The 72089-nt window shown below is 39.3% G+C and overlaps 3 protein-coding genes across 3 annotated transcripts; 1 reads left to right on the forward strand and 2 right to left on the reverse strand.

The window, feature by feature from the left end:
- Positions 1–17122: 17122 nt before the first annotated feature.
- On the reverse strand, positions 17123–20607 carry LOC135462596 (uncharacterized). The gene is made up of 6 exons (XM_064739819.1): positions 20458–20607; positions 20237–20333; positions 19513–19863; positions 19041–19112; positions 18465–18558; positions 17123–17990 (listed from the first exon to the last, which is right to left on the reverse strand). The coding sequence occupies exons 1-6, from the start codon at positions 20605–20607 to the stop codon at positions 17879–17881; spliced, it is 876 nt and encodes a 291-aa protein (XP_064595889.1). The 3' UTR covers positions 17123–17878.
- Positions 20608–22290: 1683 nt separating this feature from the next.
- LOC135462597 (ankyrin repeat and SOCS box protein 8-like) lies at positions 22291–38698 on the reverse strand. The gene is made up of 4 exons (XM_064739820.1): positions 38627–38698; positions 36508–36606; positions 35107–35205; positions 22291–22440 (listed from the first exon to the last, which is right to left on the reverse strand). Exons 1-4 carry the CDS (start codon positions 38696–38698, stop codon positions 22291–22293), a joined length of 420 nt encoding a protein of 139 aa, XP_064595890.1.
- Positions 38699–69628: 30930 nt separating this feature from the next.
- Positions 69629–71406, forward strand: LOC135462598 (uncharacterized). Its single transcript, XM_064739822.1, has 2 exons — positions 69629–69842; positions 69950–71406. The coding sequence occupies exons 1-2, from the start codon at positions 69629–69631 to the stop codon at positions 71404–71406; spliced, it is 1671 nt and encodes a 556-aa protein (XP_064595892.1).
- The last annotated feature ends 683 nt before the right edge of the window (positions 71407–72089 follow it).

Below are 72089 nucleotides of genomic sequence, written 5' to 3' on the forward strand. Positions count from 1 at the left end.
AATCACATTGCAATGTGAGTTGGATGAATCGGATGAAAAGAGAAAGTTTCTCCTCGATCCAGACAGCATAACCTTACAATGCACCAGAGATTGCCAACACCCAGGGTCCTGTAATAAAGTTACCATGCAGTTAAGACATCTAATTAAGGAGAGAGATGTTAGTTAAACATCCATGGCATCCGCTAGGAGATAAATGAGAGTGTGAAAGTCACTCTGTAAAAAATTAACAGTTTCCAGGTATGTACACTTAAAAGCTGCTACATTGAAAACGCTTTATATGAACTACGAGCCTAGCATTCATCTTTTAGTACCAAACATCTACCAAAATCAAAAGGCCACTGTTGTGATTTAACAACCAAGTACATGTCAATACTCGGACCATCAAATTAAACATTTGATATGGTGCAGTTTTTCTTCTACAGTCTTTACTTTCTGTTCTTTTCATTCTTAACATTTGATTTTATTATTTGTCTGTTGATTTTATAATTTGTTTGTTGATTTGATTGTTTGTCTTGTGAGTTTATCATTTGTCTATAATTTATATTAATATAAAATTATGGTGTTTTTAAGCTTTTGACCTATTACACCTGCGTTTTTGTACTTTATTCTTTGATACACACAATGTACAAAAACATGTACATCTAGCTTAATAATAAAAAGACTGAAAGAATGTTATAAAAACTTGCCCCAGATATATAGAAATCTATACTCTGTAGAAAAATGTGTATTAAAGTAAATTTTGTGTTGATGAAATATATACAAGTGTACAGTAATAGCAATGTTTGTTTACTTGTTAAGTATGTGTTAAATACATGTTAAGTACATGTTAAGTATTTGTTAAATATATGTTAAGTATATATTAAAAATATGTTAAGTATAACTTGCAGCATTGTATTTATTACAGTCTTTCAGTCATTGTATGCTGATCAACCTCTCATGTTGTGAGAAACAACCTCAGAATTACTTTTGTCGGTGGTATAATGTATTAACTGTATTAAATGTTTACATAAACACCTTCACTCCACTCGGGAGACTCCTGCTGGTTAAGGGGACAAAAGTGACGGCTGACTTTGACATTTGTGCCTGACGCCTGAATGAGGCTGTATGTATGAATCTAATTATGCTGCTTCAGTTGACTGTAACTGTATTAAAAGTCTAGGCATTTGTTGGTTACCTGTAACTGTAATATAAGTCTAGATGTTTGTTGGTTACCTGCAACTGTATTATGAGTCTAGACGTTTGTTGGTTACCTGCAACTGTATTATAGGTCTAGACGTTAGTTGGTTACCTGCAACTGTATTATTCGTCTAGACGGTTGTTGGTTCTCGGCAACTTTATTATAGGTCTAGACGTTTGTTGGTTACCTGCAACTGTAATATAAGTCTAGAGGTTTGTGGGTTACCTGCAACTGTATTATAAGTCTAGACGTTTGTTTGTTACCAGCAACTGTAATATAAGTCTAGACGTTTGTGGGTTACATGTAACTGTAATATCAGTGTAGACGTTTGTTAGTTACCTGTAACTGTAATATATGTCTAGACGTTTGTTGGTTACCTGCAACTGTATTATAGGTCTAGACGTTTGTTGGTTACCTGCAACTGTATTATAAGTCTAGACGTTTGTTGGTTACCTCTAACTGTAATATAAGTGTAGGCGTTTGTTAGTTACCTGTAACTGTATTATAAGTCTAGACATTTGTTGGTTACCTGTTACTGTATTATAAGTCTAGACGTTTGTTGGTTACCTGTTACTGTAATATAAGTGGAGATGTTTGTTGGTTACCTGCAACTGTATTATACGTGTAGACGTTTGTTGGTTGCCTGTAATTTTAATGTAAATGTAGACGTTTGTGGGTTATATGTAACTGTATTATAAGTCTAGACATTTGTTGGTTACCTACAACTGTAATATAAGTCTAGACGTTTGTTGGTTACCTGCAACTGTAATATAAGTCTAGACGTTTGTTGGCTACCTGCAACTGTAGTATAAGTGTAGACGTTTGTTGGTTACCTGTAACGGTATTACAAGTCTAGACATTTGTTGGTTACCTGTAACTGTAATATAAGTCTAGACGTTTGTTGGTTAACCTGCTGCCATTTAATTTATCACTGCTTTCAAGTTCAGAAAAAAATCAAGCCATTTCAACGAATTAGGTATAAATTTGCCTGCCCAATTGAAATTCAACACACATTTGGACTTTGTATAAAAAAAAACAAATCAAAACCAGAAGAACAGAATGACACAAACGGAAATGTTTCTTATTTTGTGTTTGTTTTATACGTGTACTTTGACTTCAGCGGACATTTATAGCTGTTTATTTTCTAGATGATACACCTGCTGTAAGTCCAGCTGCAGAAGCTATCCCAAAATACACTGCAGAGGAAGAGTCGGATGACCAGAAGAAATGACGGAAGGTCACGATCGGAGATCAGCAGTTCACGATTGGCATGACCGTTGTGGAGCCGTGCAAGTGAGTTCTCTTACATGGAGGTAAGTAAAGCAGGGTTCTCTCATTTAAATTTACAGTTTTTTCTGGAAATATCTGCATAAATTTATGATGTATTTCTGTTGGAGGAGCCATATGTGTAATTTGTTATGTCAAAAACAAATAGAAACCTTGTTGGTTTGTGTTCCTGAAACAGGAAGGCGTTAAGTAGTGAATATATGTTTTATACATGTACACAACATAAAAGGGAGACAACTCAGTGATTCTGTAGCCTCGTAGTCAGACGTAACTTTGTTTATAGTGCTCACCTACATGTAATTTCCCACCTTTCCAAACTCAAGTTAATGTGCAGTATCTGCAGGCAGTTAATTCTAGTTCAGACATATCTATAAATTTTTTACAGACGTTTTACGTGTTGTCTTTTGGGACTTTTTCAGATTTTTTCAGAAAAGACAACAAATAGTGTAAATATATACAGTAATTAGAGTTATTGAAGAAAAGGGGTGGAAACAGACCAAAAGCCTTAGCTACTTTTATTACCTTTGGTACGTCTGTAAATCAACTTTTAATCAGGAACTCTTACGAGGCCATGGGGTGTGCTGTGTGATAGAGCAGCCCGGAACACTCGTACTGGTGCCCCACGTATATATGGTTAAAAGGCAAAACACTCCCGGAAAGCCCGGAACACACAACACAGTGTTCTGTTCCTCATACTGGTATCCCACGTACATATGGTTAAAAGGCAAAATAGTGCTGGGGTGACCTATGCAGAAGGAGCTGTGTCCTAGATTTACAGAAATAGCCAGCTCAGGATTAGTTAAAAAAGAAATATGTCGCCGCTTTTGATTGTCTGAATGTCTGTGATTTTGCTTACTTTGAACTGCGATGTCTCGTTTGTGCATCACAAAAATAAGAAGTTATGCTTTAAAAACTTTACGTGAGATACTTTATCTGTGTCTATCCATACATTTAGTCTGGTGATGTCTTTCCTAAAAACAAGAAAACAATGTATTTGTTCATGGTACCCTTGTTTTTATTGTTAGGCTACTATGGAGAAAGTCCTAATGCGATGATTGTGTTCTCTGGTTGCTACTTCCCAGAGAGGAGTCGAAAAGATTACAGCTATGTCATGGAAAACCTATTTTTGTGAGTACCTGCAAGATTTACACTTATATTTGTTGGCTCGAAGGCTGTCAAACAAGTCCGAGCTTCCATGCTAGTGCTAGTCGTGCTAGTGCAGAACCGTGACTCGGGAGGCCTATTATTAATGTGTTCATTGTGAGTTCAAGTCGAGCTCATCCTTGTTTTTTCTCTACATGTACCTCGGAAGGCCTTCCAGCAATCTGCAGATGGTCGTGGCTTTCCAGCGAGCTCTGTTTGATTGCCTCCCAGCGTATTTGTGGCCAACATCATATAAGTGAAATATTTATTGAGTAAAACATTAGCAAAAGACACTAATAAATAAGGCAAACAAATCTATATAAAAGAGCTGTGAAAATCCGTCCTGCAACAAGGAGGCAGATTACCTTACATGATTCCTTCGTCATCATATGACTGAAAAATTGTTAAGTACAACGTTAAACCCCAAGCACTCACTCACTCTTGTATGTTTAGCTGACATCGTATTCTGACACCAGTTGAAATCTGTCTGTACCAGTGTCTTTTTTCTGCACCAAATCCCAGCACCCTCCATGTTGTTGTTGGTTCCCAGAGATAGAGTATGAGAACACACCTGTTGTTGATGATACATCACCACTGATTTGTGCTAGTGACGTTGTAACATGTTCAACTTTCCCGTTCAGCCAGTATCATGAAAACATAAGAACTGTCAGTCCCGTCGTACTCAACCGCTGGTTATTGCCGGTCTTCAGTTGTTATCGTGTTTCAGTTATGTGATCGGCACACTGGAGCTGCTGGTGGCAGAAAACTACCTGATCGTGTATTTCCACGAAGCTACGCCTCGACGACAGGTGCCCAGCTTTAGTTGACTGAAACGATGCCATCAGATGATTGCCAGGAGGTAGGCTAAAATCATAGATGACTGATTTGCTTGAAAGGATTTTAGGTTTCTCTCTGGTGCTCAGAAGTTAAAGCGATGGCTATCTTCACCTAAATTAGACCTTTTAGAATTGTTTAAAAGACATAGAAAACAGTAAAATGAAGTAAATACTGGATGAAAGACATTCATCAAACACCTTCACTTCGAATTTCTTCAATTTTACAATGAGTATAATTCTCTTTTAAGTAAAATATGGATAGAGCATCCAGAATTTCTTTCGCTCTGCTTCATGATTCTGTCTAATTCCGATTATCCCAGTTCTTAAGGAGCTGTATATTCATTGTAGTGAATTAGATCGCCATGTTGGATATGTGAACAGTTGCAATCAATGTGCAAATGAGATACATATTCCGTTATCAGCAACTGACATTCTAGCATGGTACACGATTTGAATACGAATTTCGCTCAGTATTCAAAGACCTAGAGTATACTTTTTTTCTTTTTCTGCTTTGTTTTGCAGGATTCAATCCTATTTTTGTTCCTTGGTGGTTTGTGTTTTTCGTCGTTTATGGAATCGGTCTTGTGATTATTGAACAGGAACGTCCTTGTTACTTGACAACTGGTTTATGAATGTCTGTTTCAAAGCAAAGATTTAAAACATTGTCCATGCAAATGGTTTAATTTAGTTTTTTTAGTATTTTTTCAAACAGTAAAATGGTTTTAAGACATCAGATTCCATGCTATTCTGTAGTGAAACCGAGAGTATCAGTGACAGCATATCAAATAAATGAAAAATGAGTATGCCAAAGAAAAAACCACCCAGATACATAAATAAACAATAAACAAATGTCATTTCAGACTGAAGAAGAGCATAAAAGGCTTGTTACTGACCACCCCACCATGATGATAAAGGCCATTATCATGATGAGCAAGCCTTTCTTCAGGTATGGGCGCCATGTAACACTGCACCAATTCTCAACTACTTGAAATCTTTCCATGTTAAATCCATGGCATGAAATGAATTTTGCAATATGACAGAAGCAAATTCTCATCACCTCAACCTTGAAAGTTTTTTTTTAAATTATTCTAGTAGTTGTGCAGTTGTAAAACTAATATGAAAATATAAAACTTCAACTGGTAAGTTAAATATATACATGTACTATACACTGTATGTGTTTCCCTCAACGTTCACTTCATTTTTTATTTGTATGTGACAGAAAAATTGTCTGTACCTGAGTGAGTGACAACTTCCTTAACCATGTACCTGTATTCAGATATTGTAAATATTTGAATTTTGGTAGAGAAGGTAATCACACTCCACCTCTTTATCAATAGCTTTCTCGGCTACAGTCTGATTCCCTCCATTCATCTGTCCATCAGCATCAAATGTACTACTAGATAATTCACTACCGTATCAGGACGTACGTGTAGTTGTCTCCCCCTTTATCATGCACCGCATAAGGGTACTCAACAAATTATCTCCCCTTTCAGCTCTAAGCTTTGCTCCAAGTTGAAAATTGTGAAAACACTTGCAGAGTTAGAGACGCTGGTGTCTATGGCGTATGCGTTTGTGTATGACCAAGTCAGAGAGTGAGCAGACTTAGTTGTAGATCCTCAGCGATTTTTTTTTCTTGTTTTGTTTTGTTCTACATGTGTTTAAGCTACGTGTACATTTCACATTTGGGAAAATAAATTCTTATAAACATGTTAAAGTTAGGTGTTGATGGTGGAAATTGTTGCTGTGAAGAAATGTGTCAGTGTTATTACCTAGAGCAAATAGCAGTGGTTTGTTCACTCTTGTCGCTTACACATCTTCACTTACTTTAAGCCCAGCATATGGACACTTTAGCGCCGGGGTAATTTGCCACGTTAAACCTTAGAATGCCAGAGCCATTGGCTGTATTGTTGGTACAATGTTTCTTCTGACACTTATTTTATTACTGCTTATTTACCTTGTGTGATATGATCGTATTCAACCTATGAGGATAGATGAAAAATGCTGATCTGGTTATGACTGATCATGTTTGGCAATTATCTCTGGTATCCAAACTAAATTTGAAACAGACCTGGGTAAAACTCGTGTAATAATTCTAATTGCCACATTTTAAATTTGCCAACAGTCCCAAATTTCCCATTCCCGTCATACCAATCATATCCTGAATTAAGCCACATTACTCTTCGTCCAAAAGTCTTACCATGTCCTCATCTTGTTATTCATTCTTCACCAATCCGCATGATTACATGCTTTGCTCAATTCACATTTGTTACCACGGAAACACAGGTACAATAAACGTCGCCAAAAATATTCCTCAGTCTCCACCCCTTCCACCCCTTCCTCAGCCTCTGTGCCACCAAGGTGATGACCTCTGCTGCACTGTCACCATGGTCATGACCTGAAGTCAGACACGTAGTACACAACGATGACACCCAAACTGTGTCGTCAATATTTTATGTTGTTCATTATTTGTTTGTTTTTTATTTGGTTGATTGTTGCCACAATGAATGGATCTTTAAACTACATGAATGTGAAGAAGTCCTGTCAATGCAGTATTTTTTTCTTTTTGTTGCTTTTTGATGGACTGGAAAGTGGTATCATTTTAGAGTTGCGTGGCATTAGCAAAGTTTTCCACAGTTAAGAGATCCATTCTCCGAGTTTGCCGCTCCTTATCTTCACCGGTTTCTGTGATTGTCATTGCTCCTGTTGCTCTTTTTTGTTGCCTTTTAAAATGGCTGCTTTTACTTAAAACATGTATTATTGTATTATGGGGATGTTTGCATCTGTTTAACAGATACATTATTTGTTTTGTGATTATACAGGTTAATCAATATATTTTGTGAACACATAATTGGATGAATTAAAAAAAAGATTTTTTTCCAATTATAATAGATATACTAAACCAGTATACTGCAAAGTAATATGCCTTAACATGTGAATGTGCTTATTGAAATGGTGAAGATGTGCAAACCCGCCCTTGGAGTTTCTAAAGCATTAATACACTATCACTAAAGCATTCTCCATGTCAAAACACTACCGTTTTTACTACTTGTAATGCTGTATGAGACTTTGAAACAACATAAACTTTGACCTCTCCTTGCTTTGTTCTGTCCTACGACAAATGTACCTTTCACCCTCACACTGTTCTTTGGCCCAAAGTTTCATGGCTTACTAATCTACTTCTTCCAGTTTGTTTTGAAATATCAAAAAGTTGCACGTATACGCTGTGTGATTTTGTTTTCATTGTGTAGATTTGATTAGGTTTGGAGTTATTTTTTCATTAACTATTTTGGGAAATAGATATAACAGCCTGCAAGAGGAATATAGTGTTAAACATCAGACTGTGCTCAGAGTTTCGGTATTGTGAGAGATGGAAGCTGGTATATATTATAAGAGATGAGAGAAACTGCTCGGCCAATGATGTGCATAAAACAGGTGGCGGATATTGGATACCTGTGAAATCTAACGAGCTCAGTCCTACGAAACATTAAATGGTGACGTAAAATGACGAGATCACTGGAACTGTACATGTATACGCCAATAGTTCAGACGGAACGTATATGTAGTTGACCCTTCATTTAATCACCAATTCAAAAACTTTCATTTGGGACGAATATTAAGATTTCATCAAACTTTACCCATTTTGTACAAGAATAATAGCTTTAGGTGAAGTAACTTGCAAGTCTTGATTTTGTATAAGATTGTTTTTCCCTTTTCTTCAGAGTTGATAAAGTTGCCATGCTAAGCCCAGCTGCTATAGAGAAAGGTTTTAACAGCCCAGATGACCTGAGTAGTGCCACTGCCAGCCTGCTCAGTCCTAGCAGTTCAGGCAAGAAGAAAACAAAGGCCTCGTCTCTGGAAGAGAAAGAAATGATACACCATTTGATGCTTCACAAAACAGTCATTTGTTTGCCGTTTACCACATGATTAGTTTAGAATATGTGCTTCATTTACAAATTTGTGATGGAAAGGAAAATTGTTTCTTTTCCAAGTGCATGTTCTGGCTGACTTTTTGTTGATCTGTGTTATTTTTTTTATTTTTTGTTATAAATGTCTTTCTATGTACTGCTGTCAAACACCAATCAAATAATACATTATCTTTGAAATGAATTGTTTTTGATTGTGCATGCATAGTTGTTGGTGCAACCGTTGGTATCAGAGAGTTTGCCGTGGTGTTTTTTTTTTTTTGGCTGTTTTCTTGGATGCAGGCAAATGTTTTTACATGGTAACTAGTTTATTGACCACCATAGTCATGATAAGGGAGCACAGCTGACAATCTAACCTCCAACATGGCTGAAAGACTTGTTCAGCTTTAAAATACAGTTACATGTATGATGTCAGTCACATTTAAAACCTCTGGAAACTACAATGTGTCTTGATTAGTTTGTCTTGTGTTTGTGGGGTCACAGAATTTGCCTGGAGTCATCCAATTTACTTAGGTTTATGATACATTTTTTTGCATGTTTATATTGTATGTAGTGTCCATGACAGTCACTTATGAAGATTTCACCCAGTTTTGCTTAACGTAAATGGCTTAGAAACATCATTCTGCTTGTCAACAACAGTTAGTTTACCTTCATACAAACTGTCATCTGTACTTTGAGATGGTCACAGCATTTCATGTTAAGTAAAGTAAAGTTTATTGTTCTTAGTATTTTTACTGTATTTACATGTAAGTAGTATATTTAATTGGAATGTTAAAGTTTTATGGGTGCTTTGTGTCACAATGGAAAAGTATGTCAGATGATGTTGATGTGGGTAAACAACAACACCTTAGGGTTAAGAAATTATTTCACAAGGAGAAGATACTTTTGTTGGGGTTTTTTGCTATTGTTTTTCGATTGATTTTTTGTGTATATTATCTATTATACAACAGCCAATAAAGTTATGTGAACGATCACACTGGCGTAGGTGGTAAGTTTTCACATAATGTTATAGGTGGTTATTAAGTTATCAGACAATGGTTTAGATGGTAATTAGGTTTTGACACAGTGTTGTATGGGGTAATTATCACGTAATGTACAAGATGGTAATAAAGTTTCCAGAAAATGTTTTAGGTGGTAAGTTGTACGACAAATACTCACAACAGCTGTAAAGTTAAGCTCTATATGTTCATTTACATTTGTAGCAGATGTGGAACAACAAGGTGACATGTTTTAGTGTGCCAGAAATGATACCCGTTTGGCATACCTGCTGTGTATGTTTGTGTATATTAGACTTCTCTCCATTTTTAATTATCCGTATGTTTAGTTGTTACTTACTGTTGATCAGGAATAATAGCAGGTACATAAATAAGCTTAAACGTTGTACATACATATAGTGACTGGATACAGTGTATGTTAAATTTGGAACTGTTGGCAAATTTAAAATGTGGCAATTAGAATTATTACACGAGTTTTACCCGGATCTGTTTCAAATTTAGTTTGGATACCTGAGATAATTGCCAAACATGATCAGTCAAAACCAGATCAGCATATTTCATCTATCCTCATAGGCTGAATACGATGATATCACACAAGGTAAATAAGCAGTGATGAAATAAGAGTCAGAAGAAACATTGTGCCAACGAAACAGGCAATACCTCTGGCATTCTAAGGTTTAACGTGGCAAATTACTCAGGCGCTAAAGTGTCCATACGCTGGGCTAAGAGTGAGTGAAGATGTGTAAACGACAAGAGTGAACAAACCACTGCTACCAGCTCTAGGTAATAACACTGACACATTTCTTCACAGCAACAATTTCCAGCGTCAACACCTAACTTCAACATTTTTTTAAGAATTTATTTTTCCAAATGTGAAATGTACACGTAAGCTTAAACACATGTAAAACAAAAAACAAACAAACAAAAAAAAATTATCAGAATATCAGAAGTAGTTGTAAATGTACATCTGTTAATTAAATTATGTTTTAATTTATACATTGTTGAGGGTTAGCTGACAAGTGGTTGGCGTGTGCTGTTGAGGTTATTGTAATTTAGTTTTGGAATTAGCTCACACATCTCCGTGGATGTGTTCTTGCATTCAAATACTTATAGATTGTTAATGATAACACTGTTATTTAATTCACTTTCCAAATGACATCTATACCTATTTAAACCATTAAACCTTGAAGTGCCAGACACCTCATCGCCCTGTGTTTCTCCTGTCCCGGCTCTCTAGCCATGTGAACAAAAAGTGGTAAACCGTCAGTGCGAGAGCCTATGTCCCGCCCGTAACAACTGTAGCTAGTGCTATTTTCGATAACCTGCGTTTCCATGTACATCCCATGTGATAAACATTGCATAAAATGTAAACAAATGTACATATAGTAACGTCAATCAGTGATATGAGCTTGACAAAACCATCACATGCATGCATATGTGTACTTGGAGTGGACATAATGGAGCAAATGGTAAGGAATATCACGAACCTGTACCTGTGCAAAGTTAAGAAACATTTTTCTTGTGAATGGCAGTTGAGCCACTTTTCTTGTGAATGGCAGTTGAGCCACTTTTCTGTGACTTCTTTCAAATGGTTGTGTATTAATATACAGCAGTACAATTGTTTCTTTCACACGTTTGTGTTTGGTAAGTTGTTTCCCTTCTTAGTTAAAGGAGGTGATATAACATTCTATAAGGTGAGGCACAGTGGTAAGAGCGTAGGGATTAGTGCATGTTAAAATAGTGTAGGGTGTCAATAAGGACATTGGTCAATAGATCTATTAATAAATCTTCTTTAACAGATAGCGGGTTTTGTCTATTACCAAGACATCAGATACGAACTTTGCACTTGACTTCGAAAAGTTCAAAAACAAAATTTGCTCATGTGAGGTTCCTGCTTTCCCGTAGGCTTCAAGCCAGTTCCAGCGCTGTGACATGGCAGGTTTTGCTTGCTGTCTTTCACAACCGTATACAATAATCACATAGGAAGAGGTGATCAAAATGTTTGGAAATTGTCAATCAGAGAAGGTTCATGTCACCTGTACGATAAGGTAATCAGTCGGTAATACAAGAGAATCAGACGTGGCCTCGTGTAATGCTAGACCCTGTATTATAGAGAAAGCCATTGCTATATTTTCCTTTCATTGTACCTTGAACTAGTCATACACTCTAGCCTTAAGTAAGTGTAGCGATACACTCAGAATGAGAGTATTTGCTGTCTCTACATCGAACGAAATTACTAGTCGGATATCCCAACTATATTGGTAGATCGGACGTGATTGTTTCGAGGGCGTTCTTTCACCAAAACCAACAGTTCCAGATTGTTAAACTGCTTTTTTGTCTTTTTTTAAAGTCACTTATCACCTAGTCTAATGGTAGGTTGTAATGTCTGCTAATAGTCATTGTATTGTATGGTATGGTAAGATATCTTTTTTGTGTGCTCTGGGGGTGGTAAACATGTTTTCGTGATGTTCAGTTAACGCTGAATGAAGTTGACCGACACCATTCCATAGCAATACAATACCTCTCGCTATCAGATGTAAATTAAGCTCTACAGTTTCCTGTCAAAGGTATACCATTATACGATTTATATGTCACATCCGGTTGTACGCTGATGGTTGAATAAAACAATCTCCCCTTTAACTTTTGTTGCTTATCTCTGGGTCGGTCACGTGAGAAATATTGCTAAGTATGACAAAGTAGATATTTGTAATTGATGTGGAAAATGTTTACGGGCAACGAGTTGGAAACTTGAATTGGATGGCACACATATAATATCCACATTTTCCCCAGCATCATAGAACGCAGATGACTGCTCCATCCTTTACACACTACCAGCTTCATTTGTTTTTTATACATTGTCTCTTACATATTCCTCGTTTAAACTAATACTTTAGGTACTTTTGGGAACGGGGCTTGCGAAGATAGACTTGGAACGCCCCTTCGTGGTTTACGGGAGGTACACGAGTGGTATGGAGGTCGGTATTGGTATAGTAGCAGCCTAGCACATGCAGAGAACCCCCAGATGCGACCTTAATACGATACAGTGGAATACCGGAGCAAGGAATTGTTGTCCTGGAAAAAGTTATCTCGATGGCGATGACCATGGTTGGCGTAAAACTTAACCCATAGCTGTGAGACACATGGCTCAGGTGGCCCACTATACTAACCGCCAGCTGGCACACATCTCTCGACTGGGTAATGTCACCTTGTAAGACTATTTTATGAGAGAAGGTCATAGTTTACACATTGTGCAAGACAAATGGATCTTTTATGTTTTCACTGAGCTTTTCATGGTATAGGCCACTTTAGGTCGCGTGTTCGAATGCTTGTTGTTTGGAAGGCTGTATATGTCAGGAAATGAGTCAATATTTATTTGATTGAAGCTTTACACGGTATACATGTACTCTAAAATATTTTACTAACACGATGCCGACCAGCATTATGATGAGAGGAAACTGGGCAGAGCCAGGAGGAGACCCACGACTATCCGTAGGTTGCTTGTACGTAACACTGGAGAGGAAGCCGCGTGACACTGGAGAGGAAGCCGGCATTAGCTGGACTCACAGAGACCACTTTGGTCAGAGATTCCTGGCTACTTTTCACTGCAAATTACGAATAACCTCTAAATCAATAACTAACCTGTCCGAAAAGAAAACAAAAATCTTTATTAGAATAAAATTTTATTCATAAAATGTTGAACAGACAATAACTTTCATACGATGTAACATTCAGACACACCACGCGTACCATGCATGAGTCTACTCATTACCAATATATTTAATTAAAAATAGAAAATAAACACCCTTTTGTATCTCCATTCAGAAGACGGCGATCTCCAAATTCTTATGTCCGAAAACTAGACTGGTATCTAAATAAAAAGTGAATACTGCTCAGTCATATCTGGACTATTTGTATTCACTAAATATTTTACCACAGATACATTGCGACATAAACTATGCACGACACAGTAATAAAAACTCTCTTCTAAAAACATGTACAATGATTAAAATTTCAAGCATGACATAAAAACTAAATTCATACAAAAATAAAATCGTAATAAGCACAGTATCTCCACATTTTAAAATTAAAAATCACGCAGTGAAAATATCTGTGGGGAGAAATATATTCATCTCATTGTGTAACTGATTGTGTAACTGATTGAGTTATTTATTTATTGATTGATTGATTGATTGATTTATTTATTTATTTATTTTTTTAGTGTTTTACGCCGTACTCAATAATATTTCACTTATACGACGGCGGCTAGCATTATGGTTGGAGGAAACCGAGCAGAGCCCGGGGGAAACCCACGACCATCCGCAGGCTGATGCCGAACCTTCCCACGTACGGCCGGAGAGGAAGCAAGCATAACTGATTAGTTGTACTTAAAATTAGAACGATTCTGAGGGAAAATCCAATGATAAACAAAGGCAGGTACATGGACGATAGCGATATAGTGTTGGCGTTAATATATCTAACGAGGAACCATTCCCGCATATGGTCACTCGGGCGAAAGATGTGAAGCCTGTTATTTATACGGCGTTATCGACATATATATAATATACGATATAATTGTGAAACAAATTATCAACTGTAATATGTAAGATTAACATTTTTGACAAGTTATACATTGGCACAACTAAACAATTAAAAAAGTACAATACCCTGAGCGCTATCATCAAATTCACAATTTAAATGACGAGAAGACATTATGTAACACAGAGAACTCAAACAAATCCAAGACACAGCTATGTTCAGATAAAAACTCCTTATCATGAATGTACACCACATTTCATCAACATTGAAAATCAATACATTTTTTCATTTTATAACAAGCATGTGTTATACACGTCTAATATAAAAAAAGGGTTATACATCAATACATTATTTCCTTGCACTAAAAAAAAGTACATGTTAAAAGCGCAGCGCATATAAAATATATACATATAAAAGATTTCAATTCACAACATATGTTCTGATAAAAAAAACTAAATTGGACAACTATAAACTGGGCTTCGTGGAACTCTATCTTTAACGACTGGGTCTATATCGGTACGTATGTTCACTCTAGGTCTGATGCTAGATGCTCATCGCAAACTCAGAGGAAGAAACCATCAACCAGTTTGAGCACTATCCCCATGTGGGTTAGTTCTACTACACTTTACTGTTTGAGCACTAACCCCATGTGGATTAGTTCTACTACATTTTACTGTTTGAACACTATCCCCATGTGGATTAGTTCTACTGCACTTTACTGTTTGAGCTCTATGCCCATGTTAATTAGTTCTACTGCACTTTACTGTTTGAGCACTACTCCCATGTTGATTAGCTCTACTACACTTTACTATTTGAGCGCTATCCCATGTTAATTAGTTCTACTACACTTTACTGTTTTGAGCGCTAACCCCATGTGGATTAGTTCTACTACACTTTTACCTGTTTTAGCTCTATGCCCATGTGGATTAGTTCTACTGCACTTTACTGTTTGAGCGCTATCCCCGTGTGAATTAGTTCTACTACACTTTACTGTTTGAGCTCTATGCCCATGTTAATTAGTTCTACTACACTTTACTGTTTGAGCACTAACCCCATGTGGATTAGCTCTACTACACTTTACTGTTTGAGCTCTATGGCCATGTGGATTAGTTCTACTACACTTTACTGTTTGAGCTCTATGTCCATGTGGATTAGCTCTACTACACTTTACTGTTTGAGCTCTATGTCCATGTGGATTAGTTCTACTACACTTTACTGTTTGAGCACTACTCCCATGTTGATTAGTTCTACTACACCTTACTGTTTGAGAACTATCCCCATGTTGATTAGTTCCACTACACTTTTACTGTATACATGTACTGCAGAAATAGCAAGAGGTTTATCACAACAGCTTGTTTTGCAGCTTAAAGAAAAAATCTGGTCAAGATTAACAACTAGCATTTAATGAGAAGTTTACATTTACATCTTGATTCACAAGAATTAAACGAGAAAACCCGTTCCAAGCCTAGACATGTCATCTGATACCGACATCCTTGTTAAAACAGTTTTTTAACTCCATTTCACTCCATTGAACTACACGTACGTTGTGCGTACACAGCAGATTTCTTCCATTAATGTATTTATTTATTTATTTGATTGGTGTTTTAGGCCGTACTCCAGACTATCTCACTCCACTGAATTACATCTACATTGTACGTACACAGTAGCACCAGACGCCTGGTCTCTTAAACCACAAATTGAATACCCAGTCTTTTAAAATAAACCATTCGACAATTTAAAAAAAAAAAACAACAAAACATTGTAAATAGCCAATCCATACCTGAATTGAAAAAAAGAACCAGCAAATATGAGAATTCAACACCACATATACACCATACTCATCATTTGGATGACAATGTGGTTCACCATCATGGCCTCATAGCCGGGCCTCCTCAGGGTGGGCTACACGTTCAGTAGCTTCAGTGCTTCCACGGCCTCAAAACCAAGTGACACTGGCGACCATCTGATGAATACCAGTAGGTACTCGTGTCACCGTACATGTACCTAATATCACTAAGAACAATGTGTAAACCAGAGAAAAAGAAATGCAAGGGTTATGACATGAAAAGAAGTCACATTATACACAAGTATACCATCACCAGGTCGTTCAAAAGTGATTTTATACCACATTTATCTTCAAATCAGTACTTCAAGCTCGTATCATGACACAAAAAGAACAGTATATTAAATACGAACTAAATCTGATGTTGTGGCATTTTTTTTCTCTGTGCAGCTGTATTGGATGCTGTGTTCTGTTAAAATCTTAACTATATTACATGACTTAATACACTTATTAGGTGTATTTTGAACAGCTGGGTCTTGTCCACTAAATAAAATCAGCAGACTGCTTCGACACATTGTCAAGTTCAACTAAGTCATCTTTGACAAAAACTGAATTCTCAGTTTTACGATGGAAGACATTATTATGTAAGGACTGGACTAAGTGAGTTATAACTGGGATATAACGAGGGGCGGGTCATAACAAAGACTTTAAAAATGGTACTTGTTGTTGACTCTCTTGGCTCTAAGCACTGATAGGTCAAAGCAAGGAAACATGATTGGTTGACCCGGTGTCAGCACGACGTTTGTACCGCCTCCTTTTCTGGGTTCAGTTTGTGGAGCTTTATCCACTATCTTGAGAACCAGTGAAGAAACTACAAGAAACTAGAGTTTTCCTTCATCAGCTGGAAAGGTTCAGTTTGAGACATAAAACTTGAAGTCAAAAGATTAACATGTTAAGGCAATTCAATATTTACACACGTATCAGACACAAAGCTCTTATCATGGATTTTGGTGTCATCAAACACAATAAAAGAAATAAACGATAAAGTACGTGGTAAAATCCATATGTAGGCCTACGGTAAAATGTCTAGTTTAGAAAAAAATAGACATGGCGAACTTAGCACACTTGATTAAGCTAGGAGATTAGAAAACTGTAACGATTTAGTTTTCCAATTACACTTCTACTAAACTTGGTTAATATCACATACAAAAATCTTCGATCAGCCGTATTCACATGCCTGCCCTTTGTTTCAGAAGACACAGATATTTAGTTGATACATTATATCCTCCATAAAGTCTGTTTTAGTCCTGACATCACACGTGGTTACAACTGGGAATTGTCGCTGGTGGCAGCACGACATGGCCCGAGCCTGGCAATGGGTTTTCACACAAAGGAACAAGCTGTAATGTAAAACACAGATGATGCCTATATTTAATCACACAAATGTGTCGATGTTTGAACATACTACATATTAAAATAAATCATTATCACTCCCACAAGTCACCACTATAAACATGTAAACCAAGATAGGGAAAAGTGACCACCTTAAAGTATGCTCATATACAAGGTCTCAATATTTTGGGTACTTTCTATACATTGTATTTCAGCAAACTACAAGCATGTATGTGTTCCACACAGGGGGTTAGCGTGCATTTATGCACCTGCTGTTCTTAATGAATAAACCTGCTTGCAACATACACATTTACACATATACACAATGACTATCAAGAGATTGAATTTAGCCAGTCAGCTGTACTTTCCAGCAACATTACAAATATTCCTCATCAAACTTTGGCCAAAACCTCCATATTTTGTGTCAGCTATGTGTATCAACGTGTAATGATTGGGTTTCCATGACATTTGAACAAGGTGGCCAAGATGGTGGTAAAGTTTTGGGAGGTTGGGTACTGAGATAACAGTCTTACACATTCCAGAAAATTGGCTTACTGTACAGAACAAGGGTGCAAGTAACGTGTATATTGGTATACACCTTTGCATATATAGTCAAATTTTAAGAACAGTTTTGAAGCCTATAGAAAATGGGCTCTTGAGCAATATACTAAACTATGTCTCCATGGCTACGGCGATCATGTAGAATTTATTTTTGTTCTTATTTTTCCTTTAAAATGAATCAAAGGCTTTGTAGATTCATCCCTGCCAACAACTAAAGCAACTGGGTTCCGTTTTATATCAGCTAACTACCTGAAACATTTATGCATAAGAACATACATATCCATACATGTTACAAATTTACTTACGCTTTCAGGCATTTCATCAACACTCTGTACATTTTTCCGATTTTGTCGTCTTCTGAAATTTATTTGGAAACAAAATCCCTCATTCCTAAATTGCAGTATAATATATGCAAATCAGATTGGTTACCGAGATTATTTGGTTTTAACTGGTTTTGACAATATAGCTTTTAAAAAACACTTTCGGGTATTATTGCAATTATCACTATTACGCTGCTACGATTTTGATAAACCTTCCCTGTTTGTGAAAACTAATGTTTTTTCGTAAATCGCGATAAAAATACCAAAGTAATGGCAGATACTTTCCCTCAATTTTACATTACAAACCTTCTGATTCTCCTCACACAAGCAAGACGTTACATTTATTCTATATTCACTTGGCACAAACGGTGTGAAAAGATAACGTCACAGTCACGTCGGTGATGAGAAAAGGTTAGCACTGTCACTGTCCAGTCAAAGCATGCCTTTGATCGATAAACCTTTTGAAAATGGCTTATACACCCGAGAAGTATGACTAAGACGATCAATTTACCTTTTGATCCTGCAGTAAACAAGACCAGCACAAACCAACAAGAGCACACTGACCACTGGAATAAAGACCCACCATGGCTTGATCTCTTCTGAGTCTGGAGGTAAATTTAATAGGAAATGAGCTATTAGTAAGGATGGTATATATTTAGCTGAACTTACGTCTGGAAGTAAGACTGCCGGAATCTTGTTAATATACAACCAGTTTAAGTCCGTCAAAGAACACAAATTCCTCACAAAAGCACGGTTTCCACCACATCATACTTTGCCCTCTAAAATATTTGACACATAGCACTGGGCTTTTATCTGTTTAGCACTAAAACAACCTCCAGTTATTTGCTGTGGAATAGCTTGCTGCAAGCGCCAGTTTATGGTCTCCAGATCTCTGGTCTAAGCCTAGAGCATATTATGTTGTTTATAGGAATCAATGGCCATCCAAGGAACGTCATGTGCTGCTGGCAAACCAATCAAAATAGAATTCCAGTTTTCCGTGTTTATTTCAATCAGAAATAAACTTCAATCAAATGATCATATAAATATTTTTATTTTCAGTATCATTCTTTTTATGTTTATAACTCACCTCTATATGAAGGATATGGGCTTGTCACTTTGTCATTATCGGTGTGGTTCACTGTTTTGATTTGAGGAGTCACTAGTCAATGAAAATGAAATAAACATGAACAGGAAAACACAGAAGTAGAAATAAAAGTCACAATTTTCTGGAATGTAGAATAATCAAACAGTTTTACCGTGGACACACCTGTTTGCTTTGCGTGAGAAATACTATAACGTTACAAAAATGCCATGTGCAGTATTTTATTAAGTTTTCCAAGCTTATAATGTTTAAAAAATCAATTATGTTTTCATTTAGCACAGAACACCTATAAACAAATAACTGCAAACTGTGGAGAAAGAAACATGCTCTGCCTCAGACATATCAGCTCTCCCAGATATCAACTCTAGCTGTATTTTACTTACAGCAGCTTGCACGTGCAATTGGTACTCTCGAGTGAAACATAGCACACTGATGTGTTTATCGGTGATATACTAACCCGACACTGGGGGCCAAACATTCAGGCAAACTTGAGCCTCAACCACGGCTTGTTCCTCGGGTACAACAACAGTAACGGAGTAGTTGTCGCTATATTCTGGTTTGGGGTCACGGAGAACCAAGGAACATTCGTCTCCCAGGAAAGCCGTGTCATTAAACTCTGCGACTTTGTAGATTTGACCGCTTGATAGACCACTGAGTAATCTGTCGCCGTTCAGCTGCTGGCAGCGCCATATCACCGTGTATTTGGCTTTGGGGTTTTGCGTTGTAATGTTGCATGGCAAAGTAACGTCAGGCTTGGGAAGCTGAATGTCAACTCTGGGGTTTACCAAAACTGTTACAGAACTAGTGCCTGAATAGAAAAAGACAAACCAAAAACACAGCTTATATTGAATGTGGAACACTTCAACCGTTCAGACAAGGATTAACCTGAAATAAGATTAACAAAGAATATTATCAAGGTGAACTGATGACTTCACAATGCACAAGTATACAAAATGAATGATCTGGCACTGTACTGATCAATGCAACCTTACACTGAATGTAAGCTTATTCTTCAGGTTTTTACATCGGTTTTTGTGTACATCTATGCTTTATACATTTATTTATTAAGTGTATGTCCGCCCCATATTTGATATTATTTAGTAAGGCACTACACACTGAGTGGAATGCTAACTGGTCCCGTTACTGGATACACGTATGACGTATAAAAGACCAGTACTTACTGTGTAAAACACACACAAGGAACACCCAAACACAGACTAAACCAACTCTCGGAGCTCCACACTTGGAGTATGAAATTTCCGTTGAGGTGATATCAATCTGAAGGAAACAACAACAAAATCCTTTCATCTGAAGAAAACAGTCAATAACACATGTAAACTTAGAAAAGTGATCAGATAGCCAGTCTGAACGTTGTCTTTTCCCCATAACATTTAGAACGTACCTCATTCTGAGCATTACCCGTGGCCCCATTCTTCACCAATAGACGAACGAGTTCCACATCATAGTTCTTCCGTGCCAGATCTAAGGGCGCCACTCCATCCTGTCGGAACGAAAACGTGACGAGAGTTTGTTGGAAGTACATTTTTGGCATTGTGGGTGTGAGGTGTCACGAGGGGTCAGTCACAATGGTACAAAGTAGAATTTGCAACACATGCTTTATTATATTTCCCCCCTTTATTTCTGTGTTTAATTTGAACTAGGTATATATTAGTTTTTAACAAGATCATATATTAAATTATGTTAAAACAACTTGCTCTTTGAATAAAAGGCCGTTGATTACATTGATAATCACCCGGCCCCCTCAGCGTCGCCCTTAATTCTATTCGTACACCATGTACCTTATTCTTCACGTTGACAATGGCTTTAGTCTTTAACAGCAAACCAAAAAGGTCCTTATTGCCTCTCCTCACCGCCAAATATAAACGACTCCCTCCTTCCCGTGAGACATCAAAACCCAACAACAAAATGTCGTCAACAATTTGTTTAAGCTGCCTTTTTTGACCATATTTCACATTTTTTTCTATCAAAATTCGTGTAACATTAATTAGTACTTATTCATTTGATTGGAGATTTTCGCCACACTCTAGAATATTTCACTTGTACGACGCCGGTCCGCATTATGGTGGGATTTAATCGGGGAGAGCCGGGGAGAGACCCACGACCATCAGAAGGTTGCCTAGGAACCTTACCACAAACGACTCAGGAGACCTTGTAAAATGGAAACATATGTGTAAATGTGATCGTAATGTACATCACCTGAAGTCATAAGACATGGCTGATCCCGCTGCATATGCTGCATGTAAACATAGTATCATGGATCAATCTACGATACTAGACATACAGTCACACAGCCCAAAGCACTGTAGACACGTAATATGTCAAACCACACAACTAGAAAAAAAGTATATACTCCCAGGTCAAGTGAATGAGTACAGCCAAGTGCCTATTACAAAATAATGTTCAAAGTCAAGACATTCATAATGCCATGACCTCGTGCTTTCCAGTTAAACTATTAAAACTAAATGTGCCATAGTTAATGTATTACATGAAACCCGTTTAGTTCAATAACATATCGTTTCATTAATATCAGTTTTTAAAGCTGATGTGTTTTTTTCCCCAATACAATGTCATATACTTAAACATTTACGGTATTTCCAGGTTTGATGATCCTTTACAAGATCGACAACGGCTTGATATCTCTATTTACTATAGGGGTTGTTACTTCAGACAGTAAAGGAATCACGGCTCTCCGACTTTTTATGTCATAACCGCTATAACCACGCTCGATTTACTTCAAAAATGATAAAAGTGCTAACAGTAAAGTGCTGACAGTGAAGGCGTCTGTCCTTTCTGTAGAGTGCAACAATAACATAACCATTATGGTATGGTTTTCAAATATTTTAGAATCTGTGCCACCTTTGTTTCCATGTCTAATCTTTGATACATGTACACGTAACATGTTTGAAACAGTATACTGCAAGAATTTAACTCTATTAAAAGCAAGTTTAAAGGAGACTTTGAAAGGTGAAATGTGATTGCTCTAGTCCCTCCTTGGTTTAGACCCTCCTGATGTTTTAACGACAAGTACATGCATGTAAAACGATTAACGGCAGTTGCAGGACGTAACCACGGGTTGTTTTTGTATACAAAGAATTTATTCCAATTACTTGTCCATCACAAGTGGTGTCAGAAGTGGAATGAAGGTTGAAGTGGCATCAATCAAACCTACAGGAATCTGTACAGCACTGAAAATCTTAAAAGCAGTTTCAAAACGCTACGGCGAGTGCAGTTGTCTTAGGCTGATGAAGGGTCGAGTTTTAGAGTTCAACGTGGCGCTTGTGCCCAATTGTTGGACAGGCCCGAAATTGAACATTTGAAAGGGTGTGCTAATGTTGCCCTTCCTATGGTCTGGCGCAATGTAAGGCTGTAACACAGACGAGACGAGACAAATTATTTAGATGGCACAGAACTTTTAATGGAAGATGGCGGACCACCAGTCTCAATACAGCGTATACAATGATATCACATCATAATTCCGGGCAGAGTATTTCCCCCTGAATTAGAATGTCATTGAGAGTTGCCTCCCCTAAATCGCTACAATAACTAGCGGGTTTATGTACACCCGTTCGAACATTGACTGAATTAAAGTCACAATATTACACAGGTAACTACACTGAGCTCTTAGGGTTACTTGTATCATGAATACAAATGCATCAAAACTATGAACTAATGCCATACTAGTGTAGCTTTATATCTCAGACTAATTCTAACAAGGATTTAACACTCTTGGGCTTGTAACAACAACAACACCTTGATAAACAGTAAACGAACATGTACTTTTAGGGTTATGAACTATTCTTCCACAAATATCTTCAAAGCTAACCGCATTAAATAAGTTTTTATAGATCAGCTAGGAACTACAACACAACAAGAACTAAATGGCGTGTTACCGAGGGGCAGATGGCTTCTGAATCTTACCTGTAACACAGACGAGACGAGACAAATTATTTAGATGGCACAGAACTTTTAATGGAAGATGGCGGACAACCAGTCTCATCCACCCAATCAACCAATCAGAACGATCGTTTTACTCAGCGTCAACGCACATGTTGGAAATTCCCCTCCTGTGTAACACCTAAGAGTTATGTCCCTTAGAACTACATTGCTAGTTACCTACGATCGCTACACTAACAGCGTTTGACGTACACCAAACAATCACACCCTTACTTCCATGCTTACTTTAGAATAAGCTGACTTTCATCTGTGTTTATATGGATACATGTGATTGTCAAAAAGCCTATCAGTTGAAGATATAATTTGAGATGAGCACCATGTCTAGATAAAAACGAAGAGTTTAGAAGAGTGGAAGGCAACCAAGATAATAATATGTCATTTCCGCTATCACATCAAGAAAAAATCCCGTTAGGGCAGACAGGCTTTTGGTACATCCGTCTAAATTACACGTGAAGTCGGCGGAAAATTCCTGGCTAAAGGAATTTGAAAGTGTTGCGAGATCAAACAGATGAGGCTTCGATAGAAAAGAAGAATTCCCACTCTGTGTGACAGGTTAGCAGATTATTGCGAAGATACAGATGACACAGACAAGTAAAATTATCACAAGGTCTGTCAGGTATGGATTGTCGACCAAAAGAGTTACAAAGGACCTATCACTCAGATTTGTTTCAAAGGCAGCAGTTACCAGATGAATGTGATGATGATTATAGTCATGTAATACTGACACCGTCACGGCCGACACATTCTGATTTACCGAGAGACTGTGTTGGTAAATTGGCATTGGCGCATTTTATTCAAGGCCTAGGTATGGAAGCCGGATGGGGAAAGTTCGCTCCGTGGTTCGCGGCCCTCGGCCTGTGGCCAGCGGCAGGAGGAAGGTACAAATCGCGCGCGAATGATACCGTTCTTGTGCCGCGGCTCGCGACCCGCTACCCGCGGGGAGCGACACGAGGTGACGAGGACAGCAGTGTTGGCGCGCGAAAGGTGACCGTCCTCGTCCTCTCGTCCTGCGGCCCGCGGCACGACGAAGGAGCAAATCCCGTTGGAACGGTACCGTCGGCGTGTCGCGGGGCGAGGGGACGAGGACGGTCACCCTTTGTGACCACGTGAATAGATCAATATTAGTAATCTCGAGCGCCGTCCTCTAAAAGAAATTGACATGTGTTTGTTTGGGACATTATTAAACTTTGCTCTACTATCATAAAATAGACAAACTTCCTCTCCCGTTGTAGACAGGTGGGCAGATATACCCGTTACCTGCGGATGATTTCCTCCGAGTTCTGCCCGTTCTTTTCCTCACCATAATGATGGCTACCATCGTTTAAGTGAAATATTCTCGAGAACGGCGAAAAAACACCAATAAAATAAATAAATAAATAAATAATGTGTGCATGCGCGCATTGTTCATGTGAGGTTCGTGGTTAATATCTTTCATATGACGTCAACAGCACGCCAGTTCCGAAGTAAATATATTGATCACCGTTCATTCAGTTTCACTGACCAGAACATTATTACAGGGTTAACTGAACTGCGTGTACTTTAATGTAATGGCCGCCATTTCTCAGCACTGATTTCCCTCCTGATAAAGTGTGTTTTTCTGCATCTTTCCACATCCGCCTATATCTATAAAATATCTATCCACCCATGTCTGTGTGTCTATGATATCTTTCCATCAGCACCTACAGTGTGTATTAATAATGAGACAAACCCAGAATCATAATGTTTACAAACAAATGGAACAAAGGTTTTTGCTCTCGCCATTTTCTAATACGGAGTTAAATATTATCACTTAATTGTGTTCATTTAATTGTCTTAAGGAACTACATTGTAAACCAGAGGGCCACTTCCGAGCTCTGAGCGAAATAAGCAAGTCTCATTTCAGTCTGGTTCACAGACACTCCGCACACCGTGTGTAACTTACATCTAACGTAATGGAGACACAGGAAACGCCTGGCTACACAACTTCCTGAAATGATGTGCTTCAAACGTGTGCAACCGTATGGTATTACAAAATGAAAATATGACTGGGACCATACACACATACAGTGTACACACATGAATCCCGGACCTGAGGTTATTCTAGGCTAAGCTGACCTGACTGGGACCGTACACACACATACAAGTGTACACACATGAATCCCGGACCTGAGGTTAGTCTCGGCCAAGCTGACCTGACTGGGACCGTACACACACATACAGTGTACACACATGAATCCCGGACCTGAGGTTAGTCTCGGCCAAGCTGACCTGACTGGGACCGTACACACACACACACAGTGTACACACATGAATCCCGGACCTGAGGTTAGTCTCAGCCAAGCTGACCTGACTGGATCCGCACACACACATACAGTGTACACACATGAATCCCGCACCTGAGGTTTGTCTCGGCCAAGCTGACCTGACTGGGACCGCACACACACATACAAGTGTACACACGTAAATCCCGCACCTGAGGTTAGTCTCAGCCAAGCTGACCTGACTGGGACCGCACACACACATACAAGTGTACACACGTAAATCCCGCACCTGAGGTTAGTCTCAGCCAAGCTGACCTGACTGGGACCGCACACACACATACAAGTGTACACACGTAAATCCCGCACCTGAGGTTAGTCTCAGCCAAGCTGAGCTGACTGGGACCGCACACACACACACAGTGTACACACATGAATCCCGGACCTGAGGTTAGTCTCGGCCAAGCTGACCTGAGTGGGACCATACACACACATACAGTGTACACACATGAATCCCGGACCTGAAGTTAGTCTCGGCCAAGCTGACCTGACTTGGACCGTACACACACACACACACACAGTGTACACATATGAGTCCCGGAACTGAGGTTAGTCTCGGCCAAGCTGACCTGACTGGGACCGCACACACACATACAAGTGTACACACGTAAATCCCGCACCTGAGGTTTGTCTCAGCCAAGCTGACCTGACTGGGACCGTACACACACATACTGTGTACACATATGAATCCCGGACCTGAGGTTTGTCTCGGCCAAGCTGACCTGACTGGGTCCGCACACACACATGCAGTTTACACAGATCCAATGATATACATGAGCACATGTAAAGTATTTGCGTGTATGTTTTTATTTATCTATTGGGATTGTATGTTTTTTGCGCCGTATTCAAGAATATTTCAATATAATACGACGGCGTCCAGCATTATGGGGAGATTTATTGATTGATTTATTTGATTGGTGTTTTACGCCGTACTCAAGAATATTTCACTTATACGATGGCGGCCAGCATTATGGTGGGTGGAAACCGGGCACAGCCCGGGGGAAACCCACGACAATCCGCAGGTTGGTGGCAGACCTTCCCACGTACTGCCGGAGAGGAAGCTGGTCTTGAACTCACACCGACCGCATTGAGAGACTTCTGGGTCACTACGCTGCGTTAACGTGCTAACCGACTGAGTCACGGAGGCCCCCTATTATGGTGAGAGGGAAGGAAGCAGAGGCCGGGAGCATCCCATGACCATCTGCAGGTTGAGGGGAGATCTTCCCTCGTACGACCGGAGAGGACGCCTGTATGGACTGGAATTGAACTCAGAACGACCGCATCGGTTTGAGGGCGTATCAGTCATGTTCTTCGTGTAAGTGGGAATCACATTTTAGAGCAAGATTTTCAGGTTATCGGATAGACGGTATTCACGGTATCAGTCCTATCATTTTGAATTAACTTACGCTGAGAAGCGGGAATTCACAATACATGAACTATTTCCCGCTGGCACGCTAATTACTCGGCTTGTCTCGTCGAGAACTATGGTAATATATGATGAAGATAAAATATCAGAGAAGATGAAAAATTCAGAGAAAAATGATATGAACGAGAATCGCTGGTATCACTAATACAATTGCAGTCGTCTAAACAAACGCCTCTAAAATATATTAGGGAGAGTAAATGATGGAAATATATTAAATAAATTGTTATTGAGGGAGATACAACAATTATTTACTCTTCAGAAATTTATATTTGAACTTCGGTTACCAAATGACACCCTATTGGTGGCACTGGAAGGTAAAACATTTTTCTAGAGTTATTTTGAATTCTTGGTGAATTCTTGGTTGCTCTAATTGAATATGGTTCTTTCTCTGCACAGTTTGTGAAAAGAAGAAGAATTACTAAAGCTGGCTGTTCTTCGTGGAAACTTGCCAGTGGTTTGTTGCTCAGATTTGGTGCGGGTTGTGCTGATATATTGGTGGTGGAAGTTTATTTTCAAATACATTGCTGAATGCATCACTGATGTGATTTGGAATGAATAGCAAGCGATCTATGTAGCGTCGTATACACATTTATATGGAACCTGCACATTCTTACGCTAGGTTAGAAACAACGTGTTTATCTAAACCAGTGATAACACGCAGAGCGTCCTTTTGGATATTTTATATGGTGTTTGTGTGAGCTTCAATGATATTGTCCCAACCTGTATTTGCATATTCAGTTGGTCACGTAATAAAATATTTATACATAGTTTCTAAGCATTTTCTTCTCAGACGATATTGAAGACCTCTGCTCAGGTATAATTTTTATTGGCAGTCTCTACAAGTTTCTCCGTTTCATAAGTCTCAGGCAAGGTTTAAGAATGACCCAGACACGCACATTTCAATTTCTGTCAGCGAGCTGCGCTCCAGATAACTGCTATTGATCTATATGTTTGCCTATACCACATGGTCGCGAACGGCCACCGTCCTCGTTCCCACTCCCCTAGGGTCGTGGTCCGCTGCACGAGGGCGATATCATTCGCGTGACATTTGTACCGTCCCCGTGCCGCGGGCCATGATGGTCACTGTTCTCGACGTACCATTCACGCGCGATTTGTACCGTCCTCACACAGCGGGACGAGATGTCCTCATCCAGCGTCCATACCTACGTACTGAGTCGGCAAAAAAAGCGTAGCCACTCTGCACTCTCGTCCACCAAGTGAGTAAGTGCTTGGGGTTTAACGTCGTACTTAACAATTTTTCAGCGGAGCCCATAGAGTGTATGCAATGTGCCTCCTTGTTTCCACCGCTCTTTTATCTAGTGCTACTTCACTGAGGCTAATTACCAAAGGCAAGTAAGTTGCCTCACCCGAGCCATTGTTTGACCGGAGATCTGGGTGTTCCCAGTTGTGAGACATACACTGGATGAGAGACTGTATACACTACAAATATTGACTGTACTGCTGACAGTAGTAAGAATTCCCAGAGTGTGGCTGAAGTGGCAACGACGCGCTTGCCGTTCTAATGATGGTACATGTATTCCGGGCAAGTTCAACCTCAACCCAATGACTGTTTTGGTTGATTCGGGCTCTGGTGTGAGTATCATAAGTAAAGCAATAGCTTCACGCCTTCATGCATGCAGTTTGCTTCCCAGTGATAACAGAACTGTTGTGTCAGCTATTTGGGGATCAATTATACCTTGCGTCAATTTGGTAGCGAGCAGATGTCTGTCATATATTATGTGGCTCAAGCATTGTGACGGCCAATAGAGCGGCATCGACAGGTTACTTCCATCAATAATTTGTACCGTCCCCGTGCCGCGGGCCATGATGGTCACTGTTCTCGAGGTACCATTCACGCGCGATTTGTATCGTCCTCACACGGCGGGACGAGATGTCCTCATCCAGCGTCCATGCCTACGTACAGAGTCGGCAAAAAAGCGTAGCCGCTCTGCACTCTCGTGCACTAAGTGCTTGGGGTTTAACGCCGTACTTAACAATGTTAACTGAACTGCGTGTACTTTAATGTAATGGCCGCCATTTCTCAGCACTGATTCCCCTCCTGATAAAGTGTGTTTTTCTGCATCTTTCTATATCCGCCTATATCTATATAATATCTATCCACCCATGTCTATGTGTCTATGATATCTTTCCATCAGCACCTACAGTGTGTATTAATAATGAGAAAACCCCCAGAATCATAATGTTTACAAACAAATGGAACAAAGGTTTTTGCTCTCGCCATTTTCTAATACGGAATTAAATATTATTACTTAATTGTGTTTATTAAATTGTCTTAAGGAACTACATTGTAAACCACAGGGCCACTTCCGAGCTCTGAGCGAAATAAGCAAGTCTCATTTCAGGCTGGTTGACAGACACTCCGCACACCATGTGTAACTTACATCTAACGTAATTGAGACACAGGAAACGCCTGGCTACACGACTTACTGACATGATGTATTTCAAACTTGTGCAACCGTATGGTATTACAAAATGAAAATGTGACTGGGACCATACACACATACAGTGTACACACATGAATCCCGGACCTGAGGTTAGTCTCGGCCAAGCTGACCTGACTGGGTCCGCACACACATGCAGTTTACACAGATCCAATGATATACATGAACACATGAGCGCTCTGCACTCTCGTCCACTAAGTGCTTGGGGTTTTTTTCAGCGAAGGAGTCCATAGAGTGTATGTAATGTGCCTCCTTGTTTCATGCATGCAGTTTGCTTCCCAGTGATAACAGAACTGTTGTGTCAGCTATTTGGGGATCAATTATACCTTGCGTCAATTTGGTGGCGAGCAGATGTCTGTCATGTATTATGTGGCTCAAGCATTTCCCTATGACTGTGTCTTTGGAACTGGCACTATGCAACCAGGTAGAATGTAAATTGACTTCCACAAATTCACTGTTACTTGGTTAAATGTTACCGCTGGCCTGTGTGTCTGTTAGATTCAATACAAATCCCAGGTCGATCAGAAGTCAAACTGTGGGCAAATATTGGTAAGTTATCGGATGGACTGCTTGGTGTTGTGGAGCCATGAGAAGAACATGAGTATCACAGTTCAGCCTTTAACTAGCCCAAGTGCTGCCACCAGTGAACAATCGTTTGTTCCAGTTAGTATTGCTAATCCACCCCCTAAACCTGCGCAAGTGGTGACGATAAGTCGGAAAAAACCCGTTGGAAAACTTACCAGATGGTCACTGGAACTCCAGTAATATGACTTATATATTATTCTACCAACAACGTCTACAGAGGCTAGGAGACTTGTCGCTGAGTCAGGAGACTATTTACTGGAGGATCGTCCCTTGTATCACCTATGGAGTCCAGGCTCACGGAGAAGCAGAAAATATACCCGGAAATAGCTAATAGTTCCATGGTCACTTATCGACGAGGTCATGTGCCACGATGATCAAACAGATGGGCTCGTGGAAAGTTTTAATCATAGGTGGCAACAATGCTGTCCATGTACGATAGTAACCATCGCCTTGGCTGGAATCGTATCATACCATTCGCACAGAGAGTATTCAGGGAACGCCATTCTATTTACTATATGGTAGAGAACCCTTGTTACCAGTGTTAAAGGATGCAGACGAATACAAAAATGATGTCATGGTTTGTCTACAAGAAGCCCGTGAGGCAGCCAACATACACCTGGCTCAGCCGAAGCAGAAGAGCCACCATGATGTCCATTCTCGTAAACCTCTCTTCCAGGAAGACTATAAAGTGTGAGTGCATAATCCCAAACCTTCTCCGGAACGATGCAAGACATTTCGTCATACATGGACAGAGCCATATGGGACTGTTTGGAAGATTTCGCCAGTGACTTTTGAAGTTGAAAGCAAAAAGACAGAGCCAAAAATGTGTTGTCCATACAAACAGGTTAAAGCCCTTTGTCGACCCAGAACAGAGGCCCAGCGATGATCTTCATTTGTCAGTGGTAGATGATCTTGTGGAATGTCCATTGGACCTTTTCGGGAGACTCTCGATTTGTGTTCAAGAACGACAACTAAGTGCACATGTTCCAGAAAGAAATATTAACTCAGCGCCACTTTAGGGTGTTCAACCGTGTCAGTAACATTAACTATTTGATGTGTCCATACCAACATAATCATCCCGGTAATCTTAAGAGCAATATGTTGTTTCAGCTGTTATGTAATACAATTAAATGAACACTGACGGCTGGCGAAGACATGCTACTCCATTGTAATTGCTTAATTCTGCCTATCCTTGTTAGGAACCCTTGAGGCCGTTGGGATATAATGTAAAGTCGTGAATTTAAGGATTCTGTAACCGTTTGCTCTACTTTCATGTGATATTTGGTAGACTGTCAATCTTGTAGGCGACTGCAGGCATGGTAAAATCTGATTGTGTGTCTTTCGTGATGTGGGAAAAGTAAAGTTTTCCGATAAACATTTAGAGTTGTTCCCAACTAAGGATAAGAGCCCCTACCGTTGTTTTAACGACAAGTACATGTATGTAGAAAGCTTTACGGCAGTAAGCAGCAAGATGTAAACACAGCTTGTTGTTGAATACAAAGCTTGGAAAGACTACAAATTGTTTTGCTCAACTTTATGTCAGTTGCTTGGCCATCACAATAGCCTGACCACACAATAGAGCGGCATCGACAGGTTACTTCCATCAATAAAAGCAAGGGAAGTTTGATATATACCGTGCACGCTACATGGTTACACTGCACTGTAGCCTGTTTACGATAGTCGGCTAAATGACCCTTAGCAGACAAACAGACCTAAGACAGCGACAAAAGTTTTGTGAAAGAGCTGCACACGTTGGCCACAAAACGATAATCAGTTCGTTTTGTCTTAATAACATGTTTACACCTGTTTTATAAAGTCACATTTATTTAAGTCGTGCACACTGTTAAAAGTCAACTACTCTTTGAAAGTTGATCCTTTACTTGCGAAAATGTCAAGATCGATGTACAACAACGACGCATGTTTATGATATGTGTAAATATTCTTTATTAGGAACTGATGTGTAAGACGATGTGTAAAACGTAAGCAATGATTTGCACGCTTTGTAATTTGAATACCGATCGCTTAAAATCGCCTAAAATGATTTCACTGTTATCTTTGTTGCAGTCAAACTCTGTCTCTGAATAAAATGAGCTTTAATCTCCATATAGAAAACTCAACTATAAAGTCATAACGTTGAAATAAAACGAAGACAGTGATTTGGGAGAGTTTTTGTACTTTACAAAATATTAATAAAATAGTGCAAACATGAGAAAGACAGAGTAACAGGGGATTATCGTATTGTCTTTATTACGGTTTTTACAGCTCTTCCAGGGAAAAATATACTTAAAATGCTACTTCAGTAAAACTGATATTTATGACAAATTTACTAAAATGAGCGTAACTATGTCTATTCATACGGCGAATGTAAAAATAATACGAGTATGTATGAGTTATGCCCCCTTAATAGACGTACCTATTATTGAATGTACTAACTCATATTGTCAACAGTCATACAGTAACAGCGGTATTTGAAACCCCGAAATCAACCCAGGAACAGATTGTTTTCCTTTAAAAATATTTCCTTAAATAATTCTAGATATTCTTCGCAAACATGTTGGCAGATTTGTTGATGAAAGATGACATTTTAGCCCTACATGACTTGGGAGAGGGGTAACTACAGTTGCGAGAATGAGTGCATCAGCAATTTTCTTTGCAGTCTTTTGCATGATTTTAGGCATTCTATGGTGGTTGTGTTAACAATTAACTGTTGAAATCAAGTTTTAAGATCAATGGTCAATTCAAAATGCCACACAGTAGGGATCTTTCCATGACCCCTAACACCAGAGGAAACTTGTAGATTTTGATTCTTTTAAAGAACGCTGCACACTGTAATTTATATGCCAGCGGGTGTGATGGATGTTTAACTAGCATCTTGCTTCTTAATTTGATGTTTTAATTGCATGGTGGCTGTAATTGCTGAACCCTGGGCATTAGCAGGTTTTGGTTTCTTGTCAAGATTTTTTCCCCATTCGAAAGACAGAGTCAAGTGATTCATCCAATTCACTGTAAAATGTCATTATTTGTGGACGCTTTGACCTTGATGCTACATGGAAATCTGTCCAGTACAGCAATGTTTCATTTAGATGGAGAACATTCGTTATGAGAAGCGTTTTTCAGTATTCGTTTTCATTAACTGCTACAGTCTATTTCTGATTCTTCCCTGAATTACTTCTGGAGGAATGAATAAATGAAAGATTATGGCTTAACGCCGCCATTTCTGGAGGAAACCCCACTTTTTGTAGAATTTAGAGTTTCTAACGCAAACTGTAGAAAGAAGGCTTGTCTTGTGTGGAGCAAAGATCCTTTGGTTAAGTTCTTGGATAGCTGTTCTAAGTATGGTGCCATCTACACCAAGCCAAGTAAACTTCATAGGAGGCCCGTTTTTTGTTTTCTTTCGTCCATTAGAGAACAACTGCATCTGCGTAATAATCCTGGAGACATCTTGCCTGATTTACTGTTGAGATAGTGTGCACTCACAATTTCATCTCTTAGGAGCGAATACCTTGAGACCTATCAAACAGTGTTTTGGGTGAAACGCTGCGGAAGTAGTTGGTGTATCCCTAGACAACCTTCTACAAGTGACACTTCTCGCGATATCAAGAATCCCGAGTCATCACAAAACAATGAATGATCTTTGGCTTCTTCATTAGCATAGGATCGTCTTCATCAATGAGTGATATATCCAATCATATATTCAAGATGAAATGTGTATCAGGTTCAATTCATTTAATGCATTTATGGAACAAGTGCGATTTAATCTAGTAGTTTAGCAGTCTCTAATTATCAAATGGCAAAAACCTTTTGTAATGTCACTGTTCACAATATCGTTAAAAGGGTCACTGAAATAGCCAGTCTGTTAAAGAAGTTTGATAGATTGTGAAAATTTGAAAAATTATTTCGTCTGACATACACTTCATAGTGTGTGTTCTTGATTTCTTTAACTTCACAGTAGACATTTACACCGTGCAAAGAGTATTTACGGACTAATTAATCTATAAGCTTAGTGTTTGGCGGTGTTTTTAACTACCTGTACTCTTGACTAAAAGTCAAACATTCTGATTAAAGGTTTGCTCTGACGGAGTTTTCAGGAATGTATATCTCTGATCAAAGGTTTGCTCTGACGTAGTTTTTAGACATGTAGATCTCAGGTAAGGAAATGACACGAACGTTTACCTACCTCAACTAATCTACCTTATCTCGCTGTAATAATGGGTGTAAATAAAAAAGCACACACCTGGGCAATTAAACTATTGATTAACTGTTATCAATTCAGCTGAAAACCTTGAAAATTTTACATGTAAATGTACAGGTTAACCGAATATTCACCAAATATTGTAATGGAGAAATGGAGACAAAATGTGGACTGCTGAATTTTCTTTCCTTAATCAAAATGCAGGTGATTATTCATTTTATGAAAATGTGTTAGAAAGCTATAATTGCAGAAAGGCTACCACGTCTTAATTTACTTCTACTGATCCTACAAACATGTTCGTATTTTATTAATTTGAATAAAGACCTGAGCGTGTAAGGCGTTGTTGACACTTATATGCGGCTAGAAATGGGCAAAGCGTGTTCATTTCACTTCTCAGTGTACTGTTTTTCCACTTCGCCTTTTGTATTCACTTTGTGTATGTATCTGTATTTCACAGGCACACATACACACTATGCTTTTTTCTACAGCTGTCAAGCGGAAAAAAACCCTTTCTCAACTGTATAACGTGACAGTGTAACACTTAAGTAAATCTACAGTTTGATTTAATGAACCGCAGTTAAAAATAAACTCAGGTCAAGCGGCTGTTTTATATTCATGGGTAGGATATGCCATTGATACGTGTTGTCTTTGGCAGTGGAATAAAAATACAGACGAAAAATAGTCAGCAATTCGTATCGAAAAGACTCACATTATGAGTTTTGAAACAGTAGACAGATTTTCGCTACTTTTTTAAATTTTGCAGGTTGGTGAAATTTTGTCAGGGATTTTCGAAAAAATCAAGTCATTAAAATGTTGCAGAGCTCCACCTGCTCAAGAACTAAATCGGCAAAAGTTCATTAAGTTACGTTAGTTACATCCGCGGACTACAGAGAGAGGTTATAAAATATGCATGGTTTTTCTTTAGATGGAAGTTTGAAATATTTACACTTATTATATCCCATGTAGAGCAAATTTATTTATTTGCAGCCAGTGCATTTGACACATAGCACAGGTCTTGAACTTCAAGGCTCAATTGTCACGTCAATAAACGACATATCAAATCACCACCTGTCGCAAACTATTGTGGCCGGCCTCAAATCAGTACATCACGTACCTTATCCTGTACATTCACATCAGCACCCTTCTCCAGCAGCAAACGAACAACATCCGCACTGTTTTTCATGACTGCATAGTGCAAAGGTGTCTTCAGACCCTGTGCAAAGTAAATATAATGTAATATTTAAAATGCTGCTTCAGCAAAATGCTATTTATGACGCATTCAGTAATATTGCAGGTAAATACACATATCCATGCGCGGAATGCAAAAATGATACAGTTGTGAGCTGCTTTAGTGTCGTATTAGGGATTTCAACGAGACTGTAATGTGAAAGTAATGGAGAATTTAATACATGCAGTAGTCCTGCTTTTGCATTTTTGAATGAAATATAAAGACATGAGAATGGAAGGAGCTGCTGACATTGATGTGCGGCTGGAAATGGGTCGATCATGTTCTTTTCACTTCTCAGTCTACTGAGAAAAGCAATTTTTGGGGTTTAGTTTATAAGCATTGTGGCCTCAAATCCGTACATCACCTATACCTGATTCTGTACATTGACATCAGCGCCCTTCTCAGCACACAAAAAAAACATCTACATTGTTATCCAAAGCTTCACAGTTTAAGAATGTCTGACATTTATGTATAATGTAAGCGCAATGTAGAACTTACCCCAGGCAATGGTCTACTTTATGAATTTGAATAAGACATGAGCGTGTAAGGCTGTTCATTTTCTGTTCTCAGTATAATGATTTTCCAGTTCGCCTTTTGAAATCACTATCTCTATGTGCCTGTATATCACAGGCACTCATACACACCGTATTGTGTGATTTTCTACAGTCGTAAAACGGAAAATCACTTTTCTTCGCCATATAATGTCACAATGTAACATTTATCCAAGTCAAAAGATTGATTTAGTGAACAGTAGATTAAAATAAACTCATGTCAAACGGATGTGTTATATTCATGGATATGTTTTGGCTTGAATCGCTCAATAACCTTAAACACAACAAAATCCTCAGCAATTCTTATCGCAAAGACTCATATTATGGTTTCAAAGCCGGGCGTGGTTTTTTGCGATTTTTTTAAAGTTCGCAGATGGGTGAAATATTTCCAGGGGTCTGCAAAAGTTAAAGTCATTAAAATGTGCCCGAGTTCTAACCAAAATACTCTGTTTTCCCAAGAACTAACACGGGAAAAGGTCATTGAGTAACGTAACTTACATCGACGTTCTACAAAAACTGGTTATAAAATATGCGTCGTCCTTTTAAAGATAAAAGCTTGAAATATTCACGCTTATTATATCCTGTGTAGAGCATTTTTCTTAGTTGGGACCAGTGGGTTTGGCGGCAAGTACAGGCCTTAAAATACAAAGTGCAGTTGTCACATAAGTAAACTGTATGACAAAGCACCATCTCTCGTCAAGTTTTGCGGCCGACCTCACATCAATATCTCACGTACCTCATCCAGTACATTCACAAGAGCACCCTTCTCCAGCAGAAAACGAACAACATCTACATTCTTTTTCCGAGCTGCATAGTGCAAAGGTGTCCATCCATCCTGTGCAAAGTAGAAATAATGTAACATCTAAACTGTTACTTCAATAAAAATGCTATGAATGAAAAACTGACTAAAACATAATGTAGCTACACATGTTCATACAGAGAATATAAAAATAATACAAATGTGAGCTATTTTAGTGGCGTATAAAGCTTTTGAAGAGCGCTTTGTACTTGCTAGCTTATCGTACTTAAACTAGTCAAAATAGCACTATCTCTCGTCAAATATTGTGGACTCACATCTATACCTGTTCATTTCACATCTCAATGTACTGACTTTCCAGTACGCCTTTTAAAGAAACTATTTCTATGTATCTGTATATCACACACACGCACACACACACACACACACATACACACTAACAAAGCTCTATCTCCTGTCTGCACAAATAAGAGTATAAAATATGCGCTGTCTTTTTAAAGATGGAAGTTTGAAATACTCGCACTTATTATATCCTATGTCAAGCAAATTTCTTTAGATGCAGCCTGTGTTTTCTTAGGGGTTCTTTCTTTTTGGCCTAGCACAGGTTTTGATATAAAGCGTTCAATTGTAAACTACATAACAGAGCACCATTTTTCGTCAAGTATTGTGGCCAGCGTCAAAGCCACACATCAGGCACGTTTTGTGTATAATGGCATTAACACATATTTCCAGCAGCAAACGAGCATCAACCACACTGGTTTTAATGAGCTGTACAGTACAAAGTTGCCCTCCGATCATGTGCAAAGTAAATAAAAGGTAATACTTGAAATGCTTCTTCAGTAAAAATGCTGTTAATGACAGATCATTTGATAATGAGCCTAGCTACATTAATCATACGAGGAATGTAAAAGTAATGCTATTGTGAGCTGTTTTGGTGGCGTATCTGGCATACTAATTGGGCTAAATTTGCATTTGCTGGCTGATCAACCCAGAGCGTGGTATAGATATCGTGACGTCACTAGAATACAGTCGATTACCATCTTCATATGGCAAAGTGGAGCTTATGCTACTAAAAAGTCCCCATTGACCCTTCGTATGAGGTATTTGTTCAATATTTTGAAGAAGAGGGCCCAAAACAAATTCTAGTTTAATCTCGCAGCAAGGATCACGTCAACACGTCTGCTCCTGAAACCACCGCTAAATATCTGCGCGTTTCTGGCACTCCATTTAGGTAATTCTATCTTTATGAACCATTTTTACAATTTAAGATCTGTGTTAACGAGATAATCTGTAAAATTTTTGATCACTTCTTTGCGACTATTTTCTGTTTCACACAACCAGATATAAACATGGTAGCTGAGATGATGACATGGAATTGAACGTTTGAAACGTCTGGTTTTAAAGACAAAGAAATTTAATTTAGCTCAGTTCTGCTTTCTGCATATCAATGTTCTGTTTTATATATTTTGTTTTATAAAATGGAATAAAACGATACCAGTTCGGCGTTCGACATGTTGTGTAGACCTACTGTTGCATCGCTCATTTTTGTCAAACGAGATAAGTGAAAAGCTATCCATCCTTACTGTATATTGACATGGTAATGGCCATATTTTATGAATTTAAATAAAGGAACTTGAGCTTGTAATGGATTGTTGACGTTTATGTGCGACTGGAAATGGGTATGTAATGAGCATACTCTTTTTAACTTCTCAATGTACTGATTTTCCAGTTTACCCTTTAAAAAAAGTATGTGTCTGTATATCACATTCACTCATACACACAGGCGTTATTTTCTACAGCTGCCAAACGGAAAAACGCCTTTCTTAACTGTATAATATCACAATGTAATATTTAATTGTTTGTTTTTTTTTAGGGTGAGTTGCTAAAAAAAAACCCAACAGGATCAAGCGGGGAAAATTCTGTCCGAAATAAAGTACCAGTTGTTTAACAAGTTGCTCTGCGGGGAAAACTTACAGATGTGCGATGGTGGTTGGGCAGTAAGCTCGGACAGCGACTTATTTATCACAGGATACATCATTGGTCAATTGAAGCAACGGTTACAATAACAGTCTGTAAGCCTGAACCATAAACCCTTTACCTTATTCTGGGCGTTGACGCTTGTAGCCAACTGGACCATTTGCCGCACGAAATCCACACAACTGAACGTCATCTTCCCATAGCACACATCCTATGAGGATATTATACAAAAATAGCCTTGTTTGTAAACCAACCAGCTCCCTCTTTTTCTGTCCGCAGAGAGGTTTTAGTGAATTGACCTCAAGAAATTAACACATTTTTGGAAGATAAGTGGCCTTAAACGCTTAGACAGACAATAGACTACGCGAGCAGCGCCAAATAACCGTTTGTTGTCGCCAATTCTCCACAAGGAGACAAAGTGTGGGTATCTTACATATTGCCTCTCGATGATGGTTTCTGAACCCGCACTGTGTGTGACCACGCACCATCGAAAAGGCACCATTAAAATAGACTACGACCTGACGTCCCTTCCGTGGTTGTAAAGTATCATATCTAGGTACTATGTATATACGTGTACAAGACGGCTAAAATATATGGTATAAGTACGACTAAAAGCTATGCAATATGGTATAGACAGTTGTCATAACATTTTTATTCTTTATTATGGAGAGAGAAATTGTTACATAAACGTAGACACTATTGATTTACAAACTGAAATTGTGTATGAGCCTTATAATATAGTACGGTTTTCTATGTGCAGAATAGCCATTTCTAGACTACCCCATCGCTGTCATTGTCGCCATATGACAAATTGTTAAGTACGACGTAAAATCCCAAGCATACATACTCTGTACGTTTGCTGTTCCATTGTTCATCCAGATATGGCGTAATTGCGTCAACAGTCTCTCGGGAAAATATGTCTGTAAGACCGCCAAGTAAAAAGTGGATCTCTGTACAGTCGCTTCCACGATTACTCCTTTATTTCCACTGGGTTCCACACCTATGTATTGACAAACAAAATTCAGAAACTGTAGTGTATGCCGTCCCCAAAAGGCACATGCCGATAAATTTCGTTATCTGAACATATAACACAATTCGTTGAGAAGATAAATCTAACGATATACACGGCGAGCACTCATGAAATTACATTCTTATGTAAGCCAGTTAAGGCCATTATCGTACTATCGTGCAACTGTTTCGGAGCCCAATGGTAGAACGGTAGGAACAAAACAATGGAAGGATGGAACGCAGCGATGCAATGACAGCGCGAAGCGATTGAAGGATGGAATGATGGAATGAATCGATGACATGACACTCCGCAGCGCTAGCAACAGCAATAAGACAAACATGCGAAATTCAAACACAAAGGAATTTGCCTTCTTGGGCCTTTAAATGGTCTTTAATATGGTCTATGTACTAAATCTAAATGCATTTAACAGTTACCTGAGAAGTCAGATAGATATGCACGGAATGGGGCCTACGTGTATCAGTTGATTACCCATGTGAAACTTTCACTTTCCTTGGGTATTTTAAGCTTTTGTTAAATGCCGTTTTGTGTTGTCTTCAATGTCATATATATGACTTAGTTTGTGGCCATGCAGAGTGTGGCTATCAATTTCTCACTATTTTACCGCTTTGTGGCCTAATGGTTAGAGCGTCAGCCTCGAAATCGGGAGACTCTGGTTCCAACCTGGATTAAAACGGTAATTGTTGCTGCGCTCAGCACTGAAAGGTTAGAGCAGGGAAACAGGACTGGTTCGCCCGGTGTCAGTGTAATGTGAATGGGCAGGGTGTTATCACTGGTGTCTTCGGTGATACTTTTAGTGGCGGCAGGACTTTGGCACCAGGGAGTCGCCCTGTCGCAAGATGACAAGGTGTATGCACACACACCGAATGACTCCCCATTGTCAAATGACTGAAAAATTGTTAAGTACGACATGAAACGAAGCATCCATTCATTCATTTATTCAGTTTCTTTTAGAATACATGTGGACGTTAAACTCACACTATGACTGTTGTGTCCGCGGTTGTATTTTAACGACCAAATTGCATTAATTCAATGTTACATGAAGATGTATTGTTTTCACCTTTTTGAAAGATGCTCTCGATGATCTGAGTAAGAGAGGCTACTCTTTGTTGTGTGACGTACGTACGTTGTAGCCTGAAAGTGTCAAACAAGCATCGTGAAAATCGTTACAACGTAATGAGGCCCAAACACGGTAAACAGTTAATTGTTGTCTTAAAGAAAGAGGTAGATATTTTTTATGGATATTCATCTCTATATGTGTGAGTCGCATGCATTTTATGACAAGGAGCGGCTAGCTTTCACGGTTTAAAGTAAATTGTTTCCGGCGAAGGTACTCGTCTGGATGAGTGCTGTGTTTCTTCCCTTGACAAAATCTACGTGACACGACTTCGTAGGTCTACGTCAGGACCCCATTTAGCGATGTCAGGCATTGTGGAAAATGTGTATCGATCAGCAGTTTCCGTTTCATGTCTACATGTATATACACCGTACTACATGTAAATACTGATATATATCGAATGTAGGAGACTTCATGGAAAAATTGTTAAAAGAAGTAAAGAATAACGTGCTAATACCACATTCAAGTGGATGGCTGTGTTCGAGTAAATAGCTTTGATATTAGAGAGACAAGCAGCAGAGAACGTGCTAGGCCCACATTCAAGTAGATGTCTATATTCGAGTAAATAGCTTGAAATTGGAGAGACCAGTAGTGGAGAACGGCATATCCTTACATTTAAGTAGATGTCTAAATTCGAGTAAATAGCTTTGTTAATGGAGAGACAAGTAGCAGAGAACGTGCTGGCATACATTCAAGTTCATGTTTATGGCAGTAAACTTGTTAATGGAGAGTCAAACAACGAAGAACGTGCTGACACCATGTTGAACTAATGTTTGTGTTCTATGTGAAAGTGAAAGTTAGTATTGGAGATGCGAAGAACATATAACGTGCTAGCAGTACCCTGTACTAAACGTTTACCTTCCCGTAAATTTGATACCGGAGAGTGGAAAAAACAACAATGTACTAAAACTTATTCAAGTACAATTGCAATAGAGAACCGAATAACGAATAACGCACGTTTGATGTAATCGTTTTAGTCGAATAACGTCTTATTGGGGGAGTCTAATAGAGAACAAAGGAAAAGTTATATTAACACCACGAATCAACCCGTCATTACGCTTCTGAGAATATGAAGTCTTGTTAAAAAAAAAACGAATGTACATTCAGTGTTAGCGTCTGTATAGCCATAAGGTCATCGGAGATTCAAACAGCAAAAAACATATAGACGGATATCTTTTGTCTCCTTGTACAATTGAATTTTATATATTCAATGTTTTAAATTCGTCTTCTAGATGTGACTGGTCTGTGAACATGGGAGACATCTACTCTGTGACGACACTTCCTGTGGTGAAATGGGTTACATCATGTTTCAAACAGGACGCATCTTACCTCTATATTACTAAGGTTGTTGTATTGTTTACACCATGCAGGTATATATCCATGTATATCTGCACACCTATTGCTTACATGAGGCAGGTAAAATGAAGTTAAAACACCTTTTTCTAATTCGTAAAGTCAAACTCTATAAACTCGGTTTCGACGGCAAGAGCCAATTGCCTCACGTGACGTCATAATTGTTTAAAAGCCAGTGGCATTCTGGGTGTTGGGCGGAATTCAGCATGTTTTGAAGGAGGGGTGACACCAGCTACCTAAACTGTTGTCGACTAAACCGTATGCCCTGTTTCTGACACTGCCATTTTGAAATCGTTCGCACGTTTTGATATAATGTAACCTGAATAAATGAATTGTACATTGTAAACGAATTTAGTATATGATATCTTGTAGTATATGCTGTCTTGTAGTATATGATCTGACGCAGTATAGTTTTAAGGATGGATATTTGGAAATCAAATCTATCTAGTTATTGACTGACCCAGTAGTGTAAGCTGTGTTGTTGCATGGACTCTGTTATAACCGATTGTTGGTGCAGCCATTGTAAAACAAATTACTCTCCACGCTCATTATCCAGATGGCAACTTGCTTCTTTGTAATAAAACGGACGTCCAACGTATCAGTGTGTAGAGCTTGGGTTGTTACGTGAGACTAACTGAAGGCAATTTTGGTAGCGAGTATGACTGATTTTACAGACAGCTGAATATAGGCGACTCTCTAAAAGAAATCAACTATACTGCTAGTATATCTACCTTGTGATTTGCTGTAAGCTGGTTGTCAGATTAATATCATGAGATTAAATTTGTTTCGGTAATCAAGTGGTAAACTTGTAGCACAAACAAAAAAAATCCCACTATTTTGGAGCACGCAGTTTCCTCATGCATTCTTGTCATGAATTTCGGTTAATAATTCCCCTCTCACATTTTGCGAAGGATTTGCTCAACGTCTTCATGTACTAACTTTGTTTGGGTATGTTTATACTCAAAATACATGTAGAGTAATGACAATGTGCTGGATGTGAGCAGACTAAAACACAGCAGACAAATTACTACTGTTGCCTGGAGAGATTATAACTTCCATATCGGAAGCTCTAAATATGTGTCGGTTTAAAAATCAAGAAGCTTTTTTCGTCGGATGAAATTGTTTGTGAGTTATCTCCCTTTGTACGACCGCGACACCTCACATGGGCACTGATCGCTATGCAGGACTGCACGCACTGCTGCTCTGTAAGAAACTTGTAAATTTTGTACAGTAAATACCAGGAGATCTACTCTTCAGGTAATTTAGATTTATTATTTTATTTTTATTTTGTGTAAAATCAATACATTATTCGCATATTTTTAATTCCGTAAATCTGCTAGTTTTTTTTATATTTCCACAGCAGCGTTCCCTCTTGTTTTATACATGGTAATGAGAACATTCTGTTTTTTAGAGCCAAGTGTTTGTCTAGAAATGTTGTATTATAAAGAAAAGATATTTTCGCTGAGTTTTTTAATTGGGAAGTTTACAGAGTGTAGTAATGCATTTATTCTTTTCTAATTCTGTGAGTTACACAACCTTGTAGTGGTCGTTTTAGTGGACGATCTTCATGGTACATTCCTTCACAAGACTTGCGAGCGAATGACAGTATTTCATGTGTGTCTCTTATTTACTGTAATATGATGCAGAAATTTTGTTGTTTGTTTACACAGTTATCTTGGTCTGACGTACTATTATTCGTTTTAACGCTGAATAAACTGGTCTTGAAATATTCTCTCCTACTGGGCATTTTATATTAGGATTACCCGTCTCAACCAAGTTTCTGAAGATTTCTGAAGTTACACCGCGTACTGGACTGGGCGATATGGAGGCAGTATATAGGAGTTGGGCTTGGTGAGTTGCGTGGCGCAGATCAGACTAAGCGCAGAATGTGGCCGCATTCTTGATGAAGTCAAAGCTAACTTTAGTTCAGCTTGTGAGTTTCACGGAAAGTTATAGGATTTTATCAGCCCAGAACAGATACTTCCTCGACGCCAGTGGAAAACTGACCTTGCTAATGGTGTCTATGATATCGAGGAAAGGGTAAAGACTCCTTTCTATCACTTGGCGAATCTCCAGTAACAAATCAGCAGAGGGTTTGAAGACAAAATGTGTTTGCCGAACCAGTTCACAGAGTTTGCCATCCCATTCTAACATTCCATCACCCAGCTCAGTGCAACGAGACAATGACAGTGGGCTCGTCAAACTCTGCCCATGACACCAATTCCCAGACTGGAGAGAATGGGAGATGTAATCCATTAGCCACGCCCGACGTGTCTAGTGTGCATGTACCAGGGGTTCTCAGGCAAACAGAACAATCCCCATATGTTTCGTAACCTGTGACTCTGAGGCCACAGAGCTTTGACTCTTGGATTGACACGCTAGTTGAGTGTCAAGAAACTGTACTGCCACAGCCAGTCTGTTAGTGAAGCTTTGTACAAACTAGAAGCTAGTAAACATATTCCTACCATAGAACTTGATATATTTGGTGGTAATCCTTTGAAAGGTTTAGATTTTATCAAAAGACTCAAAGCTCATGTTCACAATAAGGCACATTTAACTGATGGTATGAGAATGTTGCAGTTCCGCATACTTCTTCATAGGTGATGCTGAGCGCGCTACTTCTGACATACGCGCTTGCGGCATCATGTATACGCCAGCTTTGAAATGTCTCAAACAATCAGTATGATCACCAAAGTAGTATTGTGCTTGCTTGCTTAAGGGAACTCACCGATGTGGCAAAGATAGGTGTAGGGGATCGTCAGCCATTGCGCGATATGTCCCTTGATATGATAAACTGTATTTCAATTTTCAGTACACTTGAATATCAGGTTGGCATTAATTCCAGTGAAAACCTTCGCCAGGTAGTGAGACGTCTACCAGACTGGCTAATAGGTAAGTGGAAGCGTCTTGTCGCAGACATCCGATGGGCAAATCGCGACATTAATTCACGAAAGTGATGTTGTCAGGAAGCAGGTAAGAGCTGAGTTTGATCCAGATTTCGGGGATATTCAGACAGGTGGAAGTAAAGCTGAACACAATGGGCAGAAGGATAAAAACAAAGGGGTGTACACTCAAATCAAACGCGTCCAAATGTAATCAAGTGTTGTGTTTGTGAAGAAAATCATAGAATTTTTGACTTTCCTACTTTCAAGGACCCAAACGTAGACTAATGCGTGAAGGAACACCAAGTGTTTTTCGTGTCTGGATCGGGAGTATACTTTTTCGGATTGTCGATCGAAGAAGAAATACACGAAGGAAGGGCGTACTCGCTTCCATTGCATTCTCTTGAACGCCTATCCTCCGTTAGCTAGCGGCATCGCACCTGCCCTTGGTCGTGACGGAATCATGCCGGTTGTTCGTGTTCTTTTCCGTTCAGCTAATGATAGAACACGCAATGGAATTGTTCTCATCGATAGTGGCCCAGGAACAACCGTCTTTCGACGCGAGTTTGCCAAAGCTTTAGGTCTTCAAGGTAAAAGGGAGCGTCTCGACATTTCGGTGGTAGGTGGTGAAAACGATAGCTCAGCCACAAAGTCGTAGGGTGAAATGTGTCATCTCTTCTTTGACAGGAGGGGAAGACTATCTCATTGAGGCTCATGAAATTGAAAAGAAAGAACTTGGCTCTAGTCTCACATTTGCAGATGTGGATTTTCCACATAAAACCGGACCAGTGGATTTAATCCTTGTGGTTCAGTACTCACACCTAATTGTAGATGAGGAAACCAGGCAAGGGCTTCCGTATAAACCTGTGGCTAAGCGAACCGCATTAGGTTGGTTTGTAATAGGATCGGATATAAACTAAGAGAGCTTCATCAGTGTGCTCGATCGGTTTCGTTCAAAATATCGATATGGACAAGTTCATTGCGAAGGAGACGTTGGGAGTCCAGGGAGTAGACTGTCACTGCAGCAAAGAGGCAACTTCTACTGACGACAGACGAGCTCTGAAATTATTTCGACAATCGTGTCAGCGGATTGGAGATCGCTATATGAATGCACTACCATCCTGCATCACTTCCAAACAACTATCTTTGGGAGGAAAAAAGGTTGGTGTCACTTGAGAGAAACTTGTCAAAGGATCCGAGGAAAGCTGAACTGTATGAAGAAGCAATAGGTAAATATCTTAATAGTTGTTGGGCTACCCAGTTCTCAAAGAGGAAGTAGCCAGTAAGCCGGCAAACTATCTTTTGCATCACGGAGTCTACAGATCTCACAATGACAGTACACCTTTGAGGCCGATCTTCAATCCAGCATGTGAGTACAAGGGAGTGTCATTAAATCTCTATGCTGTACAAAGAACCTTGCGTGATAGGTAATCTAAGTGGAGTACTAATCCGCTTCCCTGAGGAAGGGGTAGCGTTTATGGAAGACATCTCCAAGACGTACCTGCAAATCTGTCTCCCAGAGTCAGATACATATGTTTACAGGTTTTTTGGAGAAACCTTAATTCATCAGACTTTTTACAGACTGTTAAGAGTCACATTTGGCGACAAACTTTCGCCAGACATGGCAAGCTATGTCAAACTGCGCATCACAGAAGAGACCCGTTCTGGATTCCCAGAGGCAGCGGCAGTGCCTGAAGGGGACCGTTATGTTGACACACTTATCCATTCCTGTGGTACACAAGAAGAGGCCCAGTCTAAGATAAAGCAACCGGATGAAGTTCTGAGCAGTGGGATTTTTCATGTGAAGGAGTGGTTGTGCTCCGCAGAGGAAAGGCACGAGAGTGTTGGTGAGGGAAACTTGGGCTCCACATTTAAATGATGTTCCTTGCAATAAGAAAGCTGATACTAAGACGTTAGGAATTGTCTGGAACGTTAAGAGACACATTATCCTTTATGAAGTACGAAAGATAGAGCCAGTTACGCTTTGTAAGCGCACCATTTTGCCAGAACATCTGCAATTTACAACAAATTAGGCCTAGCCAGAATTGACAATTGGCGTAATTGACCGACAAAATTAAATCTAGCTAACGATCTTAGCAGAGGTATATCGGTTGCTGAGATCAATGGTAGATGGTAGATTTTCTTCGCCAACGAGAAGCCAGCCAATGTGATAAAAACCCCAAGTGATAACACTGAAAAGAGACGGCCAAAGCCAGTATATGTTGCAGTACGTATGGACCCAATCATCGACTCATGTAGGTACTCCAGCTGGCAACGACTAGTCCGGGTAACTGCGCACTGATCAGTGTTGCAGACGGCTGGCACTGCTGCAGTGTAAGAAACTTGTACATTTTGTGGAGTAAATTACGCTGTTTATTTACGTATACATTCAAACTGACTATTATTTGATTTAACTACATATTATGTAGTACACGCGCGTGCGATGTGCATTTCATTTAATTCCGTATCACTGTTTTGATATACTGTATTTCTGCATTTTTACGGAACTGATAAGCAGCTGCCGAACTGTCTGTCACGTCGTGCACGCTGAATAAACAGCTCCGGAAATATTCTCGCCTGTTGCGCATTTTGTATCAGTCAGGATTATCCGTTTCAGCCAAATTACTTTCTAGGCTTTCCTTAAAATTCTTATCGTAGCCTATGCCATACATTAGGTTCATGTCCGTAAATCACAATGACAAATGGTATAGGCCCCTATGTTAGATGGCTTGTTGAATTGTTCTTTAAATGGAGCTCATAATATGGAGCACAGAATGCGTTTGCAAAGAACATCTAATGTTAGAAAATAAGAGCACAAAGTTATGAGAGCAAAGTGCATTGAACAAAAGTAAAAACGAAGGTGAAAGAAGTCGTAAATGATCACACATGAGATCTGAAGTGACTGTCCCTGGCCCATTCAATGTATGCATACAGGCCAAGCAACTAACACTGGACCAGTGTCTGAACAAATGTAGAATGTACCTACCTGTAATTAACGGATTGTACGTCTGCCCTGCTGTGTGTCGTAACACAACTGTAGCTGGGTTAGAAAGGTGCTCATGTAATATATCCACATATAGCACAACGGATGTGTACACGATACGTCAGCCCAAGGGTCACTAGATAGGAATTCACATACAAAGGCAGTACCACTCAAACATTGTCCACGGGCCTTTGCATTGAAAAGCCAGGACATTTCGATTAACAGAGCAGAACAAAGAATAACGCGTTCCTGCACCACGTTCAAGTAGATGTATATAGATGTATTCGAGTAAATTTCTTGTTGAAGAATCAAATACAGAACTTGCTAGCACTATAGTCAAGATAACTTTTTCCCAGTGAGCTTGCCAATGGAGGGGCGAATAATGTATAACATTCTATGTGATGCACCCCGATGAAGAAAATGATAATATTCGATTATTCTAGCTATTTTAGAGTAAAACAGCGAAAATTATATTAAAGTAAAATCGATTTAAAGAGCAGAACAAAGAATAACGCGAGCTTGCACCACGCCCCTTTAATAACAAGTTTACTGGAATATATACTTCTACTTGTATATATTCCAGTAAACTTGTTATTAAAGGGGCAAATAAAGAACGTGCTAGCCTTACATTCAAGTAAATGTTTGTATTCCAGTAAATTTTATACTGTAGGCTCTAACAGCGAATAACCTACATGTATATGTACATTGCACAACATTATTGTTTACCTAGAATTTTAAGATAAAATGAAGTGATGCTAATAACAATTTATTAAACGTCAAAAAGCTATGATGGGTATACATTTAAGATGTTATCTTATAATGGTTCTATAGCTTTTAACATTTCCCTTCCTACGTCCATTTATACACATTTGAAGATGAGGGCGAAAACTGGGCCTCACCGGCCAGCTGCCAGTACAGCCTGTGTGAAGACGGTGGAGTGTTCCCCAAAAGCTCAGCTCTATAGTCTGTACAAGTCCTGTTTGACGTTTTATAGTTGACTTATTCAACCGTAGCCTACTTATTTCCTTCTATATGTATATAATTTAGACTCTTTTTTTAAAAAGGGAGGCTTCTATAATTCTTCCAAGAATGTGTATTGCGAAATACCCCATGTTTTGATATCACTATAGCAAAACGAAACCACAACAAACGTTTGTGTGATCAGGTACATGTCAGGTCAGTGTTTCCCTGAAACTAGCACCATTCAAGATTCAAGTACTAAAATGACATACTGGTCACACTGCGCCTGAGTGGAAATATGAGAGCTTTTGGTTGGTTGTTTTGTGTTAAAGCAGGACAAATAGGTATATGTATTCACCACATCTCTATCCGTGCTTCCGTATGTGTGAAATCGAGGGCTATTTGAACAGATAAAACGGGATTATACTGAAAACAGTACAGCATATATGTTAATAAGTGCATCAGTTTACGAGATATCGCGCAGTATTTACTACATTCTAACATATAAATCCAAAGTATTATGATCAGTTTATATTTTAACGACCTCAAAAGTCCTCTTCTGAGAATATATCCAGTGATCAGCACACAGATGTCCTGAAAACTCTTTGACTGCTTTTTGAACTTAACTAGTCTGTGACAAGATGTCCTTTTCCGGCTTCCATACATTTGACATTGGTTCCAAGTACACGTATGTGAATGGAATAACATACTTGTGTACATAAACCAGAGGGCTGTAAAACCACTTTGTTGTCAAGAGTATGTATCGTTAATGTTACAAAAATGTTACATATTAATACATGAGCGATAATAATGTTTTTTTTCTTCGTGCTTCCTGTGTTCATTTGCTCCAGTGTCGTATCATTCGTTAGGTCCTTTATCGAGCATCACGGAATAACACCTAAACGGATTTACAGACGCTGTCGTCTACAAATCTCCATCAGTGCTGCGAGAATTCGCAATTGTGACGACCAAAGCATCAGTTGTCATGCTACACTCACATAAGTCTACGATAACTTTGTGGAAACGCCATATTTAGTGAATGATTCTCGGGACGGTGAACATAAGATACATTTTGTTTAATTGACGCAGAATAAAATCCATCAAACAAGTAGCTTTGCTTATCAACATTTTGTTTTTGTTACTCATTTTTAACATCATCATGTTAGCTTTAAGTAGGTTCCGGCACTGATTAATGTTGCAAGCATTTACAGACTCTTCTGGATACATTCTCCATGTGGAAAACTAAATACAAATTCAGAAACAATATTTTTTAGAAAGTATCTAATCTTGCATTAAAGCGGAGGAAAATGAAGACCAGATTTTTTTACCAAGAAGTTCCATTTTCAAGTTCAAATTTGAAGAAATGGAATCAAGTACATTAGAATAAATGTAAATGTAGGTATTAAATGTTAGGATCGATTGTAAACTTATTGGTTGGGAAGAGGCCAACACGAAAATCTCGCTTTTTACACTGTTTTGGAAAATCTGGTAGGTGTTCTGAACGTGAAAGGGTAGAACTGGGTACATATATAAATGGTTACACGATCAGCAGAATAGTCTGTGTTTCTGGAGAAGTTTTACATTCCTGATTTGCCAGTGACACAAATTAACCAGCGAAAGTTATATCTTCACAAATGTGTGTTTACGTTAAGGAATCCCTATTTACAGACACATTTAATATTCCTACAGTTGCTCACTGATTGCTCTTAATCGAAAACATACATGCACGTTTGCCAGATAAACATTGCATAGTAAATTGCATCATCATAAAATTTTTCTGGATGGTAGATATAGAAAATAATCAAGGACGTACAGCATTGGGAGTAAAACCAGAGCAGTGACGACAGTGTGATAGACGAACAGCATAGAGAGAAAACACAGATCATCGGCGACAGTGCGATAGACGTACAGCATAGAGAGAAAGCACAGAGCAGCGACGACCGTGTGATAGGCGTACAGCATAGAGAGAAAACACAGAACAGCGGCGACAGTGTGATAGATGTACAGCATAGAGAGAAAACACAGAGCAGCGACGACCGTGTGATAGGCGTACAGCATAGAGAGTAAAACCAGAGCAGCGACGACAGTGTGATAGACGTAGAGCATAGAAACAAAACACAGAGCAGTGACGACAGTGTGATAGACGTACAGCATTGAGAGAAACACAAAACAGAGGCGATAGTGTGATAGACGTACACCATAGAAAGTAAAATCAGAGCAACTACGACAGTGTGATAGACGTACAGCATAGAAAGTAAAACCAGAGCAGCAATGACAGTGTGATAGACGTACAGCATAGAAAGTAAAACCAGAGCAGAGATGACAGTGTGAGATCTGGCAAATGTTCACACGTTCACCTTCCCACCATTCCAACACACACACAAACTCTCCCCCACCCAACTCTCCCCAAACAATCCCAGACAACTTCTGTGTGTGCTTCAGACTAAAAGAAGCCTGATCGGCGAGTGATCACATACACAAAGACGTTTCAGTTTCGCCCGCAGAAGTCACCTTGTTCAGTCCGTAGTAAAAAGAGCAAATAATTTTTTCGCAAATTGCGTAGGTCCTACCTATCTCACATCAAACACCTTTGTATTCCATGAATCTGTTAATAGTTCACCGTGCATTACGTATCCTGGTGCTTGGCATAGATCCAAACATGTCACATAATACGCATGTGCGACTTCCTACTAACGTGAGAGTTTACACCAGGTCACAAAAACAAATTCTTGGAGACTAAAACTAGAGCAGTTACGACGGTGTAATACTTCACAGTTAACCGGTTAAGTCCGGCCTCTTGTCAATTTACCTCAGTTAAGGTTCTATTTTACCTGTTCATTAAATGCTTAAAAAGTAGCAACTTATACATTCTTAGCACTGTTGTTAAAACAAACTGAGGCAAAGACCTAACATTACAAAAGGGACGGTACCTTGGGGGCTGTTTGGATATGTCTTCAAGACATCGGAGTACGTGGTGTATGGGGATCTATATCCTGTCTGAACATGTGGCAAGGCATTTAGATTTAACAGATTAAAGCACACGTGTTATTATTGTCATTGGAATTTGTAATTACTTTGCAGTGTTCATTGAAAATGTCTTTTCGAGCGAGTGAGTGAGTGAGTGAGTGAGCTCTTAGGGATTAAGGTCGTGCTCAACAATTTTTCAGTCATATGACGACGAAGAAATCCTTACTGCCTTTTGCTCAGAAAATATGTATTTATTACTTATCACTATATGAGTTCTCCACCCTTGTTATATATCTCTGCTTTTCTTTTTCCTTATTAGCTACTTTTTGTTGTTGAATTTTTTAGGGGCGGGGGGGAAGCTTGAGGATTTTAACAGCTAGATTGAGTTCTGTTTGCCAATTGTCCTTTAATCAGTTGTTGCCTACTTCCTTAGGAAATAGAAATAAAAAAAATCCCACGTACACATGTTGTTTGTCACCAGTAGTACATCTGAAATCCATCTAAGATTGTGTGATTTCACGCCTAGAGTCTATAATGGTTGACAGTTGGAATAAGAGTGTGTGTTTTGGCGCCTAGAGTCTATAATGGTTGACAGGTGGAATAAGAGTGTGTGTTTTGGCGCCTAGAGTCTATAATGGTTGACAGGTGGAATAAGAGTGTGTGTTTTCACGCCTAGAGTCTATAATGGTTGACAGTTGGAATAAGAGTGTGTGTTTTGGCGCCTAGAGTCTATAATGGTTGACAGGTGGAATAAGAGTGTGTGTTTTGGCGCCTAGAGTCTATAATGGTTGACAGGTGGAACAAGAGTGTGTGTTTTGACGCCTAGAGCCTATAATGGTTGACAGGTGGAATAAGAGTGTGTTTTCGCGCATGGTATCCATAACTTTTTTCCAGTGAACTTGTCATTGGAGAGTGGAATAATAAATAACTATTTCCAGCTATAGTCTTGTTATTTCCTAGTAGAGGACTGGCCTCACTGGCCAGCGGCCAGTATAGTCTGTGTGAAGACGGCGGAGTGTTCACCAAAAGCCCAGCTCTAAAGTCCGTACTAGTTCTGATTAACGTTTTATAGATGACCTATTCAACTGTGGCCTACTTACTGACATCTATATGTATATAATTTAGACTCTTTAACAAATGAGATTTCTATTTCTACCAAGAATGCATATAGCAAAATACCCTCGAACGTTGATATATCTATAGTGAAACGAAACCAAATCAAACAGTTGTGTCATATGGTACATATCCAGTCAGTGTTTTATAGAAACATCTTGGGGACCACTGACAGCACATGTCCTCACATGTTTGGCTTTTATGAATGACATTAGTTCATTCATTTTTAACATTAAATCCATCAAGGGTTATTATTTTAAAATGACCGGGTTTCAAATATACTGAAATTTTACAGCTATGAGACCTACATTAGAAGCCGTCTCTATTTGTACGAATGTAGTACACTGCTCTACAGGACATACCAAAGAATTTCTGAACAACTGAGGTAATCCTGTGTAGAGGCTACCATTGAAGCAAAGTGGGTCTTACCTGACAGAGTATTTCAGATTCACAAAACATTAGCCTTGGATCTGTATCATAATGTTAAAGATTTACTGAGAGTCAGCCTGTGTGTTCAATATTAAGGTAGTGGAAGTAAAACGTAATATCACACCAGGAGCTCATTTTGTGATATAAGAGCCAAATTAAATACAAACTGGGATATCAAAGGACAAAAATCCACAGAGTTGACCTACCCTCAAGAAGGTTTATATATAATTCACGTTTCACGGAGTGGAAGCAGTTTTATTGTAAATATAGAAAGAAAACCGAATAAGAAAGATATTTTAAAATTTGATATTCCTTGACTATTGGTTGTAACGTACACCTGCCAAATACCGTCCATTTCTTGCTGTCTACTTGTCAAAACCGTTAGGTCTGGGGATAAAGGATTATGCATTCTTCAGAATAGTCTGCCGTCACGTGAAACGTGGAACATAGAACAACGAGTAAAAATTCCAACATGGTGATATTTAAATGCTATTTGCAACTTTGTCGTTGGGTCGAGCCCCGCAAAACCCGGGACGAGATGTCCTTTTCGGTTCCATACATGTCACAATGGATCCAAGTACACGTTTCAGTACATATATAAGGTTACACTCCGCATACGTAAAGGTTTCTTTGTTCAGCTTTTTCTGCCAGATAAACGCTCAATAGTATCGTTGCTATTACCAGGAGCAACAAAGCGTAGCGAGCTGACACAAAAATGGTAAACATCTTACCTATGGTTGCCGTCAAGTAGTACTTGGGAAGACTTCAGGTGTATGACACGTGACTCTCATAATATTATTTTGCGCTGTTTGTTGTTTGTTAAGTGTATTAGCGCACATATATATTACACATTCACGACACGTCAGTGCAATTGTTTTGAATACCTAACTTGAATTGTTTTGAACAGAACACTCCATCGGTTTTGAACACCTCACTTAAATTGTTATGAACATATCACTTGAATTGTTTTGAACGGCACACTCCATCAGTTTTGAACATCTTCCTCCAATGGTTTTGAACATCACGCTGCAATAGTTTTGGACAGCCCAATGCAGCGGTAATATACATCTCACTTCAGCAGGTTTTGGCATTTTTCTGAAACTGGTTTCCACACTTTGTTGCAATGTTTTTGACAACTACACATCAATGGTTTTTTAAACACCTTACTCCAGTGGTTTTGAACATCTTAATCCAATCGGTTTGGTCATCTTGCTACACTCTGTTTGAATACTTTGCCCCAATGGTTTTCATCACCACACTGTAATGATTTTGAACAGGTTGCTGCCCTCGGTTTGAACGCTTTGCCCCCAAGTGTTTTGACCACCACACTCCAATGCTTTTGAGCACCACGCTCCTACGGATTTGGGCACCTAAATCTGATGGTTTTGAAGACCTCAATGCAATGGTTTTAAACAGGGCACTCCAATGATTTTTAACACTTTACTCCATAGGTTAGCGACAGGTTAACCTGTATAAGTATAATGGCTCGGGCGGGGCGGCCTACTTGCCTTCGGTAAATCGTCTCAGTGAAGCAGCACTAGATAAAAGAACGGTGGAAATCCATCCTGCAACAACGGGGCGCATTACATACACCCTAAGGATTTGTTTGTCTAACCGAAAAATTCTTGAGTAGGACGTTAAACCCCAAGCTCTCACTCACTGACTGACTCCATAGGTTATGAAGAACATCTTACTCCGTAGGTTTAGAAGACTACTCCTATCGTTTTAAACATCTTACTCCATATGATTTGACGATTTTACATCAATGGCTTTGAACAAATTACTCCAAAAGTTTGAATACTTTCCTCCGTGTCGGCTCTTGATCTTTAAAGGCATAAAGAATAGATTGAATAGCGGCTGTGTGAGAGAGGCAAGTCAACTCTATATCTAGTTTAATTTGAATTTCAGATATGGTAGACTGATTCAAGCGTCACCAAGGCTGCAGTGTTTAACCAGGAGAACACTATCTCCAATGCGTTGCTTATTCACTTCAGGTTAGGGATAAGGGGCGAGGCAATGTGGGCCTGGTGTAAGTGTCTGTAACCGTTTTTGATTTATTTAACTGGTGTTTTTCGCCGTATTCAAGAATATTTCACTTATACGACGGCGCTCAGTTTTATGGTAAAAGAAAACCGGGCAGAGCCCGGCAGAAACCAACGACCATCCGCAGGCTGCTGCAGTGTCAACCTCTTTTCTTTTCTACCCTTCGACACCCATTCATGTGAAAAAAAGAAAAAGAAAACCTCACTGTCAGATTTCGTCCCTATCCGTGGTGTACATGTACCTATCACTAGAACCAGCTGAATATCCCTTAATACTACTAAACTAAAAATGGTATCACCTCATAATCCTTTGTGCACATGTACCTATCATTCACAAGAACAAGCTGAATATCCCTAGTTACCGCTAATCAAATGGCTGTGTCACCTCATTAGACCTAATGTACGTATACCTATCATTCTCAAGAACAAGCTGAAACTATCTAGTTACAACAAACCTAATGACTGTATCACCCCATTAGCCGTCGTGTCCATGTACCTTTCAGTAACAAGAAGAAGCAGAATAACGCTAGTTACTACTAACCTAATGACTGTATCACATCATTAGCCGTGGTGTACATGTACCTATCATTCACAAGAAGAAACTGAATATCCCTAGTTACTACTACCCTAATGACAGTATCACCTCATTAGCCGTGGTGTACACGTACCTATCATTCACAAGAACAAGCAGAATATCCCAAGATAAGACTAACCTAATGACTGTATAACCTCATTAGCTGTGGTGTACATGTATCTGTCATTCACAAGAACAAACTGAATATCCCTAGTTACTACTACTATAAGGACTGTATCACCTCATTAGCCGTGGTGTACATGTACCCATTATTTACAAGAACAAGCAGAATATCCCTAGTTACTACTAACCTAATGACTGTATCACCTCATTAGCCGTGGTGTACATGTACCTATCATTCACAAGAAGAAACTGAACATCCCTAGTTACTACTAACCTAATGGCTGTATCACCTCATTAGCCGTGGTGTCCATGTACCTATCATTCACAAGAACAAGCAGAAAATCCCTAGTAACTACTAACCTAATGACTGTATCACCCCATTAGCCGTGGTGTACATGTACCCATCATTCACAAGAACAAGCAGAAAATCCCTAATTACTACTAACCTAATGACTGTATCACCCCATTAGCCGTGGTGTCCATGTACCTATCATTTACAAGAACAAGCAGAAAATCCCTAGTTACTACTAACCTAATGACTGTATCACCTCATTAGCCGTGGTGTCCATGTACCTATCATTCACAAGAACAAGCAGAAAATCCCTAGTTACTACTAACCTAATGACAGTTTCACCCCATTAGCCGTGGTGTACATGTACCCATCATTCACAAGAACAAGCAGAAAATCCCTAGTTACTGCTAACCTAATGACTGTATCACCTCATTAGCCTTGATGCACATGTACCTATCATTTACAAGAACAGGCAGAAAATCCCTAGTTACTACTAACATAATGACTGTATCACCCCATTAGCGGTGGTGTCCATGTACCTATCATTCACAAGATGAAGCAGAATATCCCTAGTTACTACTAACATAATGACTGTATCACCCCATTAGCGGTGGTGTCCATGTACCTATCATTCACAAGATGAAGCAGAATATCCCTAGTTACTACTAACATAATGACTGTATCACCCCATTAGCGGTGGTGTCCATGTACCTATCATTCACAAGATGAAGCAGAATATCCCTAGTTACTACTAACATAATGACTGTATCACCCCATTAGCGGTGGTGTCCATGTACCTATCGTTCACCAGAAAAAGCAGAATATTACTAACTAATTTACCTAGTAACCTAGTTACTACTAACTCAATGCGTATGTTGGAAAGTCTGCCAGTACCCTGCGGATTGTCGTGGGTTTGCTGGGCGACGTCGTATAATTGAAATATTCTTGAGCACGGCGTAAAACACCAATCAAATAAATAAATAAATAAATAAATACTAACTTAATGACCGTATTTTTAAGGAGAATACCTCTCCACATGCCACAAGTAACAGAGTTTGTTTTCCCAGAGGAGAGAGTTAAGACATGTATATGATACAAATTTTAATACCTTTGACTTATATACTCTTTACATTTTTATGTTTATTGATTATTATAGTTATTAATTTAACTGGTGTTTAAGCCGTACTTAAGGATATACTCGGCAGTAAGCATTATGGTGGAAAGAAACCGGGGAGAGCCTTGGGGAAGCCCACGATCATCCGCAGGCTGCTGTCAAACTTATGTGCATTTTAAATTAAACATGTATCTTTACATAATGCAAAGCAATCTAATATTAAATAAAGATTTTAGGTGTTCAATGGTTAAAACGGACATGCTATATCTATTTCATTTACGATGAGATATGCCCGATGTACATGTGACAGAGGTTAGCCCTACAGTTGTGGGCAATCTGGGAAAGTATTAAACAACACCGTTAGAACTTCCGAGCTCCTTAATTCTAAGAGTTATCTGTCGATATATAATCTACTTCGGGCAATGAATTACTGAGCAGATTTATTTGTATGGTACTGACAGTGTGCTCTCTCTGTGGATACTAAATTAAGGGAGACACTTTCGCTGCCCAGTTGTCTAGGGAGATTATGGGCTTTACAGCTTTTACAGTAATGGGACTTTTGATAAACTAAAGATTCGTCATGTGTGCAAGGAAGCTTTCTAATCGGCTGGAATTGTTTGATTGATCTTCTTCAAGTTCTTGTCGTATTTCTTGAGATAATTTATAGCTTACTTCAGTGATTATCTCACCGAGATAATTGAAAACGCACTCTACTTATCTCACTAAGATAATTTATTGGTGATGTATAAAACTCGCCATTCACGTTTAATAACAAGGCACACGTTTGGTTTCGGTAAAATTTGCCGAACACAGTATAAAGTGCAGTCAAGTAATCAAAACGTGAAGACCCCGAGTCTGTCCGAAAATAAGGACACAACGCTAAGAGAAAAAGAAACCAGTACAATGTGCAAAATGTACTCATCTTTCTATATCTGTCCTATGACAAATCTTCTTTGGGGTACCATCTTCCCAACTCATCTACAGCTTTTACTGCTCCTCCAAAATGTTGCTCGGGAATGGAATAGATTGACATAAGACCTTAAGGCAGTAATTTCTTCTTCCCTTTTTAAATCTAAATTAAGAGTCATCTCCTCACAGTTTGATCACCATTTATATAACCTTACTCATTAAAGGTATATTTTATGTGTAATTATGCTCTATATTATGTTAAATTCATTTGATCACCATAAACATAAAAAGTGGCTAATGGCGTCCATTTTGACCGCGGCCCCGCGAAGGACACGATTGCATTAAAACTCTTCGACCCTCGCCAAACTTCAGCCACCATAGAGCAAGAGTTTAACACACATAACATACATACCTATAAATAGAAGTCTGTCAGATGTTTTTACTTCCCCTTCAAGGAGTTGTCCTTGACACAAATGTTGATCGGTGGCCAACATTATATGTAACATAATATGCCAGTTGACTGAGACCATCGAGGCGTTTCAAGACAGACACAACAGCAAGTCAGAGCTTTTCTAGACAGGAGTTGTATAATGTTTTTTAGCCGTAGCCTGTTTTCAGCTGTCTGTAAAATCATTCATTCTCGCTACCACAATTGCTTCTCGTTAGTGGCACATATCACTACAAGGTCTGCACGTTGATATGTTGACGGTCTGTATTGTTGATAGAAAACACAGTTAGAATATTTTTTTCTAATTTATACTGTTAATCTCCATCAGCATTCTTTAAACACCAAGAAACCCTTGTCACCGGTGACGTGATAATTATTCAAAAGCAAGTGACATGCTGGACAAAGGGCGTGTAGAGTAGTTTGTTTTACAATAAGTATTACTCCACGTAATAAGACAACCTACACCACTGTCTCACCGAATATACTACATTGTTTTTTCATCACAGAATTTCCTACCTACCAACTCTATAACCATACTACTGTGAGATCTGCAAGAGATAAGATAAAAATCATTTCTGAGTGTTTTTTTTATTATATTTTATCGTACAAACAATGTCGATTATAAAAGTGTCAGAAAGAGGGTTGAGATTAGCGGTTTAGGCAACTGTGGTCACCTTTTGCTTAAACATACTGAATTCCGCCCAATGTTTAGCATGCAACTGGTTTTTGAATAATTATGACGTCACCCGGGGCAATGAGTTCTTGCCGTCGAAAGTATGCTAATTTAATTTTCTGTGCACGAATATGGACTTCCAACATACCCATGTGTAGGGTTGTTACATGTCACTGACTAAAGGTAGTTGTGGAAGCGAATATGACTACAGTGTAATTTTAAACACAGCTGAATATAGGCGACTGGCTAAAGGAAACATATGGTCATTTTAATGCTTATTCACCCCTCCACTTTACTTACGACCTGAACACGTATCACGAAAATTTACGATAAAATAAATGACTGATTTAGGGTATCTTAGGGAAGACACTTATCGAATTTGGCTAAACCTATACGCGAGGGAATCCAGGCCCTAAAAGTCTTGTCAGACTTAAATCTTCAGTATTGGTGCATGTAGTACTCCTCAATTAATGCTTGACAATGAGCGACATATTTGTCACTTTAAAGTCTAAAAAAACAGTCTTGATATGAACTGAAATCCAAATTTACATGGCAACTCCTGATTTCAGCGTCTTAAACTGATCTAAGGGGAATTGTAAACCGCCCCTCCCCCCTCAAAAAAAAAACAACTTCGTGATGATGGGACCTTGAATTCTGGACTGTCTATTTCGGGTTGATCCCTGTAAGCCCAAGTTACAGTATAAAATACATTAGAAAGTATGTACTACTAACAAAATAATAACTGAACGTACAGGTTGGATCCTCCCGTGGTAACGCATACACTTATACATTATTTAACTTCAGTGCTTGAGCACTTTCCCCACGACATTTCTCAGAAAGCATGTAAATTAAATCTGCACGCAATGCAGCGACGCATATCATATGACGCACGCATCTTATACGAGACTTTCTGATCGATGGAGTCCTAAACCCCAGTTGTCGAGCACATAATCAGAGGACTATATCTATACTGTACTTTAGGCTATCGTGGGAATTGTTATTACCCTCTGGTTTTTAAAAATCACTATGCATTCCTAAGCGTAAGTATTGAATGCCTACGTAAATGTAAATTAAGTTTGTTTCACGATAAAGAGTTATTCTATAATACTGGATTACAATCGGTGTGAAATCCATAGCCCTTGACCATATAATCTGATCTGAGTCACAACCGAATTGGGTCCGGTGTAGAACTGATATGAATAGTCACAACCGAATTTGGTCCGGTGTATAACTGATGTGAACACTCACAACCGAATTTGGTCCGGTGTAGAACTGATGTGAATAGTCACAACCGAATTTGGTCCGGTGTATAACTGATGTGAACACTCACAACCGAATTTGGTCCGGTGTTTAACTGATATGAATAGTCACAACCGATTTTGGTCCGGTGTATAACTGATATGAATAGTCACAACCGAATTGGGTCCGGTGTATAACTGATGTGAAAAGTCACAACCGAATTTGGTCCGGTGTATAACTGATATGAATAGTCACAACCGAATTGGGTCCGGTGTATAACTGATGTGAACAGTCACAACCGAATTTGGTCCGGTGTAGAACTGATGTGAATAGTCACAACCGAATTTGGCCCGGTGTATAACTGATGTGAATAGTCACAACCGAATTTGGCCCGGTGTATAACTGATGGGAATAGTCACAACCGAATTTGGTCCGGTGTAGAACTGATGTGAATAGTCACAACCGAATTGGGTCCGGTGTATAACTGATGTGAATAGTCACAACCGAATTTGGTCCGGTGTATAACTGATATGAATAGTCATAACCTTATTTGGTCCGGTGTATAACTGATGTGAATAGTCACAACCGAATTTGGTCCGGTGAATAACTGATGTGAATAGTCACAACCGAATTTGGTTCGGTGTATAACTGATGTGAACAGTCTGTACTGGTCAAGTGGTTAAGACGGTTGTTCTTCACAAGCTAGGACAGACGAGATGTGGATTCAGCTGGAACAATGGATAAGAAATTTGGTGAGATAAAATCGACTGAGACTGCTTGTAAGGTCGTCTGTCCAGCCTAATGCTCATTGAAGGCGACTTGTCTTCCATCGATGGACCGATGTATATGTCCATTGATATCAGGATGGTTAACTGCAAGCACTCCTGTTACTTGAGCCCACAGAACGGATCGTATATCATCCAGTAAGAGGAATATTGTTAAACATGGCACTAAAATGCTAAAACAAATCCATGGCCTTTTTAGACCCAACAATCGACGAAAGTATGATATTCAATGAAATAAAAGTGCTAAGTGCATAAAAAATCTGTTTAATCAAATGCTTTAACAACAGCAACTTATACCCCTTTCCTCTCTGCCAACGATCCCACACAACACCATGAGTATAATTTTCGTCACATAGCCGAAAACTTTGAAACTGTGGTGTGGCTTCTAACCTTTACTTTGGTACCTACATATATACATTGTAACAGGTGAGTGCGAAGACTGGGTCCGGTTTCATGAAACATCCTTAGTGGTAAGTAGCCCTTAGCTAAGTGCACTTTATATCTCTACAACATACCACGCCAGGGTAGTTAAGGGCAACTTTAGCTAAGTGATGTTCATGAAACCAGCCACTGGACCTTAATAGCCAGTTGCTAGTATAGTAGTCCGCATGAAAATGGTAGAATGTCCTCCACAAGCCTCCACAAAGTTTGTGCGAGTTCTGCTTAAAACTTTACAGCTGGCTTCTATATTAGAAGTTTTTGTCTGTTAAGAATGGAGACTTGTACTATTTTTCTACTAATGTGTATTGCACAATACCCCCGTGTTTTCATATACCCAGATGTAAAACGAAAGCAAAACTTAAATTGTCCCAAACGGGTATATACAGTTTTTCCCTTTTAACAGACTTCGTTATACATTTGACAAAATAGATGGCTTGGCTCCAGTAATTATAAGTGTTACGGTCCTGCCGTAAACACCAAAGAAATCGCTGACCTATCGGATAATTTTTTCCGGTTAAACTTGAAGTCCAGCTCATGCTGTCTTCCTGTCCGGCTGTTAGTTGGAAGGTCTTCCAGCAGCCTGCGCATGGTCGTGGGTTTCCCCTGGGCTCTGTCCGCACCCCCCCCCCCCCTTTTAATGCTGGCCGCTGTTGTATAAGTGAAATATTCTTGAGTATGGCGTAAAACACCAATCAAATAAATAAATCCAATGAAACAGCACTCTGTGGAGACGCAGAACCTGCTGACACAGCAAAATTGAATCTTACCGGACGGGGTATTACAGCTGCACGCACCATTAGGATCTATTTATTTATTTATTTGATTGGTGTTTTACGCCGTGTTTAAGAAATTTCACTTATGCGACGTCGGCCAGCATTATGGTGGAAGGAAACCGGAAAGAGCCCGGAGGAAAGCCACGACCATCCGCAGGTTGCTGCAAAACCTTCCCGCCTACGGCCGGAGAGGAAGCCAGCATGAACTGGACTTGAACTCACAGCTACCGCATTGGTGAGAGGCTCCTGGTTCACTACGATGTGCTAGCGCCCTAACCAACTGAGTAACGGAGGTCCCTGTGATGGTAAATGTTTACTGCGAGGAAAAACGTGTGTTTATGACGAGAGGGATAGTTTTCAATTTTGACATTCTAAATTATCCTTACTTGGACAGCAATATGCCCAAGAATCCTGCATAAGGCTTGTACATTTTTCACCTTGTAGAATTTGTTAGATCCGACGTGTTGATTTCAATCAACGTCACAGATAATTAGCACAAAAACTAGTGTTTTAACGTTTTTCCATAAAGCGCCTTCATTCCAAGAATTTTTTTTTCACGATAAGTATAATTCTCTTGTAAGTGAACATTTTCGTCCAAATTTGAAACAAAAAGAAGCAAGTACATTAGAATGAAACCAAATGTAGGACATAAATGTAAAGGATCGCTGGTAAACCTAATGGTTAGCAACTGTGTGGTACTCCCAACACCATAATCTCGGTCTTTGCACTGTTTTGAAAATCTGATATATATCCTAAACTTGAATGGGTATAACTGAGGACATGTATAAATGATTACCCAATCGGCGGAATACTCAGTATTTCTAAAGATGTTCCACTTCCCGCATTTGCCAATGACACAAAGTAACCAACTAAAGTTAGTATGTCTAAGTGAAGGAATCCCGAATTACAAACACATTTAACATTCTTACAGTTACCGACACATTTTTCTTGTTCAGAAACCTACATGCTTTTTGCCAGACAAACAATAAACAAAACTGATGGTCACTAAATTTCTCAGGATAGTATGTACAGCAGGCTAGTGTCATCCTTTACACGAGAAGCTCTGCTTAAAGGACGTCCATAAAGCTGCAGGACTGATAGTTGTTGTATTTCTATTGCAATATTTCTCAACCTTTGGTGATAATTGAATGTCGAAGCTGATTTACTAATATGCCCTAATAGGGCCTTGTGCCAAAATATGGTGCTTTTAAGGAGAATGACCCTCAGATAACGACACAATTCATTGGAGGGCCCTAACATCGTATACTTGTAGGAATTGATCCTTCAGGCTTAACACACGAGTGTCTGTTCTCTCCTAATAGTTGTCTGTTAATAATTTTTATGCCTTTGTACAGGGTGTCCAGCCCAGTCAGCCTGTACATGGCGTTGTACAGCAGAATAAAAAACCATCGTCTGTGTCGCCAATGTTAAGAAAATAGACAACATCACGTGGTGCCATAATCTGTGACATCCAACGTGACACAAAGTATAAACTATATCACAAAAGCAACACCAAATTCTATTTTCACTTCATATGTACACCTGAGAATAATCGCATCTTATTGCTTTTCGCCGTGAGTTTGTTGAATAAATATATTCTGGGTGGAATTCTGGGTGCACAATGTAATAAATTTAGTTAAAGTGCAGATTGAAATGCGAAATAAGAGAAAGATTTCTTTTACAAGTTGGCCATACATAAATACTGTAAAAGAAACTTTTCCTCACTCCTCATGAAAGACAGCCCCCTGGCCTTTTCTGTATGCTATATCACATGTATAATCCGTCAGGCGATGATGTTTTAGGTGACCGCTACCCAAACACACACTAGGGATTTTCAGTGCATGTCGCTGTTGTTACACTTCGCATACATCAAGCCTTCTTTGTTCAGATATTTCTGGCAGATGAACGCACAATGGTTTCTTTGTTGTCACGTATATTAAATAACTAAGGGTAAAGAATTGAGAGACTTGTCTCACGGGTTCTTGTGTTTCCATGAACTCATTGGCAATCAGTTTTTTTATGGAATACCGTGTAAACGTCAGCCAGATAAATAGTGTGATCCACTGGGTCGAGGAATATTAGTGGTGAGATATTACGTGACAAATCAAACCCTTATCATTTTTCCCCAAGCCTATCTAATTCGCCCATATTAGAACAGCCTACATGACATTGTGTCTAACTACTGTGTGTATTTGAGTGTGTATTGGAGATTAACACCGTAATTATGAATATTTCACTCAACAATTACGTACGTCGGTGCGGCCAGATTGTTTATGCGTATACAAAGAGGAAAATCCCTGCGGAATAAATCAGCGCCGAGTTGATGTCCGCGCGAATGGTAGCAGCGAAATCCAGTGAAAGCGCATATCAGTTGTATACTTTTTAATGGTATGAGCTCGGAGTCCTATACGTTACATGTACAACTTTTTAAGTATTTACCTGAACTACTGGAATAAAAACCCTAACCGAGGTAAAATGACAAGAAGCCAAATTTCACTTCTTACTCACGACCTTATTCACACTTCTGTGTGACGATGTATAAAACATCCCATTGTCCTTGCTCTAATGTTATTATCTGATGTATTTTTGTTTTTCACTGTGGCGATTTTGTACACATGCGATTGATGCTTTTTCGGTATCAACAGAGTGTAAAATGTGACTGGTTGTGAACCGTGTGACTCTTTGGCTAATGGAAAACGACAAAATGGTTGGAATCCATGCCTTTTAATGATAACACACATGCATTTCTATCATTACTGGTTTTGATGTGAAACAATGGCTTAACAGTGGTAGAAATTACATGTTCTCAATAAAAACGCCATTTGGTATCTCTTAAATCTTTTTGCGTCAGTATCGGAGCATTAGCGTCAGGAGGTTGACAGGTTGTCATTCAGGCGGACACACCCGATATCGACGTAAAACGCTTTAAGAGATACCAAATGACCTTTTATTGAGTAATTTAAACCGTTGTTTCAACACTGCTCACTCCAGAACCATACTTGTAAAGCCATTGTTTTCACACAAAAATCAGTGGTGATAGAAATGCGTGTGTGTTATCATTAAAACACATGGATACCAATCATATTTTTCACTTTTTTGATACAAAAGAACATCAATCGCAAGTGTACAAAATTGCCACAGAGAAGCCAGAGAGGTGCCAGAGTACGGCGTTAAAAACAAGTATTGATTAAATACATTTCTAACAAATGTTCTGACAAACGTGTAAACCGTTTTTTTTTTTGCCCTTCAACGCACATCCCTGTTAAAAGGGGGAAAAAACGTCACTGCCAGTTATCGTTATTTCATACAAAGTGTCATTTAATCTTTAGGCGTCGATTCTCAGAGATTTTATTCGTTGAAATATTTCACAGGGGAGTCAAACTTGGGTTTGTTATTGTAGATTATTTTGTACAGTTATAGCCCTTGATCCTGTCATGAAGATCTGAACACATAAACATGTTGGGACCTCCAGATCGTCCAGATCAAGTGTACATGTATTTTCAATGAAGACATCGTTGACTGTAAAAGCATACCCGTTATCAACTGGAAGAAATACACGCGCACCTAGTGAGATTTAAATACGAAACAACATGCTTATCTTCTTGCTGCCAGCTGCAGTTTTTACGAAGAGCTTCCAACGCCGCATTTCTTGTTTTCAAAGACAGCAAAGTTTTGAAGCTCAGTTCTTCCATAACACATTGCAGGTACAGGCATAGGAAATGTGCTGTTGTTGTATGACGTACATGTAGCATTGAAAATAATTTGTAATAAAGATGTGATAAATACAACCCATCAGAAAAAGCACCCTTTTCGCTGATGGAAATCTCTATATTTCAACTGATATCTGCAAATTATGTGAAAGAGCACTCTTTTCGCTAAAGGGAATCGGTATGGTTTACCTGATATCTGCAAACTATGTGAAACAGCACCTTTTTAAATGAAGGAAATCCTTATGTTTCACCTGGTATCTGCAAACTATGTGAAACAGCATCCTGTCCGATGAAGGAAATCTCTATATTTCACCTGATATCTGCAAACTATGTGAAACAGCATCCTGTCCGATGAAGGAAATCTCTATATTTCACCTGATATCTACAAACTTTGTCAAACAGCACCCTGTCCGATGAAGGAAATCTCTATATTTCACCTGATATCTGCAAACTATGTGAAACAGCACCCTGTCCGATGAAGAAAATCTCTATATTTCACCTGATATCTACAAACTATGTGAAACAGCACCCTGTCCGATGAAGGAAATCTCTATATTTCACCTGATATCTACAAACTTTGTCAAACAGCACCCTGTCCGATGAAGGAAATCTCTATACTTTACCTGATATCTGCAAACTATGTGGAACAGCACCCTGTCTGATGAAGGAAATCTCTATATTTCACCTGATATCTGCAAACTATGTGGAACAGCACCCTGTCCGATGAAGGAAATCTCTATATTTCACCTGATATCTGCAAACTATGTGGAACAGCACCCTGTCCGATGAAGGAAATCTCTATATTTTACCTGATATCTGCAAACTATGTGAAACAGCACCCTGTCCGATGAAGAAAATCTCTATAATTCACCTGATATCTGCAAACTATGTGAAACAGAACCCTGTCCGATGAAGAAAATCTCTATATTTCACCTGATATCTGCAAACTATGTGAAACAGCACCCTGTCCGATGAAGGAAATCTCTATATTTCACCTGATATCTACAAACTTTGTCAAACAGCATCTTTTTCTCTGAAGGATATTATTATAATTCACCTGTATATTAACCATAAAAAACATATCTACGTCGTGAACAAGATCAAACCCTATTATTTAGAGAAAAGGACAGCAAGGGGGGAGTTGATATTTCGGTAGGTAAAGTAACGATATAACTTCAGATACACGATGATGACATAAAACCCTCCACACGTCTTTGACTCTGTGTTCTTGCAGTTTATGACACCTGGTTTACCTGTAGGAGCCTTGAGGTATGTTCGGATATTAGTAGTATCGACATGTTGTACATGTAGCAGCCTTGAGGTAGGTTCGGATATTTGTAGTACCGACATGTTGTACATGTAGCAGCCTTGAGGTAGGTTCGGATATTTGTAGTACCGACATGTTGTACATGTAGCAGCCTTGAGGTAGGTTCGGATATTTGTAGTACCGACATGTTGTACATGTAGCAGCCTTGAGGTAGGTTCGGATATTAGTAGTATCGACATGTTGTACATGTAGCAGCCTTGAGGTATGTTCGGATATTAGTAGTGCCGACATGTTGTACATGTAGCAGCCTTGAGCTTGGTTCGGATTTTAGTAGTATCGACATGTTGTACATGTAGCAGCCTTGAGCTTGGTTCGGATATTAGTAGTATCGACATGTTGTACATGTAGCAGCCTTGAGGTATGTTCGGATATTAGTAGTATCGACATGTTGTACATGTAGCAGCCTTGAGGTATGTTCGGATATTAGTAGTGCCGACATGTTGTACATGTAGCAGCCTTGAGGTAGGTTCGGATATTAGTAGTATCGACATGTTGTACATGTAGCAGCCTTGAGGTATGTTCGGATATTAGTAGTGCCGACATGTTGTACATGTAGCAGCCTAGAGGCATGTTCGGATATTAGTAGTACCGACATGTTGTACATGTAGCAGCCTTGAGGTAGGTTCGGATATTAGTAGTGCCGACATGTTGTACATGTAACAGCCTTGAGGTATGTTCGGATATTAGTAGTGCCGACATGTTGTACATGTAGCAGCCTTGAGGTATGTTCGGATATTTGTAGTACCGACATGTTGTACATGTAGCAGCCTTGAGGTATGTTCGGATATTAGTAGTACCGACATGTTGTACATGTAGCAGCCTTGAGGTAGGTTCGGATATTAGTAGTGCCGACATGTTGTACATGTAACAGCCTTGAGGTATGTTCGGATATTTGTAGTACCGACGTGTTGTACATGTAGGAGCCTTGAGGTAGGTTCGGATATTAGTAGTACCGACATGTTGTACATGTAGCAGCCTTGAGGTAGGTTCGGATATTAGTAGTGCCGACATGTTGTACATGTAACAGCCTTGAGGTATGTTCGGATATTAGTAGTACCGACATGTTGTACATGTAGCAGCCTTGAGCTAGGTTCGGATATTAGTAGTGCCGACATGTTGTACATGTAGGAGCCTTGAGGTATGTTCGGATATTTGTAGTGCCGACATGTTGTACATGTAGGAGCCTTGAGGTAGGTTCGGATATTAATAGTGCCGACATGTGGTACATGTAGGAGCCTTGAGGTAGGTTCGGATATTAGTAGTGCCGATACGTTTTATCATCTTTTGACCGTTATTAAATTAAAAACAAGAATATAAAAACATCATGCTGTGTACCAAGAATTTTGTAGGAATGACATTTGTTTTAAACCTAGTAAATGACTCAAAGGGAAACAGGACAATTTAGTCAAGAGGAACGTTATGTCGCATAAACATACTTTTCTGACTATTATTGAATACGATATCCTAACTCATGTTAAACGGATTCACACCAAGTAGATTCACTCTCATGTATAAGTTTAACTCTGAAATTGATTTGCCGTGTTTTCAGATATGCTTTCACAATTCTGGGATGATTTTACCGAAGGAAAGATTCACTCAGAGTTATCCCCCCTAAATTTGCTCAGCAAGCTGCTGGGAACTGACTCTGCATCGTGTTTTTGTGGAGATGAAGGAGGTTTTCGGTCATATGTAACATTAGGCCTTGCCCACTCAGGCATTTTCTTTCTCCGTCATACAGAACTGTCATTATCCTGGAAAAAAAATCACGGATGCTTCCTAAATTTAAAAAAAAAAAAATCTTTAGATTTTCTTAAAACCATGCAGGCATGTATAGTCTAAGGAATGTATCCCGAAAACACAGGCGACATCATTGACACAGGTGTCATCATTGACACAGGTGACATCATTAACACAGGTGACATTGACACAGGCGACGTCATTGACACAGGTGACATCATTGACACAAGTGACAACATTGGCACACGTGACGATATTGACACAGGTGACGACATTGGCTCAGGTGACATCATTGACACAGGTGACATCATTGACACAGGTAACATCATTGGCACAGGTGACATCATTGACACAGGTGACGACATTGACCGAGGTGACATCATTGACACAGATGACATCATTGACACAGTGACGACATTGACACAGGTGACGTCATTGACACAGGTGACAACATTGGCAGAGACGACGTCATTGGCACAGGTAACATCATTGGCACAGGTGACGTCATTGGCGCAGGTGACGACATTGACACAGGTGACGACATTGACTCAGGTGACATCATTGGCACTGGTGACATCATTGGCACAGGTGACATCATTGACACATGTGACGACATTGACATAGGTGACGTCATTGACTCAGGTGACGTCATTGACACAGGTGACAACACTGGCACAGGTGACAACATTGGCACAGGTGACAACATTGGCACAGGTGACGTCATTGGCACAGGTGACATCATTCGCACAGGCGACATCATTGACACAGGTGGCATCATTGACACAGGCGACAACATTGGCACAGGTGACATCATTGGCACAGGTGACATCATTGACACATGTGACGACATTGACATAGGTGACGTCACTGACTCAGGTGACGTCATTGACACAGGTGACAACACTGGCACAGGTGACAACATTGGCACAGGTGACAACATTGGCACAGGTGACGTCATTGGCACAGGTGACATCATTCGCACAGGCGACATCATTGACACAGGTGACATCATTGACACAGGCGACAACATTGGCGCAGGTGACATCATTGACACAGGTGACGACATTAGCTCAACTGACATCAGTGACACAGGTGACATCATTGACACAGGTGACATCATTGGCACAGGTGACATCATTGACACACGTGACGACATTGACCCAGGTGACACCATTGACACAGGTGACATCAGTGACGTCACGGGCACAGTTGACATCACAGGCACAGGCGACGTCATTGACACAGGTGACATCATTGACACTGGTGACGTCACTGACACAGGTGACGACATTGACACTGGTGACGACATTGACTCAGGTGACGTCATTGGCACAGGCGGCGTCATTGGCACAGGTGACATCATTGACACAGGTGACGACATTGACCCATGTGACATCATTGACACAGGTGACATCAGTGACACAGGTGACATTGACACAGGCGACGTCATTGACACAGGTGACATCACTGACACAGGTGACAACATTGGCACAGGTGACGACATTGACACTGGTGACGACATTGACTCAGGTGACGTCATTGACACAGGCGACGTCATTGGCACAGGTGGCTTCATTGACACAGGTGACGTCATTGACACAGGTGACGACATTGACACAGGTGACGACAGTGACTCAGGTGACGTCATTGACACAGGTGACAACATTGGCACAGGCGACTACATTGGCACAGGGGACATCATTGACATAGGTGACATCATTGGCACAGGTGACAACATTTGCACAGGTGATATCACTGGCACAGGCGACACCATTGGCACAGGTGACATCATTGACACAGGTGACGTCACTGACACTCGTGACATCAATGACATCGTCAATTTGAACCATGAAACCCAGCAAACAGTCGAACGAAACACCTGACTGAGACATGAATTAACTACATTAATTATCTCGGTTAGAGTGCGAAAGATCACAACAGACTTTTTGTTGAACAACAATTTCCACACTGCATAAATTGTATATATATATGCCTTAAGTCGGATGTATACACAACATTTTGTTATAATGTGAGACAGACACTGGCATGATGTTATAAATACTTTACAAAAAAAATGGAGCACATTTGCAAATAGAAGTACCTGTGCTAGTATTATTATTGACATATCACCCAATTAAGTACAATTTTTTTACATTTAGTTATACGTTTAGGACAAGCAGGTTATTATCCGACTTGTACTGGACATTTACAGTGCTTTGTTTGTGAACAAGACCCAAGGCGACGCTGCAATTTTGTTTACGTTCTTGTAAATTGCTTGTAAAGTTACAGCAAATTTACAGTAAACTTACACCATTTGTTATAACAGTGTTGCGAAGAAGGCCCTTTGCATCTCTTTGATGTAGCATATACAGATAATGTCATGCCGTAACATTAGCTGCCTGCGTTACTCGCATACATAGAGGATATGCAACGACTGACCCATTATATCGGATGTATTAAACGAGTGGTGGAATTTTGGAGACTTTGGCGAGAAGCAAATGAAAGTTACAATACGAGTTAATAAATCTGAATCACGAATTGCATGTCCTATTAATCCTATAATTGA

This window comes from Liolophura sinensis, chromosome 2 (genome assembly GCF_032854445.1).
Source record: "Liolophura sinensis isolate JHLJ2023 chromosome 2, CUHK_Ljap_v2, whole genome shotgun sequence".
In the NCBI taxonomy this organism is placed as follows: Eukaryota; Metazoa; Mollusca; class Polyplacophora; order Chitonida; family Chitonidae; genus Liolophura; species Liolophura sinensis.

Coding starts and splice junctions, on each gene's coding strand:
- LOC135462596 (XM_064739819.1), bottom strand. CDS start 20,607: ATGCCAAAAATGTACTTCCAACAAACTCTCGTCACGTTTTCGTTCCGA. Junction 20,334..20,457: donor CGGGTAATGCTCAGAATGAG/GTACGTTCTAAA, acceptor TGTTTCCTTCAG/ATTGATATCACCTCAACGGA. Junction 17,991..18,464: donor GTTTACTGCAGGATCAAAAG/GTAAATTGATCG, acceptor AATAAATTTCAG/AAGACGACAAAATCGGAAAA.
- LOC135462597 (XM_064739820.1), bottom strand. CDS start 38,698: ATGACGTTCAGTTGTGTGGATTTCGTGCGGCAAATGGTCCAGTTGGCT. Junction 35,206..36,507: donor TTGTGAATGTACTGGATGAG/GTACGTGAGATA, acceptor TACTTTGCACAG/GGTCTGAAGACACCTTTGCA. Junction 22,441..35,106: donor ATGTGAATGTACAGGATAAG/GTACGTGATGTA, acceptor TCTGTGTTACAG/CCTTACATTGCGCCAGACCA.
- LOC135462598 (XM_064739822.1), top strand. CDS start 69,629: ATGTATCCCGAAAACACAGGCGACATCATTGACACAGGTGTCATCATT. Junction 69,843..69,949: donor AGGTGACATCATTGACACAG/GTAACATCATTG, acceptor ACATTGACACAG/GTGACGTCATTGACACAGGT.